The sequence below is a fragment of the Camellia sinensis genome, chromosome 8 (genome assembly GCF_055761805.1).
Source record: "Camellia sinensis isolate YWXY chromosome 8, ASM5576180v1, whole genome shotgun sequence".
NCBI lineage: Eukaryota > Viridiplantae > Streptophyta > Magnoliopsida > Ericales > Theaceae > Camellia > Camellia sinensis.
The window spans coordinates 15002790-15074878 of NC_138968.1; the positions used below are offsets into that span (position 1 = coordinate 15002790).

The window sequence follows — 72089 nt, forward strand, 5'->3', positions numbered from 1 at the left end:
CAACATTAGCTCCAAGGTGTTCAACATTAGCCCGGAAGTCAGAAAAACGGGCGTCGGAGGGCTTTGGAGGAGATATAACTGGCTGTTGCAACAATTGCTGGCCTCCCACCCTTCCATGACCTTCCTAGTGATGAAACAGAGGTACCTGCCAAAAATGAGCAAAAACCGATGCAAAACGAATGTTCGGGGGCCAATACACGCAGTTCGGGATCCCGAAAATGGGCTGTTAAGCACCGAAAGTGGCGTTCAGCCACGAAGTGGGTTTCCGGGACCCCAGTGTCCCTCAAAAGGGAGCAAATAGGAAGTATGCCAAAAATCAGAGCAAACGGGGATGGTTAGGCGGTCCCGAACAGAGGCCTACGGCCTGACGGTCCCGGAAAACCGGAAACCGGGCTCCGAAATGGGCAAAATGGCTTGCAGCCACAGAATGTAGCCCACGGCTGCTAAGAGATGGTCTACAGGACCTCTCCCTCCCCTCAGGAAAAGAAACAGAGAAAACCGAGTCTAGTTCGTAAACCGAGGCAAGGCACAGAAGAGGGTTCGGAAGTTCGGAGGCAGGGCACACGGCCGCGACTCTGAGACTTCTGAACGAGCACAATATGCAATATCACCAAGCGCTCAATCGGTGACGTCTGAGTCTTAAGGTAGGTCAAAAATGGGGTGTCTACAGTCGGCCATATTAGCTTGGCCGAACCCTTCTTCTTGCACCGGAACCCTATGGACCGGTACCTCATGCACACCTCGGCGAGCCCTACTACGCCTCCCGCCTCTACCACCACGGACCTGACCCCTTCTTGACATCCTAATAAAGGACACAAGAGAAATAATTTAGCACATTAACTTATATGTGCTCGTAACTTGACTCACACGTTCGACTACAACAATTTTACATATTTCTCTACCATATACACAATTCAATTTCACTCCACATAAGCACTTAGTCATGTAAACACATATGGATTATACTCTTATGATGAGATTCGTCCCACGAAAAACCAAGAATTCTTAGTAGAATGAATATTGATCAAGTACCCTTCTAATGAGACCTCAAGGAATTTAACAGGCGCAAACAACATCCCAAAAGTCCAATCCCATACCCATTTAGTCACATAAGCATGTTATCACATAGTCACAAAATGCATAACACTTCCTAAGCATGCTAAATGAACCCATTGTGGTTAAACAACCACTTCCCACGAGCTCGAAGTATTCAAACCTAGTAGCTCTGATACCAGGTTGTAACGCTCTAAATTTCTAGCCCAAATGATAATGCAATAATATGGCCCCTTTAAAGGAAAAACCAATTACACAATCCTACATTTGCATTCCATAACGTAAATAGTTTTCTCATGCAATAATACTTTAATCCGACATCAAGTAAAGAAACAAATAAATACCCCTAAGGGTTACAAGTTTCCAACGCTTAAGCCCGGCTACACAAAAACGGTTATTCAAACCCACACATACAAAGCCCTTGGCTTACAAATAGAATCACAACAAATGAGAACCTTATGCTCTCAACACACACATTTCCACGCCCTTAGTTAGGCGGATTCACCATGTCTTTTCCTGCACAAAAAATCCCGTAGGGAGAGCATAAAGCCCAGTAGGAAATCCTTCACAAAGTATATATATTTTATACAAGTCTCGAGAGATGAATGCACATGCCATGCCATGCCATTTTGAAAATAAAACACATCTTCATCTTTTGAAAACCATCATGCTCAATGATGTTATGCAACTTCAACTGTTCAAAATTTATCAATTTAATTTAAGGGGCGGTAAATACAGCTCTGGTAATCCCTAGGTCGGTGTCTGCAAGTAGACTATACGAGTACTACCAATTGCTATTTTTACCGGTATTAACGGAAGGCTCGACACCTATCCGCGCGACTTTCTGGTCTTTCACCAAGGACACTCAGGCCAACTTAAACAATTTCATCTACACCACCTATCAAGACTTACCACCGTATTTAACCCAAAACCATTTCATGAAAACCCATTTCCCAGCATTCTTTTCTCAATGCAAATTTCCAAAGCTTAACATAGTCCAATGAATTGAAATGCCAATGTATGATTAATAATGCAATGCAACATTACTTCCATATTCAATTGTTCCACACAATATACAATTGTGATCAAAATTTCCAATCCACTTTTCAACACAATTGCACAAGATGAATATATATATATATATATATATATATACTTTTATATCCAATTCATTCAAGAGAATAATGTAATTCCCACATTTCGAGCAATCTCAACAATTTAGTCAATTCAAGACTAAATTAACATTTTGACAACAATTTCCAAAATAAACAATATTTCTCATTTTTTTTTCACAAAATTCGTCATTTATATATAAATAAAAAACTTTCAAAACATCCATTTATTTCGGTACACAAAATAAATATGACTACATCTTCCAAGGGTTTTCAATATCTTACAAAAAAGACCTAATTTCTAGGTTTTCTCACCAAAACCATCATCTCCAAAATATTTAGAAGAATCTCCCCAAAATCATCTTTCTTCAATCAATATGGTTCAAAACCCTCAAATTCTATTTTAAAAGGAAAAGAAAATAAATCCTCTTTCAAAATCACTCATCTTCTTGAAATCAACAATCAATTTCTCAAAGCTAATCAAAGGATGATTTCAAAAATCATCTAGATCTTGCAAAAACATATGTATAACTCAAAGGAAATCCCTACCTCAAGTTTGAAGAGAAAACGAGTTGAAAACCCCAAAATCAACGACGATGAAATTCGATCTCCACCGTACACAACGTAGCCCTCGCCTAGATAACTGACTTTGGTAAAGAACTTAGGTCTAAATCCCAATGGATTTGGAGAAATCAAAGAGAGAAGATGACTTCTAAAGAGAGAAGCTCCCAATCTGAAGTTCTGGAGAGTTTTAGAGAGAGAGAGGACTGAAAAAGTGATATGAAATATCAGATTCATGAACTGATATAACACGGTATGCTCGATCGTGAAATGCCTCGCTTGAACGTCAAATACACTAACCCAGTACTTTTGTAGATAGGTGAAACTTCTGAAACCAAACATTCTCCGCTCGAGCGGACCAGCGACTTCGAATGCATTTTGCATTTTTGTTTTGGGGGCGCTGCCCCTCAACCCCGCCAGGGAGCTGCCCTAGGACCCCCCAAGGGGCGCTGCCCCCTGGACCTCCGCTAGGGCACTGCCCTTGGACCCACCAAGGGGTGCTGCCCTTTGGACCCCCGCGAGCTGACCGGGCAGCTCGATCCCCGACCGGCCCAGTCGAAGTGGCAAAACATGAAAGAAGGATCGAAACCGACATCGCTACACTTAACTATAACTACTCTCCTATATGACAATAAAATTATTTGAATTATTAATTGAAATATATTTTTGATATCATTAAAAATTATTAATTGATTTGATGATTTATTTATAAAATGAGTCATTTGTTATGCAATTAGAAATTTGAAAGGGCGGGAAGTAATTTTCAGAATCATAAGGGGCATTTAGTATTTTAAACAAACTTTAGAGGATATATTTGTAATTTAACTAAATATTATTTAGTGCTACTGATAAAGTGTTTCAATTTGTACCTTAAAATAATTCTATCTCTCTACCTTTAATCTTTGGGGGGCGAACTTATATGTAACTAAATTTTTTTTACTTATTGTTTGTGCAGTTTAATTTTGACAATTTTCATTGTCAAAAATGTGTATTTTGTTATTGATGTAGAAATATGTAAAGTTAAAAGAATAATTAATTTATTGACAAGAAGATAAATTACCGATTTTTTTATTTATTTATTTTCACAAACACTCTAGACAACTAAAATATTGTTACCAAATTTGAAAACTTTAACGTGTAATTTTGGAACTAGAATTTCAAATACAAATTAATTTTTTTTTTCAAATTTGCAAATAACTTCAATTTTGAAAAACCTATAATCATTGAATGCCACATGTAACTATAAAAATATCAATTAAAAAATGGTGCTCAATGAAAATGTGATATCTTTGTTGACGAATATGAGATGCATCAAATGCATCAAAGGAAAATACACGGAGCTAAATAGTAAAAACTGCAACTTGAAAATGCAAAAGAGATCTTGGGGTGATCAAGTACTAAATTTCTCAAAAAAATCTTGTTGGAGAGAGCCTATACAATCTATAAATATTAATAGAGGAAATTTCATTTTCCCTCCAAATTATACCCCACTGATGAATGTCACATCCGAACTTTTGATATTGTCAATTTACTGCATAACCTATTTAAATTGTGATCAATTTGTTTTCTACCGCCACATTTAAACGAAAAAAGTTCAAAATTTTTATATTTTAGCCTCAAATTTTAAAATATAGATTCAAACTCACCCTTCCTATTCTCTTTTCTCACCCAAACTCACCATATTTCCTCTCTGCACCTCTACAACTCCGCCGACCACCATCGCCACTGGATAGCCCTCCTCCTTCCTCCGCCACTGCAATCCTTCCCCCAACCCTTCCCTTCCACCTCTAGTCACCCCTTTATCTCTGTCTCAGCTCCTCTCTGCTACCTCAAGCCCCTCCTTCACACACTCGCCATTGCAGCCCCGACCCAAACCTTCAGCCTCCCTTCCATGCGGCCACCACTGCCACCCCTCCTCCATCCTAACCAAACATTGAAGACCCCTCACTTCCCTCCACCACCCTACTTAGATCTGGTTCAAATCTTTAAACTGTGTGTCTGTGTGTATATGTGTGTGTGTGAGAGAGAGAGAGAGTGAAACTTGGTTATTTGAGCTCACAATAACAGAGGTGTTAATTGAGTTATTTGATAACATTTTGCTTCTCTGATAAAGGAATTGATTTATTTGATGATGGGTAGGCTCGCATCTGTGGTTAATTGTTAAATTGAATTGTTAATTGTCCAAGACCCAGCAAATTAAATATATAAACGAAACCCAGAAGAATCCTTCAAGGGCAAAACACATTGCAAGGGTTTCAAAGGTTGCGAATGGCGTGTCCATTGTGTATGAATTGTAGAGAGAGAAGGGTTTAGAGAAAAAAAATCACAAATGGGTCGATGGAAGAAAAAATTGAACCAACTTGGCAACGCCGCTGCTACAAGCTAATAGAAAATGGTGATGGTTGGTGGTGGAGGTGGTGGTAATGGTGGTTGTTTTGTTGAGAGATGAGAGAGGGTAGTTTAGGAGTCCGGATCCTCGGTCGCCTTCTCCTGCCGCCTTTCCTGCGGCACCCCAAAACGAATTGTTTTGGGGCCAAATTTCAATTAAAAAAAAAAGAAAAGGAAAATAAACCCAAAAGAAAGAAAGAAGAGACAAAGAAAGAAAGGGGTCTTCTTTGGAGAGGAGGATTTGTTGGGTGTCTTTTGATCAATCCTCAAGGCTCTCATGGAAGCAGAGATCTTCCTATTCTTCTCATGGGCTTCATCTATCTCTATCTGGAGTGTCCCCTCTGCAAATCAAATTTTTTTTTTTTTTTTGAGTGTCTTAATTTTTAGAGACCAAAATAAGAAACATTTACTTAAAGTTTCCCTTCCATTTGACTTAGGGGTTTTCTCCACATCTAAACACAGTGAATGGAAACATAAAACAGGGTTTTCAAATTCAAAGAGAGAGAGAGAGACAGGAAAAAATGGGACAAACCTTAGCTCGCAGCCACTACACACCAAAATCTCTCCCTCAGGCAGCGAAGATGGGGCAACGTTGAGGGTTTCGCGATAAGAGGGCAGGGGGTCTCGCTGAGATTGATTTCGAAGGACCTAGGTCAGAAATTGGTACTGAGTTTGGCTAAATCTGCGAACTCCCTCCTCTCCTTTTCTTCTACCCCTTCTCTTTCTCCTTCCTCGAAGTGGCCAGATTGCGGCTTCTCATTAGGCCGGCGAAGCCATCGCCGGCATTTTCTCTTCTTCTTCTTCTTTCTCCTCCTCTCTTTCTCTGCCGTCCTTCTTCTTCATTCTTTCTTCTTCTCCCTCTCTCGGTTTGTTTTCTTTTTTTAGTTTAGATGAGAGGAGAATAAAAAGGGTGAGTTTGAATATATAATTTGAAATTTGAGTTTAAAATGTTATTTTTTTAACTTTTTTCATTTAAATGTAATGATAGGGGACAAATTGATCACAATATAGGATTCGTTTGGGAAGTCAAGTTTGGGGCTTTTTTGGCTATTTTAGTCACAAAAAATAAAATAGACTTTTTAGTCCAATAAGACAAAACATCACATCCAACCCATAATCATTACATTCTTCCTCGCACAAAAAAATCAAAAAAGCCAAAAATCCTTCCCAAACGATATTTTTTAGTCCTAGACTAAAATAGCCAAAAAAAATCAAAAGTTAGAAAGTCAACCCACTTCCCAAACGAACCCTTAAATAGGTTAAGGAGTAAATTGACAATATCAAAAATTCAGGTGTGAAATTGATCAGTGGGGTATAATTTTTTTTTTTTTTGGGGGGGGGGGCGGATGAAATTTTCTCATATTAATAACTAATACTACACTATTCAAAACTTTGTGGTGGCATTGTGTTGAGGTCCAAGCCTGATTAGGAATATCTTAGTTGCTAATATGGTTGAATTTTCCTATGAGAGGATTTAACACTCTCGAATATTTGATTCTACTTTACCAGTTTCTTTTCCGTAGCACCTACAAAAATAAAAACAAAGTAGTGTACAATCAAAATATTATGAATCCATAATAAAATTTATTACTCATTGAAGAAAAAAAATAAAAATTGATTATCTAATAGTCTTCACACTTTTATAGGTGCATCAAAGGATCTAAAGGTTGCAGGTAAAGTTAACTATCCTCCCTTAATTTTAACAGACATTGAGGAGGCAAAAATTTGCTAACTTGGTATTAAATAAATTGTAGGTGGGATCTTGGGTTTGTCAGTTCTTGTTGTATTTGTCATTATAGTGTATCTTGTCTGCGTATCAAACAAAATAAAGAAAGAGGATCAATTAAAGATTAGAAAGTTTTTAGAAGATTACAAAGCTCTCAAGCCTGCAAGATACTCCTATGCAGATATCAAGAAAATCACAAATCAATTTCAGGACAAAATAGGCCAAGGAGGTTATGGCATAGTATACAAGGGAAGTCTTTCCAATGACGTTTCTGTCGCAGTCAAGATCCTCAACAGTGTAAAAGGAAATGGGAATGAGTTCATCAATGAAGTGTAAACAATGGGTAGAATCCACCACATCAATGTGGTCCGCTTGGTGGGATATTGTGCTGACTGTTTCAAAAGAGCTTTGCTTTACAAGTTCTTACCGAACAATTCACTTGAAAAGTTTATAGCTTTTGATCAACAAAAGCGTTCACTTGGTTGGAAGAAATTGGAAGACATTGCTCTTGGCATAGCTAAGGGAATTGAATATCTTCACCTAGGGTGTGATCAATGAATCCTTCACTTCGATATTGAACCTCACAACATCTTGTTAGATCACAAGTTCACCGCAAAGATCTCCGATTTTGGTCTAGCAAAGTTGTGTTCAAAAGAGCAAAGTGCAGTATCCATGACTGTTGCTAGAGGGACTGTGGGTTACATAGCACCTGAAGTGTTCTCTAGAAACTTTGGGAATGTATCATACAAATCAGATGTTTATAGTTTTGGAATTCTGTTGCTTGAGATTATTGGAGCAAGGCAAAATCCTATAGCACAGAAGACAAGCGAAAATTACTTTCCAGAATGGATTTACAAACATTTGGATAAAGGAGAAGAACTAGGAGTTCAGATTGATGAAGAGGGAGATGTAAAGATTGTGAAGAAACTAACTATAGTGGGACTTTGGTGCATACAGTGGTATCCAAGAGACCGGCCATCGATGGAAGTTGTAGTGCAAATGTTGGAGGGAGATGGAGGCACTCTAACAGTTCCAGCCAGTCCATTTTCCTTCACAAATCCAATGCCAACGAGGGGAACAATGGGTGGTACAACTTTTACTAGTGAGTTAGATGTAATTTCTGAATGTGAGTGAGAGAATAAATTAGTGATTTTTTATGAGAATTTTAATGATTATATAATTTATAATAGTAATTAATCTCATTGTTCTCAGCAATTGAGTCTAGAATAAATTGAGGATTGATGTACTACTATAGTTTTCAATAACGGAAATTCTATGATAAACACCTCGTGTGTATCATATATATCTTATGACTTTTGTGTGTATATTTATAACACATTATGATATTATTTTTGTTATGATCCAAGAGTTGTTTAGTTATACCTCATGTGTTGTTTAGTTATAACTCAATTTTTTTTTTTAATTGTGACTCACATAGTGTTAAGTTATGCCATTTTGTGAATGATTCAATTGCGATACAATAAGACCGTGGTTAGTTGAAAGATTTGATCAGCAAAATATAAAGGGAAAAGGAAATGTAATTTCACTTTTTGTTTGGCTATAGTGGAAAAAATATGGAAAAAGAAAGTGGGGGGGAAAATACAATTTCATTTTTTATCTTTTGGATTCTTACACTGTGTTCAGTTGGGAAATTTGGGAAGAGATTTGGAAACGGAAAGGGAAAAGATGTGTGAAATTAGGTAAAATGTAAGTATATTTTATTCACATTTCACCTACCTTTTTTCTTTTCTCTTTTCAAATCCATTCTCAAATCTCTTAACCAAACAAAGCGTTAAGCTCTTTTCTTTCTCTATTTTTTTTTCATTGGTATTTATGATTTCCACACTCTACTCAGAAATACACCAAATTATATTGAATGACTAATAAATTAGAACACTTTTATATATTAGGAACTAAATTAATACAATTTAAAAAATTAGGGACTAAAATAACACAAATTGCATATTTTTGGGACTAAAAGTGAAAACTTTTACTTAAATTTCTATATTTACACCTAAATTTAACGTCATCTATAAAAGGAGTTGAGCTGGAGGAGCTCAAATCAAAACACGTTTTTATATAATGAGGACTAAATTAACGTAATAAAAAAAATAATAACCAAAATAACACCAATCGCATATTTTGAGAAAATGATAATCTAATAAGTTTTCAAACTTTCACAGATACATCATGGAAACCAAAGGTTGCAAGTGAAATGGTCCATCCACCCTTAATTTCAAGGGCAAGTTACACTGGTAGTCCATATATTTTTAGCCTTGTACCATTTTAGTCTCTATAATTTTAATTGGCTCGATTTTTACCATCAATTTATGATTTATTTCAATTTGATCCAATTGATTACAATTGTTAGTGCATTTTGATAGAAAATGCATACGTAAGCGGCTGGTGTTATTTTTTTATAAGCAAAATTGTAAACTTGTTCAACTCAGTGAGTTAATCTTAACCATTTTCCCTCAAAAATCCTAATCTGTGTTATCAATTGGACTAAATTCACACAATCTACAATTAAGTGTCAAAATTAAATTAATTGAAATTAGAATGACCAAAATGACACAAGAAGAAAAATGCAGGGACTACCAATGTAATTTATCCTAATTTCAATTGATTTTGTGGATGAGGCAAAATTTTAATCACTTGGTATGTTATGAATTGCAGGTGGAGTCTTGGTTCATCTATTCCTGTTGTATTTTTCATTATTGTTAGGTTTTATTCTTGGCAACCCCGTTTGACAAAACTCCTTTCAGTTGTATTTATTTTTGCACTTTTATTTCAGTGAGGCTATGAGTGTTTAGATGCGAATCCAACCCGAATTATGCCTTTCAAAGAAGTTTGTGATGCTAATGCTTTCAAGATTGCCACTTCGCTGATTATGAAGGGGATCGAGCTGCCCGATCAGCTTGCGGGGGTCGAGGGGGTAGCGCCCCTTGGCGGGTCTGGGGCAGTGCCACGGCGGAGTCGAGGGGCAGCGCCCCCGAAGCAAAATGCAAAAATGCGTTCAAAATTGCCTGTCCGCTCGAGCGGAGAATGCTGGATTTCAGAAGTTTGTCAGGTTTGTAAAAATACTAGAAGGTGTGATTTCGCGCTCGAGCGAGTTCTCAAGCGCTCGAGCGGACCTCTGTTTTGTCACACGCATATTTTGCTGAAGCCGCTCGAGCGGGCTGTTGGGCGCTCGAGCGGACCTCGCGAACACAGTTTTCCAGATTTGAATAAGGATTGGGTTTTCTTCCAAATCTAGGTTTACTTTTGGTTTTCTATAAGTAGTTGGTTTTCTCCCAAAAACTAAATAACTTCACAAGTCCTCCAGATCTTTTTTTTGGATTCTAAGGCTTATATCTGGGGATATTTTGTTAAGTTTTCTTTGATATTTTATTGAGTATTCAACTCATGGTTTAAAGAGAGTACATCAAAGGTTTTGTTTGTTCTATAAGAGAGAGAGTTGTTCTTCAGTAGATTCTGAAGAATTCGAGCCTGAAGCTTCGGTGGATTCTGGAGTGGGTCATCGTAAAGACAATTCCGAGGTGAAGACGGGGTTGGAAGAGGCACATAGAGGTTGGTTCAATTAGGCGTGGATTCGCTAGGTAATTAAGAGTATACTTGTGTAATTCCTTTAAATCTTCTTAGTGGATTATTTTGTGGCTGTTGCCTGTGGTTTTTTAGTCACAGTTGGAGGTGTCCAATTGTGATTTTTCCACGTTAAAATCGTTGTGTCTCTTTGTCTTGATTGTTTGATTGGGATTGTTATATTTTGCTTAAAATTGATACATAATCACAAATCAACATCTAGGGGATTTCTAGATTTTTCAATTATAATGTATTTTGTCTACAGATCAAACAAAATAAAGAAAGAGGATCAATTAAAGATTTTAAAGGATTATAAAGCTCTTAAGCCTGCAAGATACTCCTACACAAATATCAAGAAAATCACAAATCGATTTCAAAATAAAGTAGGCCATGGAGGTTATGGATCAGTGTACAAGGGAAATCTTTCAAATGATGTTCATGTTGCAGTTAAGATTCTTAACAATGTGAAAGGAAATGAGAAGGAATTCATCAATGAAGTGCAAACAATAGGTAGAATCCACCATATCACTGTTGTTCACTTGGTAGGATACTATTCTGACGGATTCAGAAAAGCTCTCCTTTATGAGTTCTTATCAAACAATTTGCTTGAAAAGTTCATCTCCTCTCTGATAGAGAGAAGCATTCATTTGGTTGGGAGAAGCTGCAAGATATAGCTCTTGGCATAGCTAAAGGAATTGAATATCTTCACCTTGGGTGTGATCAACAAATTCTTCATTTTGATATTAAGCCTCACAACATCTTGTTGGACCATAAGTTCAAGCTAAGAAGCACAGACACTTCTAAGAAGGTGACATATGCAGGTCGTGTCTGTGTCGGACACCGACACTCTTTGGACACTTTCTCGGCACGTGTTTGACGCTCTTTAAAACATATCCTATTTTTTAATATTTTTTAAACACCCAAACACTCTTTGGAAACTTGGAGGACATACGTGTGTATCTCTTAAACTCACGTGTCTATCGATTAGGCACATGTAAATCTAATTATTAGTTTAAACAAAACAATTTAAGATATAATAATAAAACAAAAATCATATAAATTTATAGGAATTAGTGTCATGATATATCCATACATATAACATATAATAAATATATAAAATTATATATTACATGTGTGTCCCCCATATGTCGTGTCCTGTATTTATTGAAAATTAGCGTGTCAGCGTGTTTGTGTCATATCCATGTCGTGTCGATACTTCTTAGGCCCCGTTTGTTTTCAGAGGTAGAATGGAAGGGATTCATAGTGAGAGGATTGATAGTAAGGAGATTAAGTAAAATTGTGTTTGTTTTGATGATAGCTGTTGGTTTAGGGATTGTTAAATTATTTATATGTAAAATAATAAAACAAATAAAAAAATACAACAACATTAAACATTAATGTTAAAAAAAAATGCCCAACATGTAAAAAATAATAAAAAAATAAAATAAAATAAAACAAATAAAACAATGCTTTTTACTTAACAAAAAATACAAAAAAATAAACATTAATGTTCAAAAACAAAATGCCCAACATGTAAAAAATAAAATAAAAAAATAGTCTGGCGGACTATTTTTCTAATACCACCTCTACCTCCTCCCTCCCAATCCTCCTTCCAAGACTCAATCTAATCCAGACTTCCATCTCAATCCCCTGATCTATCTCACAAAACAAACACAACATTAGTGGGTCCCACCATCATCTCAATCCCAATCCCCCCCTCCATCTCTTGCAACAAACGGGGCCTTAGAGTTCAACCGAAAGGTCTCTAACTTTGGTCAATCAAAATTGTGTTCAAAGGAACAAAATGCTATATCCATGACTACTGCAAGAGGGGTCGTAGGGTACATTGCCCCTGAAATGTTCTCTGGAAACTTTGGGAATATGTCATACAAATCAAATGTTTATAATTTTGGAATGTTGCTAGAAATGGTTGGAGGGAGGAAAAAAAAAATGCAAAACAAAACAAAACAAAAAACACAAAAAAAGAGCGAAAATTACTTTCATGAATAGATTTACAAGTGATTGGATCAAGGACAAGAATTAGGAGTTCAGATTGAGAAAGAGATGCAAAGATTGTGAAGAAACTAACAATAGTAGGACTTTGGTACATACAATGGTACCCAATAGATTGACCATCGGTGAAAGTTGTGGTGCAAATGCTAGTGGGATATGGAAGCACTCTAACAATTCCCTCCAGTCCATTTGCCTCCACAAATCTAGTGTCAACGAGGGGAACAATGGGTAGTACAACTTTTAATAGCAAGTTAGAAGTAATTTATTAATCTGAGTGAGTATAAATTGTGATATTTTATGGAAATTTTAATGACTGTATTGTATAATAGAAATTAAACTTCTAGTTCTCAGCAATGAGTGTAGAGTTAATTGTGTATTTATGTATTACTATAAGCTTTTAATAATACACCTTTTGCATGGCCTTTGTATTAACAGTCATCTTTTAACGTATCAAAAAATTTTTATGTTTTCCTGTCAAAGAAGTATCTTCTCACTCAAAACATTGTCTTAATAACGCAAACCTACATAACATCAATGGCAAACTTGCAGTAAATCTTTTCTCCTGTTTTGCTAAATCTACAATAAATTTGGAGGACTTTACAAGTTCTTCATTGCATGGTTAAAACGGGATCTCCACTTTAATACATAAAGTTATAACCCATTATTAAAATTAAAAAAAAAAAAAATCTATAATTGTTATGACATAGCATGCATTCCTTGGAGTGTTTGAAAATTTTAGCATTTGGACTTGAGTCAAATCTCAATGCCCATTTTCTACCACATGGATTATTGCCAGAGAGACCAATCATCATCTAGTGAGAAGTTCTACTACGTGGTTAAAATTAACGCAGTAAAATCTCCTCTCTACATAGAAACTAATAATATTAGTGATTCTTGTAAAAATGGAGGAGGAGGAGGAGGAGGAGGAGGAGGAGGAGAAAAGCATTCCTATGTTGTGGTCGGAGACTACTTGTTGTGGTCAGATGTTGAAAACTTGTGCAATGTCGACATGATTTTTCCGGCAAGGATGATTTCAGGACGTAACATTTTGAGCTTCTTGGACGTCCACAGTGTGTTGGCTGATGGATTTGACCTTGTTTACTATCAATTCATGAGTTGCAATTTTTTCTGCAGGATAATAGGTGCGTATGCAACACTTTCATGATTCCTATTTTGTTCTCAATTCATGAAATTTTACTCTCTTTTTATTTTTATTTTTTGTCAAAGAAATGAGGTTTTATCCCATAAGCAAGATGTCTACCATGTGTACTTTTTTTTTTTTAACTAGTACTATATGTACCTTGTTACTTTTTTTTTTCATATATATTATGTATTTTTGTGATAAATCTTATGTTATTTTTTGATAGAGTTACGATAATTTGATATTCAAAATTGAAATTATTCAAAAAATTTCTGATGAAAAAATTGGTAACATTATGACAAAAAATACTGTATTTTTATTTTTATTTTTTTCTCTCACCCCTAAATCATTTATTACAAGAGTAATATAATTTTCTTTTGTCTCTAACATTATTCATTCCCTGCAAAAATGCAGTCCTCTTGGAATACTTTCTTGACGGTAAGTACTCAAAAATTTAGAGTAGAATGTTTTTAAAAATACACTATTGGTATTGTGATTGGTGGAGAAGATGAGTAAGTGAGGTATTGTGTTGAGTGATTGAGGAACATGAGGGGCATAATGAATGATGATTTATTAGGGAGTATGAACACGTACTCCGAAATTACTCTATAATTTTCCCATTGTCATATAACAATGGTTCCAAAATAAGATATTCTAAGAGGTTGGATCTTCAGCTGATTTTTTCATTACTATTCAAGACACGTTCAATCACTTAATAACATCTCTGTTAAAAATAATTGAATGCCTCATTTGGTTTACTTGCTTTTCTCTGATTACTTCTTGTGGTTTTTGTTTCTTCTAAATGCCTTAATCACACAGCTGAATCTTTGTATCACTTCTCTTATAGATCATTTTTTTCTCATCATCAAAATCATTGGTAAATCCTCTCTCCTCTCCTTCAATGATCTTAAGGGAAAAGTTATCTTCTAATGTGAAGTAAATGACCCACAAGCCGGGGTCGGAACCAGGAGTAGACGATTAGGGGGGCCAAAAATAAGGTTTCAACAAATCCAAATTTCGGGTCAAGATATGTTTAAACAATTTAAATAATTATTAAAATTAATAAATCATTATTAAAAATAAGTTAATAAATAATGAGAACATTCTAAATATGTTATAGAAATTTGAACTTCAATGATGAACCACTAGAAAAATATGAAGGACAAATTACGACGATAGTCCCTGTGTTTTGCTTCTCGTGTCATTTTGGTCATCGTAATTTTAATTGGCTTGATTTTGACTATAAATTTATGATTTTGCCTTAATTTGGTCCAATTGATTACTATTCTTAATTTTTTTTTTAATGAAAATACACACATGAATGGCATCTGTTGTATTTTTAAGGAAAAAATAATAAACTTATTCAACTCAGTGAGTTAATCTCAATCAATTCAGTGATAATTTTTCGTAAAAAATACTAACGATATTATCAATTAGACCAATTTGACACAAAATCTAAAATTAAGGGTCAAATTTGAACCAATTGAAAGTGTAGGGACCAAATGAGATATGAGGCAAAATATAGAGACTAGTGGCATAATTCGCCCAAATACAAATCATAAGTGAGAGGGTAATTTTTGGTAAAAATTGGGCCGAGCTATGTGATAGGCTTCGTGGCCCAAAGTGCCAAGGACTTGGTGAAAAGGCCGCAAGGTTACTCCGGCCCAGGAGAGGTATGGTTACTCCGGCCCAGGAGAGACAGGGTTACTCCGGCCCAGGAGAGGCAAAGCTACTCCGGCATAAGAGGGACAAAGTTACATCGGCACAGTGACTATAGAGGTACTTCGGTCCGAAAGCAACTTGGAGTTGTGCCGGTCTTGGGGTTATACCGGTCGAAAGTCGTTGGTTCGGTCTAAAACCGTATTATGGGTTCTACATGGAAAGCCGAGATAAGAAAGGGAAGACAAAAGAACCGAACTATGAATAAGTTCGGTCCACTCGGTGGCTCAGTATAGCCAAGTTTTACTTCGGTCAAATGGTAGTTCGGCCATGGAGAAAACCATCCCACTTGGTTTAAGCAGTGGGGGAGGGTGTAAAAGGATAAGCATTATCCTTAGGAGTATGAATCCTAGGGGGACTCTGCATGGAGGAATAAAACTCCTACTAGGAATGTGCCACGGGAAACTTATAAAAGCTCACAAACATCGCCTTAGAGGAGGTAATTGAACATAATTCTTTCTGGGAGCATAAAACTTTGTCTATTTGTCAAGCTTACTGACTTAGGCATCGGAGAGGTTTCCGGCACACACCCGCCGGCTAGCTCACGTTTGTGTTTTCAGGTGATAAAGCGACGTCGTACGGAGGAGCGTGGACTTGGTCAACAGGATTATACGAGGAGAATTATTTCCTCCCCGTACAATTGGCGCCGTCTGTGGGAAGAACAGACAAGAACAAAAACCTCTTGACTAAGCTTCTCCTTTTTCTCAAATCAATGGCACACATTGAAGAACTACCGCAGTCCACCGTCGACGGGCTAACTCCAGACGGGGGCGCAAGGCGAGAAGGATTACCTTCTGTCCCTCCTATGGCAGATCTGGAGCCCCAACAACATAACTCCAAGAGGAGTGGCAGGGGAAGGCGGAATAGCAGCCCTCGTCACTCTCAAAGTCCTGACAGGCAAAGAAGGAGGATTGATCCTCAAGCCCTGGAAGATCGCGTGAAGGAGCAAGATGAACTAATTCAGAAGATGGCGGCGGACATGGAGGCTTTGAAACGCCAGATGAAGACTAAAGATGTGGCGACAGGAGAGGGGCGCAAGCACAAAACGCCCCCTTGCCACTCAGAGAATTGTAGTAGGAATACTACACCCTCCCAAGGAGAGAGCAGAAGCCTCAGGACAGGCGACACTCATTCCTTATCTTCCAGGACTCGTCACTCCAGGTCTGAGAGGACGAGATCCGAAAGATTATACACTGAAGGAAGTACGTATTGGCCTTCACATTCACACCAAACCAGATCTAGACAAACAGAGCTGCCCAGGTCATCCAACTTACGAACCGTGCTCGAAGAAAAAGCACGATGCAAGGAGGATGCCAGGGCAAGGGATCCACACCGAGTTTCGGCCTTACAACGGTTGGCTCCTCGGACGCATGGAAGCGTCGAGGTTGGAATGCCAATACCGCGACCGGCCTACGAACCAACGGACAAGGCATTGGCAAGACTACAGACTTCGCCATTTGTTCCAGCAATCGAAAACGCGCCCCTACCATCAGGCTTCCTTCAGCCGAAATTCACTACATATGAAGGGAAGACGGACCCGTATTCACACCTGAGCCACTTTCGCCAAGTCATGGCTGTGTACAGGCGAAACGAGGCTTTAATGTGCATACTCTTCCTATCAAGCCTTGGCGACCTCGGCTTGACTTGGTTCGAGAAGCTCCCAGAGGGCAGCATAGCCTCCTGGGCCCAATTGGCAGAAGCGTTTGTAACAAGGTTTCAAACAAACACTAAAACACCGGTGGAGATAGACCAGTTACTCTCCATCGACATGGGTGAAAAAGAGACCCTCAGATCTTACAACAGTCACTACTGGGAGACATTCAACCAGATTGGAGACTGCCCCACCAATCTAGCCATTGCGCAATATAAAAGAGGCCTACCAGTAGGGAACAGACTAAGGGATTCGATTACCATGACGCCACCCCTCACCATGGAGGCCCTGATGGAAAGAGTGCATCAGCACATCAGGGTAGAAGAGGATGGCGCACGTGCAAAAGCAAAATCTAGTGCAACCACAGTACCAGAAAAGAAGACCTCAGGAAAGGTCAATGCAGTAGATCGGCAGAATAAAAACGGGCGTGGCAGACGAGATAACGGAGAAGACCCAGATAAAAGATGGTTGAGAATCCGCACTGCCATAACAACGGTGTTCAAAAAACCAATATATCGGATTCTGAGCGAAATAAAAGACGAGCCTTTTGTCAAGTGGCCAGCCAAGCTAGGGGAAGCTCAGAAAAATTACGACGACAGATCACGGTGCACCTTCCACAAAGAAAAGGGGCACCGAACTGAGAATTGCACGCCACTGAGACAGCACTTGGAAGAATTGGTGGCAGCTGGCCACTTGGACAAATACATTGAAGGAGGGACGCAACCGGCCCCCCAAGATCATAATGACCATCCCAACAGAATGCCAATCGACGCCCCACCACAAGGCATCATCAATGTAATACATGGAGTCTTTGAACCTGAGCGTGTATGCGAGCTCAGGGGATCAATCAAGAAGGCAGAGCACTTTAGGGAAGTATTAAGTACCCAACCTGCCACCAAGAAGGGGAAAACAGAGGCAACAAATGTCATGTCCTTTTCGGATAAGGACTTGGATCGAATATACTGTCCTCACAATGATGCGCTGGTCGTCACTCTCCGAGTCAAGGATTTTGACGTCAAGCGGATTCTGATTGACCAGGGTAGTTCATGTGAGATCATGTACTACGACACATTCAAGCAACTGAAGCTGCAAGACAAAGACTTGGCGCCTGCAGTTTCTCCCCTGATTGGATTTAACTCCATGCCAGAGTGGCCTGTCGGCAAAATAATCCTTCCAGTCAGAGCAGGGAGTGTAACAAAACAAGTGGAGTTCTGGGTATTGAAGGTCCCCTCCACATACAACATCATCTTGGGCAGAACATGGCTGCATGCCATGCGTTCGGTAGCGTCATCTTACCATCAGGTAATGCGGTTCCCCAACGACGCCGGCATAATTGAAGAAGTCTATGGCGATCAGATCATGTCAAAACAATGCTTCGCCACAGCGAATGGAAGCCGAGCTGCCAAAGGATACGTTCATTCGGTGGAAGAACCAGAAAGTAATGAACTATTCGTGGACGTCGGCAAAGAGGCTGATCAAAAAGCGGTGGAGGGCTTGGTGGAGGTAAAAATAGATGAGAAGAACCCGGATAAGTTCTTCTTGCTTGGCTCATCGTTGTCCAGCACTGAGAGATTAGAGGTCTTGGAATTATTGACCTCTAATATCGAAGTGTTTTCCTGGACACCCTACGACATGCCAGGTATCGACCCAAACTTCATCAATCACCAACTCAATGTCCACCCATCCGCCAGACCAGTCATCCAACGCACACGTAGATCGGCACTCCACCACGCCGAAATAGTGGCAGAAGAAGTAGGCAACCTGCTGGAGGCAGGAGCAATAAGAGAAGTGCACTACCCAAGATGGATCTCCAACACAGTTGTAGTGCCAAAAAAGAATGGTAAATGGCGTGTCTGCATCGACTACAAAATAGTCAACAAGGCGTGCCCAAAAGATAGCTTTCCTCTACCGAGGATAGATCAACTGGTGGACCTAACAGCAGGGCATAACCGACTTAGCTTTCTGGATGCATACAGAGGCTACCACTAGATCGCCATGCATGAGCCAGACCAGGAGGTCACATCCTTCACAACACCAAGGGGGTTATATTGCTACAAGGTCATGCCCTTTGGCCTAAAGAACGCAGGGGCGACATTCCAAAGGATGGTCACCAAGATGTTTGAACCATTGTTAGGCAGAACAATGGAGGCTTACATCGACGACATGGTGGTCAAAAGCAAGGATGAGAATGACCATCTTAAAGATCTAGGCGAGATGTTCCAGATCCTGAAGAAACACAAGTTGCGCCTCAATGCGTCCAAATGCGCATTCGGAGTTGGATCTGGCAAATTCTTGGGCTTCCTGGTGACCAACTGAGGTATAGAAGCAGACCCCTCTCAGATTAAAGCAATCCAGGAGTTGGAGAGACCAAACTCAGTCAAAGAAGTACAGCATCTCACTGGTATGGCAGCTGCGCTCAACCGGTTCATAAGCAGGTCATCAGACAGACTACGACCGTTCTTCCAAGCTTTAAAAGCCAAATTTGAGTGGGATGAAGAATGCGACCAAGCTCTGGAAAGCTTGAAGGAGTACATGTCTTCCCCACCACTAGTTGTTACTCCAGTACCTGGTGAAGAACTCTTTTTGTACCTGGCAGTCTCCCAGCACGCAGTCAGCGCAGTGTTGTTTCGTGCAGAAGGAATACAACACTTGCCCATCTTTTATGTCAGTAAGACATTGTTGGGAGCCGAAACAAGGTACTTGCCCTTGGAGAAACTAGCATTAGCATTAATGATCGCATCCAGAAAATTGGCGCACTACTTTCACGCCCACACCATAGTCGTCCTCACAGCCTTTCCACTAAAAGCTTTGTTTGAAAGGGCGAACTTTAGTGGGCGAATTCTGAAGTGGGCAGTAGAGTTGGGACAATTCGACATCAAGTTCCAACCCAAGACCGCAATAAAAGCCTAAACTTTGGCAGACTTCGTCGCAGAGTTTACTCCTGGAAGTCATCATGTCTGCCCAGTCGACCTAACTGACACAACCGAACTAGGGACGGAAGTTGACGCCGGAATAGCGCAACCCCTAGTAGAAGGTAGTCAATCTAGCACCAACGCAGACCATACTAAGAACAAAGAAGAGACAAACAAAGGCTCACTAGCAGTTCAAATAGAGGACGAAGGGCAGACAGCCAACATGGACCTCGAAGAAAACACCATCCTTGACCCCACGACATCATCTGACCCCTCCACTGCTGGAAGTTATTCGTTGGAGAGATGTGGAAGCTCTTTGTGGATGGAGCATCCAACCGGCATGGTGCAGGGCTTGGCATAGTCCTCATCTCTCCAGACGGCCTGGTTATAGAGCAAGCAATCAACCTTGGCTTCCCAGCATCTAACAATGAAGCGGAGTATGAGGCACTTCTCGCAGGACTCAAGTCAGCACACTTCATGAAGGCAACCGAACTAATGGTATACAGTGACTCTCTGTTGGTGGTAAACCAAATTTCTGGCGAATACGAAGCAAAGGATGACAGAATGGCCAAGTACCAAGAGTTAGTCAGAACAGAGATCAAGAAGTTTGATGTAGTAAGGATAGAACAAATTGGCAGGGAGGAAAATTGCCGAGCGGACGAACTAGCAGGCCTGGCCTCAATGGCAGATACATCAATCCCTCATCCATTACTCATCGACTTCTTACCAAGACCAAGCATAGAAGACCCCGAAGCAGAAGAAGTATGTTGCGCAGAATTAGGCCCTTTCTTGGATGGATCCCATCATCCTGTTCCTGAAAGACGGCATCCTACCAGAAGAGAAAAAAGAAGCCAACAAATTAAGGGCAAAGTCGCAGGGATTTTGGCTATCTCCATCTTTGGCATTATACAAGAAATCATTCTCTGGGCCTTACCTCAAGTGCGTTCATCCCAGCAAAGTAGAAGCATTCTTGTTCGAAATACACGAAGGGGTGTGTGGAAGTCATCAAGGGGGAAGGTCGCTCGCTTACAGGGCTATTTCGCAAGGATATTGGTGGCCATATATGCAAGCAGACTCAGAGAAATATGTGAAGAAGTGTGAGAAATGCCAAAAATTCGCGCACCAAATACATCAACCAGCAAGAGAACTCCTACCATTAACTAGCCCATGGCCTTTCGCAATGTGGGGCTTGGACATAGTAGGACCACTTCCAACAGCACCCGGGGGCAGAAAATTCTTTCTCGCAGCAACAGACTACTTCACAAAGTGGGTGGAAGCAGAAGCATTGGCGTCAATCAAAGAAAAAGACGTGAAGAAGTTTGTTTGGCAGAATATCATCACTCGGTTTGGCATACCAAAAGCACTGATCTCAGACAATGGAACTCAGTTCGATGGCAGAATCTTTAGAAGCTTTTGTGAAGAATACAAGATAGAGTTCTACAATTCCACACCGGCATATCCTCAAGCAAATGGGCAGGCTGAAGCATCAAATAAAGCCGTCTTGGATGGACTAAAGAAAAGGCTAGAGAAAGCAAAAGGCAAGTGGGCACATGAACTTCCTCACGTCTTATGGGCTTACCGCACCACGCCTCGGCGATCAACTGGAGAAACACCATTCTCCTTGGCCTATGGAATGGAAGCAGTGATCCCACTAGAAGTCGGCCTCCCCACAATTCGAAGCAAAAATTTTGATCCAGACTTAAATGGAGAAGCCATAGCCTTAGAACTCGACCTTGCAGAAGAAAGAAGAGAAAGAGCACTAGTCCACATCGTCTCATACCAACGAGAGTTAATCAGAAAATACAGCAAAAAGGTGCATCCAAGACAATTCAAGATTGGGGATTGGGTACTACGCAAAGTAATGGGAAACACCTTGATCCCAGGAGACGGCAAGTTAGGCCCAAATTGGGAAGGTCCTTATAAGGTGGTTGGGTTAGCAGGCAAATGGGCATACCACCTAGAAGACAAGGACGGCAAGGCAATCCCTAGGCCATGGAATACGGCCAATCTCAAGTTATTTTATTTTTAGCTTTTCTTTCTCAAACATATGTAATTTTTTCTTCCTTCAATAAAATGAGAAATTCTTTTTAGCACAAATTATTCCTTGTAAAAGTTAGCTTTAGTAAAGATTAAGTATATTGCAAACATTCTATTCTAAGTTAGCTGGAAAAACTAACTTAGAGGTTGGCTGGATTAAACCAACACCCTTCCTAAACCCAGGATAAGGATCCAGGCTGCAGGACGTTTTGGTCAGAATAACCAAACATTGTTCTAAGTTAGCCGGAAAACCTAACTTAGAGGTTGGCTGGATTAAACCAACACCCTTCCTAAGCCCAGGATAAGGATCCAGGCTGTAGGACGTTTTGGTCGGAATAACCAAACATTGTTCTAAGTTAGCCGGAAAACCTAACTTAGAGGTTGGCTAGAATAAACCAACAATTGTTACTCCTCGGCCGAAGTAAGGGTATGGCTGAAGAGTGGTTGGCTGGAATAAACCAACACCCTTCCTAAGCCCAGGATAAGGATCCAGGCTGCAGGACATTTGGTCGGAATAACCAAATACTATAAGTTAGCTGGAAAAACTAACTTCAATGGTTGGCTGGAATAAACCAACACTTGTTACTCTTCAGCCGAAGTAAGTGCAAGGCTGAAGAGTGGTTGGCTGGAATAAACCAACACTTTTTACTCTTCAGCCGAAGTAAGGGTATGGCTGAAGAGTGGTTGGCTGGAATAAACCAACAATTGTTACTCTTCAGCCGAAGTTAGGGTATGGCTGAAGAGTGGTTGGCTGGAATAAACCAACACCCTTCCTAAGCCCAGGATAAGGATCCAGGCTGCAGGACATTTGGTCGGAATAACCAAATACTGTAAGTTAGCTGGAAAAACTAACTTCAATGGTTGGCTGGAATAAACCAACTCTTGTTACTCTTCAGCCAAAGTAAGTGCAAGGCTGAAGAGTAGTTGGCTGGAATAAACCAACACTTATTACTCTTCAGCCGAAGTAAGTGCAAGGCTGGAGAATGGTTGGCTGGAATAAACCAACTCTTGTTACTCTTCAGCCGAAGTAAGTGCAAGGCTGAAGAGTAGTTGGCTGGAATAAACCAACACTTATTACTCTTCAACCGAAGTAAGTGCAAGGCTGTAGAATGGTTGGCTGGAATAAACCAACACCTCTTACTCTTCAGCCGAAGTAAGTGTAAGACTGGAGAGTGGTTGGCTCGAATAAACCAACACTTATGACTCTTCAGCCGAAGTAAGGGCAAGGCTGAAGAGTGGTTGGTCGGAATAAACCAACACTTGTTACTCTACACCCGAAGTAAGGGTTTGGCTGAAATTGGATTGGCTGGATTAAACACCTTGTACTCCTCAGCCGAAGTAAACATATCAGCTAAGGAGTGGTTGGCTGGCAAGTATAGTTTAACCATCTAAAACCGAAATAACAGTTGGAGTAACTGAAGCATTACAAAGTACAGGCATACATAAAAGAACCGGAACAAGAGTTGAAGCAAAATTTTTTCATTCATGGAAACTATTACAAAGGAGGTTCATAGTTCGGTTACAACGGAAAAAAGCAACAAAAAAAAGGAGAAAAAATCAGGAAAAAAGTTCTTCAATATCAGCATCAAAAGCTGCTTCACCATCAACTTGAAGACCGGTTTCTTGATGGAGCTCATTCACAATGGGGGAGAGTCACTTCGGCTGGAATCACGGTTTCACTGGGAAGATCAACTGTTAGGTCTTCCACAGTGGGCACCGACCGGACTGGCTGACCCACATTATCGACCGGAGTATCTTCAGAAGCGGAGTCATCAGATTCTGACTCTTCCAGAAACTCTTGTTGCAGAGCATTGGCGTAGTCCGCAAGAGAGCTCGGTATAAAATAGGCTGGAGGGTTGAAAACCTCGGTCTGTGGATCAAGACCGAGCTTCTCAACGGCCGCCCTCCAGCCGCACTTGAAGAACAACTCCTTGGCAGCATCGCACTGTTTCACATAAGCTTCCTCCGCCTTCTTGTAACCCTCCTTGTAACCCTGCTTTTCGGCCGCCTCCACGCTCTTTTTTAGTTCACTTATTTCGGTGTCTTTTCTCTTCTCAAGCTTCACCAACTCCCGTAGATATTTGTCCTTCATAGCAATGGCCGCTTTCTGCCTTTCTGCCTCGGCCGAACTAACCAGATCGGCAAGACGGCCGTTCTCCGCTTGTAGCTCGGCCATTTTCTTTTCGGCTTCTTCTAGCTCGGCCGCTCTTGCTTCGGCTTCAGCCATTGCCTGCCTTGTGGCTTTTCGGAGTTCTTGGACTTTTTTGTAAGTAATGTTGTTCTTCTGTAAGGCCTGACAAAACAAAGACTTCTCTTAAGCCGAAGTAAAAGTTGGAAAATTCAAACAAGAAAAAATGGACAGAGCTATTTACCAAGATCATGGACTTCGATGTGGACCGAATTGACTTCATTTCGGTGTTTAATTGCTTTAAGTGGTGCTCCATGTCCTTGGGGAGGCACACACTTTTGGCCAGGTTAAAGGCCAATTGGTGATCTTTTTCAGCCACAACCGAGTCAGTAGCTTTGATGTCTCGGTCGTTGAAGGTCAGCGGCGGAGCCCATTTCGGGGATTCAGCTCGGTCAGTTTGCTCCGGTTGGAGGGCAGGTTGAGGACTTTGGGGGATGGATTCAACCTCATCGACAAGTTGTTGTTCGGTCGATGTAGATCGGGCACGTTTGGAAGGACGAGATGAAGAAGGCTGCTGAGAAGGGAGGGCCACAACAGCAGGCTGCGTTTCCAAGGATGGTTGCACTTCGGCCCTGGTTGTTGCAGTCAGAAGGGCCCTCACTCTGCTTTTCTTCGCCATCTCTTCTTCAGCTGTTAATGGGACAAGTCGTATTTCGGGCAAGTTTGGGTCCGGTTCAGGTGCTTCCTCTAGAAGGAAATCGGTCACTCGAGCCTTTCGACAACCGCTATATCGGTAGGTCGGTTCAAAGTTTAGAAGCTTGGCCCAACTCCTTTCTTTACACCGTAGTGCGGCTCGCAAAATCGCAAGATTAGGATAGCTATATAGGGAACGGAGGTGGGCGAAATCTGCAAAAAGAGAAGTGTTAGTTCGGTTAATAGACTAAAAAAAACCGAAATAACATAAAGGAAGAAGACCGAAGTTAAATTACCGGGCTCTCCCTTTTTCCAATTTATAGGTCGGCCAGGAATTTGGGCTTGAAAATCCTCAAAGTTCCTAGAGACCCAGAAAAAATCATCGTCATTAAGATCTTTGTCCGGTGTGTGTTTAACTATCTTCTCTCGGCGGCGGCGAATCCTAAGGTAATAGACCCACCCAGCATCTTTTGAGCCGATGGAGTATTGATGGAAAATTTCGGCCAGGCCGAGGTTTAGTCCGGTTTGGTGGTTCAGTGCGGCTATTCCCATTATAATGCGATATGTATTGGTGGACAGTTGGGTGCGGCATAATCTAGTCTGCCTAAGAAATTCGCAGATCAACGGTTGGACAGGAAACCGTAGTCCGGTTTCTATTATGGATTGAAGGGTAAAAGGGACGAAGCCTTCTTTTTCCCAAGGAATAACATCTTTTTTGGCCAACATCAGATGGACGTCATCAGGAATTTGGTAATCTTTCCTAAATTCGGCCATGCCACCAGAGGTCTCAACTAGATACCTATACTTACCCATCTGATGTATAATTTACTTATAATTTATATCGGTGCAAAAATCGTGCTCAGTAGCTCGGTTGAGCGCACGCAGGAATGCCTGGATAACCTAAGTCTGCAAAGTAAAAAACAGAGGGGGTTAAAGCACTGATCAATGGACCGTGCTACAATTTAAAAGCAAGGTACAAGAGCCTTACTTCGGCCTCAAGAAAAACTGGTTCTATCTCGGTTCATCGAAAGGTTTTGTAGCTCGGTTTGAGCAGTTTGCTCGTTAGACCGGTTTATCGTCTAGGGGCAGCTTTCTGAGTTCGGTCTGAAAGACTAAGAAAGCTGGTTTGGCCCCAAGGCCTAAATCGGTTGTAGTGTGAATAAAGTTACTTCGGTTAAGCCTCTAGGGGCAGCTTTCTGAGTTCGGTTTAGGAATTAAGAAAGCTGGCTTGGCCCCAAAAGCTTAGCTCGGTTGAAGACTAAGGTTCTTAGGTCAATGTATTCAGACTTCGTTCGGTGATCTTATTTCGGCTAAAGTGAATCAGAAGGTTATTTTTTGAAGCTACTGTCATCTCTACAAGTTCTAGTTCGGCTATTGACTGAAGTAATTTGCCTATTTGGACAAACAGTACCCTAGATCGGTCGCTACATTATTCTGGATCTAAGACTAGTTTTTTACAGAAGTTCATACACACATGAACTCTGCTACTATTTCTTCGTGAAAGTACAAAAGCAAAGCAAAAAATGGAGAAAAGTGTTTGCAAAAAGCATACAAAACAAAAATAGATGATAAAACAGGCAAAAGAGCAAGAAGGATAGGCTTGCTTACCCGAGTAAGAGAGAAGCTAAGAGATGGAGGCAATGGCAGCAATGGAGGCACGAACACAGCAAGCTCAAAACTCAGGGGCTCAGGAAACAAGGGAGAAGAGAAGGTGAAGAGAATGGGTGAATGGTTCAAAAAAGAAAAGAGTGTTTTGTGAAATAAGAGAGAGAGAAAAGGTGGGAACTGTACAAAATTTCCGTAGGACGGCGTGACAGTTGGCCACAGCTTATCAGAGCTTGCCACGTGTCACTGGAATGGGAAGCGTTACAGACGCTATGATTGAAGAGACGTTTTTGACCGGACAAAACGGAGCCCGGAGTAAAATTAGCTCGGCTTAAAAGTTCGAGAGTTTTTAGCTCGGCTGGAGAGGCTAAAGTATTTTTAGCTCGGCTGGAAAAGCTTAAAACAACGCCAGCTCGGCTGGTGGACTGGTAATCCCAATCATGCTATGTAGATGGAATTAAGGGGCAATTGAGAGGGTAATATTTGGTAAAAATTGGGCCGAGCTATGTGATAGGCTTCGTGGCCCAAAGTGCCAAGGACTTGGTGAAAAGGCCGCAAGGTTACTCCGGCCCAGGAGAGGTATGGTTACTCCGGCCCAGGAGAGACAGGGTTACTCCGGCCCAGGAGAGGCAAAGCTACTCCGGCATAAGAGGGACAAAGTTACATCGGCACAGTGACTATAGAGGTACTTCGGTCCGAAAGCAACTTGGAGTTGTGCCGGTCTTGGGGTTATACCGGTCGAAAGTCGTTGGTTCGGTCTAAAACCGTATTATGGGTTCTACATGGAAAGCCGAGATAAGAAATGGAAGACAAAAGAACCGAACTATGAATAAGTTCGGTCCACTCGGTGGCTCAGTATAGCCAAGTTTTACTTCGGTCAAATGGTAGTTCGGCCATGGAGAAAACCATCCCACTTGGTTTAAGCAGTGGGGGAGGGTGTAAAAGGATAAGCATTATCCTTAGGAGTATGAATCCTAGGGGGACTCTGCATGGAGGAATAAAACTCCTACTAGGAATGTGCCACGGGAAACTTATAAAAGCTCACAAACATCGCCTTAGAGGAGGTAATTGAACATAATTCTTTCTGGGAGCATAAAACTTTGTCTATTTGTCAAGCTTACTGACTTAGGCATCGGAGAGGTTTCCGGCACACACCCGCCGGTTAGCTCACGTTTGTGTTTTCAGGTGATAAAGCGACGTCGTACGGAGGAGCGTGGACTTGGTCAACAGGATTATACGAGGAGAATTATTTCCTCCCCGTACAATAAGTAATATCACTTAATTTACATTATACGTGAATAGTATTATAGCAATAGATTATAGATCACACTGTATAAAACGTACATACCATATGCTATTTTAAAACAACATCATAATGATTCGTAACAAAGCCGTAATACTTCATAACTTTTGTCAACACAATAATTTGTAACATTAATGTTCATAACAAAACCATAATGGAAAAGACAAAAATTAATTATTTTTTGAAAGAAAAAACATATCATGAAAAGAAAAGGCTTGAAATCTTTAAAATCTCACTTTTAAATTTATCCCAAATGATATGAATGGTTACCTATCAATTATTGAATTGTGTAAGAATTAAACACTTACGACAAAAACTTTACATGCCATCACGGATGAATTTAGGAATATTATTTGAATCTTAGCAAAACTCATGACTAAAATGTAAAACTTTGGGGGGCCACCTATAATTAAGTTATACAAACTATATAATTTTCTTATACATCATATAGGATGTTGTGGAAACTAGCAGGTCCAGGCCCCCCAACCCCCCTTCTTCCGCCCCTGCCCACGAGGATAAGAATATGATACATAGACGACAAAGAAAATGGAATTTGAAACATAGATACTTGATCTTCATTCACTTGTCCAAACTACGTGAGCTTGATTCATATTTTCATAAACTTCTTCAATGATCAAATTGTTTTGAAGGAATTTTTGCCAATTATGCCCTTTTTCCTCATTTTGACATCTTGTGATTTTCATACACAGGAGGAATCCTTTCACCAAGAATTTCATTAGCATTATGTCTGCTCGCATTTTTAATCCATAAATTTAGGAGAAGGCATTTATTGATGTTTGATAGTATTGAGGATTATCTACGAAGCCAAAAACATCTCATGCCTATTAGCTACTCTTACTCAGAGATTAAGAAGCTGACCAAAGGATTCAAGGGAAAATTAGGAGAAGCAGGCTATGGTTCTGTATATAAAGGAAAGCTTATAAGTGGTAATCTTGTAGCGATAAAAGTATTGGGCATGCCCAAAGCCAATGGGCAAGAATTCATCAACGAAGTTGCTACCATAGGAAGGATTTATCATGTTAATGTGGTTCAACTAATTGGATATTGTGCCGAGAGATCTAAGCGAGCACTTATATATGACTTCATGCCTAATGGGTCACTTGAAAAGTATATATTTTCTCAAGAAGAAGATATCTCATTGAGTTACAAACAAATGTATGAAATTTCTCTAGGAGTTGCTCGTGGGATTGAATATTTGCATCGAGGTTGTAATATGCAGATCTTGCATTTTGATATCAAGCCTCACAACATTTTACTTGATGAGAATTTCACTCCAAAAGTTTCTGATTTTGGGCTTGGAAAATCGTATGCAACAGACGATAGTATTGTGACTTTGATAGTAGCAAGGGGAACAATGGGTTATATGGCACCAGAGTTGTTCTAAAAAACCATTGGAGGCATTTCATATAAAGCTGATGTTTATAGTTTCGGAATGCTGTTGATGGAAATGGCTAGCATGAGGAGAAATCTGAATGCCTTTGCTAAATATACAAGCCAAATTTACTTCCATTCTTGGATTTATGATCAATTCAAAGAAGGAATGGACATACAAATAGGAGAAACCAATGAGGAGGAAAGGGTGATGGTGATGAAGATGGTAATAGTAGCTTTGTGGTGCATACAAATGCAGCCTAGTGATCGCCCTTCGATGAACAAAGTTGTGGAAATGCTTGAAGGGGATGTTGAACAACTGCAGATGCCTTCCAAACCTTTTATGTGCCCGCAAGAGAAGCCTATGAAGAACAAAGATTTGACATAAATTATGTCACTTTGGATGTAAGTGAACCTTAAATTGTTTTGTATCTGTTAATGTATATATGGTATATATTTCTAAATATATTAGGTATTGTGTTCTTAGATACATTAGGTATTTCCATAGTTAGGTCTCTTATAGGATACTCTTTCTCATAGTTAGATTTCCAGGATACTCTTTCTCAACTTATATATACAGGCCTTCTATTATATAGGACAATTAATTCAATACAATACATATTATTTTCTCTCTCTCTGTACTATTCTAACATGGTATCAGAGCTATATGTTAAACTCTTGGTGTTCTTCGCCTTACCGGTGGGCGGTAGCCTTGCCTTGGCTGCCCGCTGGACCTTAACCCATTCCACTGATATATTTTCCTTTCAGTATCGATTCCTGGTGATTTTTTCCTCTATCTGCTAATTTATTCTTATCCCAAATATCTCTATCATATTTTTTTTTTAATTTTTTTTTTACCCGCAATCCTCTTTTTTGGGTATTTCTGCTCCACTTTGTCTTTCTTTCTGTTTCAACCTCAATTAGGTTTCTATCTTCAAACTTATTTGAGTTTGAGGGGAGGTATTATACCTATATCATGGTAAGCATGGTGATACACCATGCAAACCACCCAAGTCGCCTCCTTGGCACACACTCTAAGCCCCCATCTTGGCGCACCACCTAAGCCACCTTTTCTGGTACATAACCTAAGCCGCTCCTTGCGCACCATCCAAGCAGCCCCTCTAGCGCACAATCCAAGCTGCCCCCTCTACGCACAACCGAAGCCGCTCCATTTGGTGCACAATCCAAGCCGCTCCCTGGCGCACTCAGTTATCTGTTGCCATCATTGTTTAGCACCACGTCGTAAGTTATGTGTGTGTCACACTTGCTGGTTCAACATCCAGCTCTCTTACATCGGTTCGGCATGACCCCTTTAAACTGTCCCGACAATGATTCCAGTTAGCTCTTACATCGGTCCGACATGACCCCTTTAAACTGTCTCGACATTGATTCCGGTTAGCTCCTACAACAGTCCAGCATGACCCTTTTAAACTGTCCCGACACTGATTCCGATTAGCCCCTACAACGGTCCAGCATGACCATAAACTGTCTCCCGACATTAGCTCCGGCCTCTGATCTCGGCATTAGTTCCAGCCAATTTCTATATCGGTCCAGCACAACCTTAAACTGTCTTGGCATTAGTTTCAGTCAGTTCCTACAATGGCCCGACACGACCATAAACTGTCTCCCGGCATTAGTTTCAGCCTCTGATCTATTTCAAAAGCCCTTACGCTCCCGTTTGGATTTTGCAATCTATTTGCCTTTTATTTTATTTAGTTTTTATTTCATGTTTTAGTTTCTCTTTCCAAACTCAAGATGTTTATCCTTCTTGAGTTTGAAGGGGGATGTTAATGTATATATGGTATATATTCCTACATATATTAGGTATTGAGTTCTTAGATATATTTGGTATTGCCATAATTAGGTCTTTTATAGGATACTCTTTCTCATAGTTAGATTTTCTAGTAGGATACTCTTTCTCAGCTTATATATACAGGCCTTCTATTGTATAGGACAATTCATTCAATACAATTAATTCAATACAATACATATTATTTTCTCTCTCTCTCTCTCTCCTATTCTAACAATATCAATTCAAACACTTTGTTTTTATGTATTTTGATTATTGACATCCTCTGTTCCTCGTGTAATTGAGGCAAACTTATATTCCATTGTATGATAGGGAAATTATGCAACCTTAGATTAAATTTTGATATGAAAACTTGGTTTTTTGTTCAAATGGCTCTGTTTGGATTGCATTTCAATTGGGTTCTTCTATTGATTGTTTTCACCAGTGAAGCTTATATGGTACGACACTGTAGTTGTTTGTAGTTTAATAAACTTTCACCTTTTATCAAAAAAAGAATTAATCAATAAAAAGAAATATGAAAATTTCCAAGCATTTCTTCCAAAAAGATCATCATTTGATAGCATATAATGTTTCCCTTTTCTTTTTAATTCATTAATTAAAACAAATACAGAGTTTGCATTGCTTTCTTTGAAATTCAGCTCCCAACTATTCATCTCAGTTTTGTTTTAACAACTTGCTCTTTTCTTGTTAATTTTGCTGCAATTAGTTTATTTATTTTTTCCTATTTGGCTGTGTTGGGAATTATAACAAAAATAAAAGATTACTCAAAAAACAAAAAGTGGAAATACAAAATATTCAAAAACACAATTTGGGTCTTTTTAAAATCAAACAATGTGATTAATATTTGGGACAATATGACTAACTTGTTTATTAAAAAGTCATATTGTAATTGTAATTTTTTTTAACTATATAATTTAATTTCTTACATTTATCATGTCATATTTCAATACAAATTAACAAAAATAAAATAAAAATTAAATAAATCTCACGAACAAAAGTCAAAATATCCAATCCTTTTATCAATTTGACAAATTTATTATATCATTATTTACACAAAACAAATTAAAAAAAAAATCAAACTTTTTCTCGTCAGTAAAATAAGAAGTAAATACGCAAAAATAAATTTAAAAAATTATGAATAAATAAGTAGGGGGATTTGGTGATAGATCCCTCAGTGTCTAACTTGTCCTTCAAAAGGACAAAAATTATATAGATCCTTTCAAAAGCCCCTAGTATTTTAAAACTTATTTATTTTACTATAATACCCTCATATATATATATATATATATATGTGTGTGTGTGTGTGTGTGTGTGTGTGCATATCAACTTGTAATCACTCTCTCTCATCTCAATCTGTCTTCTCTCTATCTCATACTTATCACTATTCTCTTCATTGGTGCCATCGCTGCTCTCCATCGGCACCACCGCCGCTGACCATGGAACTCTTTCTCTACCGTCTTCATCACCACAATCATTTGTTGTATCTACAACTTCAGATCTGAGATCATTCACAATTGTCGTCATCGGAAAATGATGATTAATCCTCTGTTTTCGAACTCTATCTCTCTATCTCTCTTTCTTCTTCTCATGATGCTTTATTTTTTTAATAGTAAAATTTTACTCTAGTTCATGACACAGAACTTTTCTGTAAAGCCATCATCACATCTTCTTTTGGAGTAAAATTTTACTTTGAATTATAATAAACTTTACTCTGATTAAAAAATTCAAAGTAAAATTTTACTCCGTAATTAAAAATAAAAAGAAAAAAAGAGAGTAAAATTAAAATTTACTATGATTCAAAGTAAAATTTTACTGTCATTAAGTAGATCAGTATGTTGTTAACTAGAGTAAAATTTTACTGTTACGAAAACATAGTACATATTTAATGAATGAACCAGAGTCGAATTGTCTATCAACAAACAAACAAACAAACAAAAAAACTCTTAATTTTTTATTGCAATATCTTAATTTTTTTTTATAAAAATCTTTGATTTGAACTTATTGATCTCAAATATGAGTTCGTAGGTATCAAATTTGAGATGGTGGTGGTTTAACGATAAAAATTGTGGTTGCCGGCCGACTGTGAGGATGAGCGACGCAGATAGATGATGAAGATGGTGGAGACGATGAACAATAATTGAGTTGGTGAAGAGAGAGAGAGAGAGAGAGAGAGAGAGAGAGAGAGAGACAGAGAGAGAGAGAATCGTAAAAAAAATGGAAGAAAGAGAGGGTATAATGGTCAAATAAAATATTCAAATAACAAATTTTGTCCTGTATAGAGAATTTTATAATTATAAGGGTGTTTTGAAGGTACTAAATTTTTTTCTGTCCTTTTAACCAAAAAAAGGGAGCTAAGAGGGGTTTATGGTCAAATTTCCCAATAAATAAGTCTTACTAATAAAATATGTCGATAATCAACCTATTTACTCCAAAATTAGGGCTTTCAAATGCGATATCTGGATTGGTAACTTTCTTCGGTTTCGAACGCGGTGAGTCGACTCATCTGCTCTTTCGACTTAGTTTCAACAAGAAGATGAAGCGAGCCCTAAAATACTAGAAGAGGAATCAAAAATTAAAAAAAAAAAAAGAAGATTCAAAATGAAGATGAAAACAATCATGAAGATGAAGATGATGAATTTGATTGGTGGTCCTGAACCCATTTGTTATGGCGATTGGGAGCGAAACGGTATTTAGCATTTTTAAATATGTGGTTAGCAGTTGACTATTAAGATTGAATGATGAATGGATAAAGGGTTTATTTTATTTTATATCCCTAAATTATTGTCAAATTATCTATTTAGTTCTGAACTATTGATCGAGTAGAGTAAGTCTCTAAAGTTATTTAGTTTCTAAACTATCGATTGAATCTATTAATTATCTAAAGGGTTAATCACACAAAAAACTCAAGGTTTCGCATATTTTTTATTTTAAATTCCAAGTTTTCAATTTTAACAACTTAAATCCCATCCTTCCACTCGTGTTTCAATTTGGCCCCTCTGTCCATCTCCGTTATATTAAACTAACAGAAATCTTGGCAGAATTTTAGAATTTTAGATTCAAACCCACATATTCAAACACTTGTATCTTCCTCGTCGTAATTCGTCTCATTTTAGTGTCGTTAGATTCACTTCATGGCCTAATTTTCATTCCAACCCTCATACGTCTTGTTCCACATTTTTTTGCGTACTGTCGGAGCTTCGAGAGTTGGCTAAAAGTAAGAATTTTTCTCTTTGGACAAAATTTTAAGATTCAAACTCACATGTTCAAGAACTTGTATCTCCCTCGTCGTAACTCCGTCTTGCCTCATTTTTGTGTCATTGGATTCATCTCGTGGCCTAGTTTTTGTTTCATTCCTCATACACCTTATTTCACCTCTTTTTGCGTGACGTCAGTGCTCTGAAAGTTGGCAAAGAATAAGATTTTTCTCCTCTCTTTTTTTTTTTTACCTTCTGTCTCCATGCTTCTTCCTTTGTCCTTCATTTCCACAATTATTCTCTTTTTTCCTCTTTCTTCATGGCCCTTCCACCGGTCTCGTGGTGGCCACTAAACCTCCAACGGTGGCGGTGACGTTAAGTATTGAGGTATATGACTTACAAGAAAGGAAAGAAACGTAAGGGTGGGGAAAAGGCCATGAAAGAAGAGAAAAGAGAGAATAATTGTAGAAAAGAAGGAGGAACGAATAGAAGATAGATAGGGGAAAAAAGAGAGAAAAATCCTATTTTTGGCCAACTTTCGGAGCTTCAACAACATGAAAAAAGAGGTGGAACAAAGCATATGAGGGATGGAATGAAAACTAGGCCATGAGATGAATCCAACGACATGAAAATGAGGCAAAACGGAGTTACGATGAGGGAGATACAAGTTTTTGAACATGTGAGTTCGAACTTGAAAATTTTGCCCAAACAGAGAAAAATCTTATTTTTAGCCAACTTTCGAAGCTCTTAAGGCATGCAAAAAGAGGTAGAACAAGGTGTATGAGGGGTAGAATGAAAACTAGGCCATGAGGTGAATCCAACGATGCAAAAATGAGGCAAAACGGAGTTACAACAAGGGAGATACAAGTGCTTGAACATGTGGGTTTGAATTTAAAATTCTGCCTAGATTTCCGTTAGTTTAATATGACGGAGATGGAGAGGGACCCGATTGAAACACGGATGGAAGGATGGGGTTTAATTTGTCGAAATTGAAAACTTGGGGTTTAAAATGAAAAAGGTGTGAAACACCCTAGGGTTTTTTTTGTGTATTTAACCCTTATCTAAAATATTTAATTCAAACTTATTTAGTTCATTATAAAATTAAAATATAAGTTCATAAGTATTATAAATTAGCAAAATACTCTATTTAGTTAAAATTTTATTCAAAAAAATCTTAATTTTTTATATTTAAAAAAAGTGTTTTATTTCGTTGTATGTTTGCACTAGATAGAATAAAAATTTAAGATTTTTTTGTAATAAAATCTTAATTAGGTAAGGTATTTTACTAATTTATAAAGCATATATATTTAAATATGTTTGAATTACATATTTTAGACTTAATAGATTCAATCGATAGTTTAGAGACTAAATAGATTTTGATTTATCTACTTAAAAAACTTAGTAGACTCAATCAATAATTCAGGACTAAGTAGACAATTTGGTGATAGTTTAAGGGTAGAAAGTGTAATAAATCCATGAATAAATTTTGTTGTTGTTTGATGCTTTTATTTTTCTCTTTCTCTTTGATTTTGATTGTTGATGATGGTTAAGATTGGAGACTTCAAACTCACCATGCTTCCTAGAAGAAAAGATTTCCTGTAGATTGGCCATTGGTGTTATGCATGCTGATATACTACTTTGATATGAATACATTAAAAACATAAACCGTTCTGATACAAAGTGCCCCATTGTAACATGATAATTAATACAAAGGCATTGCCCACGATGTATTATTGAAAACCATAGTAATACATCAATACACAATTAATTCTACATGCAATTGTTGAGAACAATGAGATTAATTTCTATTATACATTACACAATCATTAAAATTTCCCATAAAATATCACTAATTTATTCTCTCACTCAGATTCAGAAATTACATCTAACTCACTAGTAAAAGTTGTACCACCCAATGTTCGCCTTGTTGGCATTGGATTTGTGGAGGAAAACGGACTGGGGGGAACTATCAGAGTGCCTTCATCTCCCTCCAGCATTTGCACCACAACTTTCATCGATGGTCGGTGTATTGGATACCACTGTATGCACCAAAGTCCCACCATTGTTAGTTTCTTCACAATCTTTGCATCTCACTTCCCATCAATTTGAACTCCTAGCTCTTCTCCTTTATCCAAACACTTGTAAATCCATTCCGAAAAGTAATTTTTGCTTGTGTTTTGTGTTATAGTAATTTGCCTCGCTCCAACAATTTCTAGTAACAACATTCCAAAACTATAAATATCTAATTTGTCTGTCATATTCCCAAAGTTTCTAGAGAGCACTTTAGGTGCAATGTAACCCACAGTCCCTCTAGTACCAGTCATGGATACTGCACTTTATTCTTTTCTACTCAACTTTGCTAAACCAAAATTAGATATCTTTGCGTTGAACTTGTGGTCTAACAAGATGTTGTGATGTTTGATATTGAAGTGGAGGATTCATTGATCACACCCTAGGTGAAGATATTCAATTCCCTTAGCTATGTCAAGAGCAATGTCTTGCAATGTTTCCCAACCAAGTGAACGCTTCTGTTGATCCGAGGCTATAAACTTTTCAAGTGAATTGTTTGGTAAGAACTCGTAAAGCAAAGCTCTTCTGAATCCATCAGCATAGTATCCCACCAAGCGGACCACATTGATATGGTGGATTCTGTCAATTGTTTGCACTTCATTGATGAACTCATTCCCATTTCCTTTCACACTGTTGAGGATCTTGACTATGACCTAAACATCATTGGAAAGTTTTCCCTTGTATACTATTCCATAGCCTCCTTGGCCTACTTTGTCCTCAAATTGATTTGTGATTTTCTTGATATCTGTGTAGGAGTATCTTACAGGCTTGAGAGCTTTGTAATCCTCCAAAAACTTTCCAAACTTTAATTGATCCTCTTTCTTTATTTTGTTTGATATGTAGACAAGATAATGACAAATAGAGCAAGAAGAGACAAACCCAAGACCCCATCTGTAATTTATGTAATACCAAGTTAGAAAGTTTTTGCCTCCTTCTCAATGTCCATTGAAAAGGGAGGATAGTTAACTCTAGTTGTAACCTTTAGTTTCTCTGATGCACCTGTAAAAGTTTCAAGACTATTAGACTCTCACTTTTCTTTTTTTTTTTCTTTTTTTTTCTGTAAGTAAGAAATTTTATTTGTCATGAATTCATAATATTGATTGAACAATACTTTTTTATTTTTTTAGGTGCTACGAATAAGAAACTGACGAGGTATAATCAAATATTCAAGAGAGTTAAATCCTCTCGTATACAAATTCAACCATATTAACAACTAAGATATGCCTAATCAGGCTTGGACGTCAACACAATGTACCGATGAGGGGCTCACATGAGCAACCGCCACCTTGAAGTTTTGAAAAAACTCCTTAAATATAGCGGTATTAGTTATTAATATTTATAGATTATATAGGCTCACTCTTTCAAGATTTTTTGAAAAATTTGGTACTCGATCCCCCACATTCTCCTTAACTCAATTTGCATTTTCAAGTTTCTGTTTTTACTATTTAGCTCCACCTATTTTCCTTTCTCTCTCCATCTCTTATTCTCCTTATTTGTATCGGTTCTCACTCTTCTTTTCTTGTTCTTTTTTTTTACTTAGTTTTTTCCTTTATCTTTTTTGTTATTTCAATACTCTCTTCAGCTCAATTTCCATTTTCAATTTTTCTTCCTAATCTCCATTTCTATTTCAAAACTTCTACTTTCAGTTCTTCCTCTTCTTATTTCTCTATTTTTGTTCTCTCTTTCTTCTTCTTTTTCTTTGACATCTAACATTTGATGTATCTAGTGCTCGTTAACAAAGAGATCACATTATCATTGAGTATCATTTTTGAGTTGAAATTTTTATAGTTACATGTGGTATTCTATTACAAGAATTAAAAAAACCAGTTTAATGAGGATATAATAGAGTTGTTTGTTCTTAGTTATTATGCTTTAGATTTTAGGACTGATTATAGGTTTTCTAAAATTGAAGATATTTGCAAACTTGCAAATAAATTTAGTTTGCATTTGTAATTTCAGTTACAAAATTATACATTCAGAGTTTCAAAAATTGCTAACAATATTTTAGTTGTGCTACAATGTTTGTGAAATCAAGAAAGTCGACAATTTATCTTCTTGTCAATAAATTGATTCTTGTTCTTTTAACTTTATCTATATCTATGGCAATAACGAAGTGCATAATTTTTGCAATGAAAATTGTACAATTCAAACTACGCAAACTATAAGTTCGCCCCTTGAGATTAAAATCATGTGTCGGTCCTTGGGCAGATAGAGAGACAAAATTATGTCAAGGAACATATTGAAACACTTCACCACTAGCACATTAATATTTTAATGATTCAACCAAATATAGAAAAACATTTTCTAATAATTTTCCATCAGAAAATAAACTAAGGGTTCTTAAAAGAAAAGGCTCCCCAAAGGGGCTTGGGGGTGATGGTGGCTTCAAGAAAGAAAGAAAAAACGAACTGGAAATTGAAAAGCCTAGCTTGAATTAAGAAAGTAGAAACAGGAATGGAAAGTACCTATAGATGGTTGTTTGGGCTTGTCAAAGCATTCAGTTGATCCATTTAATAATAATTGGCTATTGTTGTTGTTGTTGTTGTTATTCTTCAATCTACATTACTTGCCTTTTGCTTCACAGTTACCACATATCGGTTGACTCTAATTCAATCTATGATCATTCAATGTCAGCTGGCCACAAGCATATATTTCTTCTGGAAGTGAGGTGTTATACATCTTTTTGTAAGATAATCTGGGCAAAGAAAAGGTGTAAGTGACATATACATGGTTACTGTGGTCGCTAAGGCAAGCAATCAAATACACATCAAACGACTTTGGTTGTTTCTGGGAACAATTGATGAATCTAAAGTCATAGGAGGAGATATATGTTAGGAATTGGAAGAGGGAGAAAGATAAGTTGAGGTTTGGAAGGTGTTGTGGGAAGAAACCATTAGGTTCTAATATATGTATCATCTGAGATATGTAGTCAATATTCTTGACAAATACATTCACAAATTTTGGGAACTCGAGCACAGGGTATTTGTTATGACGAATGCAAGAAAGATCAAAGCCAGGATACTCCCAGTGGTTAGGGTGATACCTTTTGAGCTGGAAAGGGAATCGAATTTCGGGGTCATGATATTTCCTGCAACTTGTTGGCATACAGTCACCATCTTGTTCTCCTACTGCGGCTGTAACGCCCTCAAAATAATAACAATAAACCCATCAGATAAGACATGCATTTACATTTAAACTAACCGCATTCCTTTCATTCATTAGAATTCCATTACATAAGTATTACATGTTAACCTCATAACAAAATGCCCTACGGGCTTACAGCTTTCCAAGTTAACACTTGGTTACAACGAAGAGTTCTAACTCGTTTACACATTAAGCCCTTGGCTTGAAATTACATGTAATACATCAACAGTAAAACGACAAAACTATGTCCGCCACTAGCCTCCCAGCTATGTCCTTGGAGGTGGCATGCTTCCTGTACCTGAAAATGATATTCCCATATAGGGTGAGCCACAGCCCAGTAGAAATACACTAAACCAACCATGGACAATGACTAAAACATTAGCAATTGATAGTTGGTCAACACTGATACAATCACATAAATTTCATATTTATGTCAACGACTTACAAGTCCCAATTACTTTCCATTTTCCCTTTTCAATAGATAAGCATGCTAGCTCTATTATCATTTCCACAGATATGTATAAAAAAAAACTATATCTCACATTCAGATAAGCATAAAAGCTATATCCACATTCTCAACAGATATGTATATCGACAATATCCACAGATAAGCATACAAGCTGTATCCACACTCTACAACAGATATGTATATCAACAATATCCACAGATAAGCATACAAGCTGTATCCACACTTCACTTCACAAAGATAAGCATATGAGCTCTATCTTCACTTCTCTAGACAAGCATATGAGCTCTGTCTACGGAGTACATCCCCTATCTCCTCCAAATACCTATCCGGTTTAGAGGTACATCCCCTATCTTCCCCTAAACCGCGGAGTACATCCCCTATCTCCTCCTCTACACATAACGTATATAAACACATTGGTTCTATATACAATCACACAATACAAACAATTAATGTATTCTAGCAACTGTCAAGTTCCATGACACATTCCATTGATTAGTTTCCGTTTACTTAATCATCATGCATTGTCTACAACAATCACGACTATCCTCCACCGATAGCCCAAAGCAGTTATTTCTAAAACAGAAAATAAATGCACAAATGGATGTTCAATCAACATTTCATTTCCTCATTTCTCACCAATTAATTATCCCAATTAATTAAACAATGTAATTAGGCCATTTTCCATAATTACCATTTCAACCCTTAGGTCCCATTTTCATCAATGATTCAACAATCATTCCATTTTTCTATGCCAAACATGCATCTAGGTTTATTATGAATAAAACCCCAACTTTTGTAAAATTACACAAAAGCCCCAAACTTTCACAAAATTACCAAACCAAGCCCAACATCTCAAAATACCAAAATTTAAAGACAAAACCCATAGAGAGGAGTAGGATATCCCTACCTTGAAGTTTAAGCCAAAAAGGAGATGAAGACTCCAAGATCAACTTGCTCCAAATCCAAACTTTTTCAGATTAAATCGAAGCTCTCAACGCCCTCTATCTTTTTAACAAAGGCCCTAGGCTAGATTCACACTCTAGGGGGATGAAATCTTAGAGAGAGTGTAAGTTTAGAGTGAGAGGGTCTCGGATTTAGGGTTTAATCAAAGAAAGGGACTGAAAAAGTGATGTTTTAGACGCTGCTGTCCGCTGATATAAAACACGCTCGCTCGAGCGAAGGATTGGTCGCTCGAGCGACCAGACACAGAAAACTCTCGCTCGAGCTAAGAAGTTCTCGATCGAGCGAAGAAAAACCCAGACCGCTCGAGCCACGAAAAGCTCGCTCGAGCCAGAAACTACAACTCTCAGGTCCAGAACCGGGGCAACACTACTCTCGCTCGAGCGACATACTCCTCGCTCGAGCGAAGGACCAAAAATCTGGGCAGCAACACTAGGCTCCCAAACGCAACCAACCTGTAACAAACCTGCCCAACACATCCCATACTCAATATACAAAGTAAAAAGGATGCAAACTAGAAAATAAACAACTACCAACATCCACGGACACATGTCCGGATCACTGTACAACAAGGGTAAACCCGGGATCGCTATAACCTCCCCCCCTTAAAGAATTTCGCCCCCGAAATTAAGCACAAGTTTTCAAAAACAGATTTTCCTCCATTTTAAACAATGTTACAATTTATTAACAATTCGACCCATTACCGGTCATCCCATCCCTTTAACAAGAGACATATCACAATATGTAAACAACATATGTATTATCAACATGCATCAACATTATGCACTAACTTTCCAATGTCAACAATATACTTAACACCTATAATGTTACATTCAACTTCCATATGAGGCAAGTTCCAAAACATACTTCCAATAACTAAAACATTTTCAATGTTTCACAACTTAAGACATATATATAAAAGCTCTTAAGTTCAACAAAATGTAAAGTTTTAAATACAAGATTACATATCAACAAACAAGTCCGGATATTTCTCTCGGACTTCCAACTCACGTTCCCAAGTGGCTTTCTCCACTCCGTGATGTTTCCACAAGACTTTCACCAAAGGAATGGTTTTACCACGCAGGACCTGATCCCGCCTATCCAAGACCCGAACCGGTCTCTCCTCATACGAGGCATCCTCATCTACCTCTAAATCAGTCCAATCCAACACATGTGATGGATCTGGCTCATACTTCCGAAGCATACTCACATGAAACACATCATGCACTCCGGACAACTGTGGCGGTAAGGCTAACCGATAAGCAACCTCACCTATCCTCTCAAGGATCTCAAAAGGACCAATAAACCGAGGGGACAACTTCCCACTCTTCCCAAACCTCATCAAGCCTCGCCTAGGTGATATTTTCAGAAAGACATGATCACCTACCTCAAACGCCAAAGGCCTCCTCCTACGGTCGGCATAACTCTTTTGTCGACTCTGGGCTGTAACAAGCCTCCTACGGATAAGCTCAACTTTCTCCGTCGTCTCCCTAACCAACTCCGGACCCAACAAAGGTGCATCACCCACCTCGGCCCAACAAACTGGAGACCTACACGGTCGGCCATACAAGGCCTCAAACGGTGCCATACCGATGCTAGACTGAAAACTGTTGTTGTAGGCAAACTCTACCAATGGCAAGTGCCTCTCCCACGTCCCACTGAAATCCAGGATACAACCCCGAAGCATATCCTCGAGGATCTGAATAGTACGCTCGGACTGCCCGTCAGTCTGAGGATGATAAGCCGTACTAAAGGTCAACTTAGTGCCCAGTGCACTCTGCAAACTCTGCCACAACCTAGCAGTAAAACGAGGATCTCTATCTGAGACGATCGTCACTGGGACCCCGTGCAATCTCACTACGTCCCGAATATACAAGTCGGCAAGATGATCTACCGAATCTCTCACGCGCATAGGAATAAAGTGCGCCGACTTAGTCAACCGGTCTACAACCACCCAAATAGCATCACTACCCCGTTGAGTCCTCGGAAGACCTACAACGAAGTCCATAGTGACATGCTCCCACTTCCACTCGGCAATAGGCAAGGGTTGCAACAAACCCGCTGGCCTCTGATGCTCGGCCTTCACTTGCTGGCAAGTAAGGCATTTCGATACGAAAACAGCCACATCTCTCTTCATACCCCGCCATCAAAACTGGCGACCCAAATCCTGATACATCTTAGTACCTCCCGGATGCACCGCAAGGCGCGAATGGTGAAACTCTCGGAGTACCTCCTCTCGGCAAGCCTCCGGTACAAACAAACGGTCTCGGTATCTCACACTCAGGTCGGGATACACCGTCAAACCCTTCTCAACTTTCCCACTGGAGATCTTCTCTCGGAGGGATTCTACCTCAAGGTCACCTCTCTGTGCCTCTAACACTCTAATCACAAGTGTAGGCTGCGCAACAACAGAAAACAAGGCCGCAGCCTCAACAGATTCGCCCAGTAGCAAATCAAACTCGCCAAGTGCTCCCAACATCACCCATTCCCGGATGGCTATACTAGCAACATCACTAATGGTCTTCCTACTAAGGGCATCGGCCACAACATTGGCCTTTCCCGGATGATAATGTAACTCAAAATCATAATCCTCGATGAACTCCATCCATCTCCTCTGCCTCAGATTCAAGTCTTTCTGTGTAAACAGATACTTCAAACTCTTATGATCCGAGAATACCTCGAACCTCTCACCATAAAGGTAGTGCCTCCAGATTTTCAAGGCAAAGATCACAGCTGCTAACTCTAGGTCGTGTGTAGGGTAATTCTTCTCGTGTATTTTCAACTGACGTGAGCCATAAGCTACCACTTTCCCCTCTTGCATCAACACACAACCCAAACCCTCTCGTGAGGCATCACAATAAACCGCATAACCCAACCCTCTCTCCGGAATAATCAACACCGGAGCAGTGGTCAATCTAATTTTCAGCTCTTGGAACGACTTTTCACAAGTCTCACTCCACACAAACTTGACTCCCTTCCGAGTCAGCCTAGTCAACGGTGACGCTAACCTGGAGAAATCCCTCACAAACCGACGGTAATACCCAGCTAATCCCAGAAAACTGCGGATCTCAAACACACTCTTAGGCTGTGCCCAATCTTGCACTGCCTCAACCTTGGATGTATCAACAGACACTCCTTCCCCGGATACCACGTGGCCTAAGAATTTGACTTCCCTCAGCCAGAACTCACACTTCCCAAACTTGGCATACAGCCTATGGGCTCTAAGTAACTCAAGCACCACTCTCAAGTGTGCCTCGTGCTCCTCCTCAGAAGACGAATAGATAAGGATATCGTCCACGAAGACAACCACAAATCGGTCTAAGAACTCCCGGAAAATCCGGTTCATCAAGTCCATAAAGACTGCCGGTGCATTGGTAAGCCCAAATGGCATCACCAGAAACTCATAATGGCCATACCGCGTACGGAATGCCGTCTTAGGAACATCTTCCTCCCTGACCCTCAACTGATGGTAACCCGATCTCAAGTCTATCTTAGAGAAACAACGGGAACCCTTCAACTGGTCAAACAAATCATCTATACGGGGCATAGGGTACTTATTCTTAACCGTAGCCCGATTCAACTTCCGGTAGTCTATACACAATCTCAAGGCACCATCTTTCTTTTTAACAAAGAGTGCCGGTGCTCCCCACGGTGAAACACTAGGGCGAACAAAGCCCTTATCTAGCAATTCCTGGAGCTGAACTTTCAACTCAACCAACTCTGCTGGGGCAAAACGGTAAGGTGCCATAGAAATCGGCGCCGTACCAGGCACTAAATCAATAGAGAACTCTATCTCTCGGTGAGGTGGCAAACTAACAAGATCTTCGGGAAAGACATCCGAATACTCACAAACCACCCTCGGTAACACAACCTGGGTCTCACCACTCTCACCACTCTCAAAACTGGCAAGTAGACTACTAAGCTCACTTCGCCCTCGCGAATCATACCCCGGTGGCAAAACACTACCAACCCGGTCTCCCAAGAAATGGAACCACTCCCCGCTCAAGGTACACAATGTAACCCTCTGGCGGTAGCAATCAATAACAGCCCGGTATGACGATAACCAGTCCATACCCAAAATAACATCAAAACCCTTCATGGGCATGACAACAAACGGAAAAGGAAGCCTATAGTCGGCGACCTCTATATCACATCCTCTAACACCCTGTTTCAGGATCAACTCACCACCCAAAGGCGATACCACACAAATAGGAGATGCTAACTGTGCTAACTCCAATTCCAAAACAGATGCAAATGCAGCAGATACAAAAGAATGAGATGCACCCGTGTCTATCAACACACTAGCAACCGAGTTGCAAAACAGAAAAGTACCTCTCACTACTGATGGAGCTGGTACTAAATCCTGCGCGGTAACAGCATACACGCGCCCCGTAGGCCCCTGGTCTACCTGCTCACCTCTCGGAGCAAAAGACTGCTGCACAGACTGGGATGACGAAGCTCCCGGATTGGCCCTCGAGGCCTGCACAGACTGAGCTGGCTGAAAACCCTGCGTCTGCCTAGAACCAGACGCTCCCGAAGTGGCACTCAACTGTGGGCAAAACCTCTTCATGTGCCCAGGTTGTCCACACTGATAACAAATCAAGAGCTGCCCCCTGCCCAAACTCTGACTCGGCGGTCTAGCTGAAGAAGAAGCAGCTTTCTGACCCCCACCCTTCTGCGGGCAAACTGAAACCTTGTGACCCATCTGGCCACACTTGTAACAAGTGAATTCCCCCTGACTGCCTCTCCCCGAGCCTACACTCGGCACTGGAAAGGTCGATCTAGAGACTGCACCCTGAGACTGCTGAGGGTTATAACCCCTCTGCCTCCTACCATCACTCTGACTATCCTGGCTCCTCTTGGAGCCTCTCTGACCCTCATCCTCCTCCTGCATCATAAGCTCCATATGAGCTGCAGCATCCACTAGGTGTCTATAGTCTCGAATATAAGACCCACCAACTCTCAACTTGAGGCCCCGCCTCAACTTCCGCTCAAACTCATAGCAACGGCGTTCCTCAGACGCCACCAGTTCAGGTGCAAACCTAGACAGACTGGTAAAAGTAGCCTCAAACTCGGCCACTGACAAGCCCTGCTGATTAAGCCGGCTAAACTGATCCCTCAGCTTCTCCCTAGCTGCTGCGGACAAAAACCTCTCCTGAAAAGCATTCATAAACGCCTCCCAAGTACCACCAACACGAGCTTTCTCATATTTCCACCATTGACCCGCATCTCCCTTCAGCTGGAAGGATGCCAAGGTCACTCTCAGTGCTCCGTCCTCGATGCCAAGCATCTCAAACGTCTTCATTGTCTGTTCGAGCCATTCATCTGCCTTAAGCGGCTCTTTAGGATCCCCGATAAACTCATCCGGATTACACCGAAAGAACTCCCTCTTCAAGAAGGAAGGCCCTGTCTCAGCTGCCTGATTCCCAGCTCTAAGAATACCCAAAGCTCCCGCTATCTCTCTGGCCAAGGCACCCATAGCCTGCTGACCCACTGGCTCGGCCACATTGGCCTGCCCAACTCCCTCCTGCACTGCCGGAATCTCACCCTGTAACGGTACTTCCTGCCTCGCAGGTCTACCACGCCTAGCACCTCTTCCTCGTCCTGACATCCTAATAAAGGCAACACAGAACGTTAGCACATTCATAGGTGTGCCGAAACTAATCACTCACGTCCTAATGCATGGACAACAGTAATTCACTCCACATAAGCACATAAACACATAAGCACTTACGAATTTCATTTCCGGATAATGATAGTCCCAAGACGTTACTAGAGTTCCGGTTAGAAATAGCATTGATCAAGTGCCTTTCCAACAAGACTCCCAGAAACTCAAGGATCCAATCAACATCCTAGAAATTAAATCCCATACCCACATAGTCACATAAGCATGTTATCACTTAAGCACATAGCATATGATACCACATCTAAGTCTCTATCAAGCGAGACAAACCCATTGTGATCCTAATCACTTCCCACGTACCCAAAGTATTCGAACCCGGTACGCTCTGATACGAAGTTGTAACGCCCTCAAAATAATAACAATAAACCCATCAGATAAGACATGCATTTACATTTAAACTAACCGCATTCCTTTCATTCATTAGAATTCCATTACATAAGTATTACATGTTAACCTCATAACAAAATGCCCTACGGGCTTACAGCTTTCCAAGTTAACACTTGGTTACAACGAAGAGTTCTAACTCGTTTACACATTAAGCCCTTGGCTTGAAATTACATGTAATACATCAACAGTAAAACGACAAAACTATGTCCGCCACTAGCCTCCCAGCTATGTCCTTGGAGGTGGCATGCTTCCTGTACCTGAAAATGATATTCCCATATAGGGTGAGCCACAGCCCAGTAGAAATACACTAAACCAACCATGGACAATGACTAAAACATTAGCAATTGATAGTTGGTCAACACTGATACAATCACATAAATTTCATATTTATGTCAACGACTTACAAGTCCCAATTACTTTCCATTTTCCCTTTTCAATAGATAAGCATGCTAGCTCTATTATCATTTCCACAGATATGTATAAAAAAAAACTATATCTCACATTCAGATAAGCATAAAAGCTATATCCACATTCTCAACAGATATGTATATCGACAATATCCACAGATAAGCATACAAGCTGTATCCACACTCTACAACAGATATGTATATCAACAATATCCACAGATAAGCATACAAGCTGTATCCACACTTCACTTCACAAAGATAAGCATATGAGCTCTATCTTCACTTCTCTAGACAAGCATATGAGCTCTGTCTACGGAGTACATCCCCTATCTCCTCCAAATACCTATCCGGTTTAGAGGTACATCCCCTATCTTCCCCTAAACCGCGGAGTACATCCCCTATCTCCTCCTCTACACATAACGTATATAAACACATTGGTTCTATATACAATCACACAATACAAACAATTAATGTATTCTAGCAACTGTCAAGTTCCATGACACATTCCATTGATTAGTTTCCGTTTACTTAATCATCATGCATTGTCTACAACAATCACGACTATCCTCCACCGATAGCCCAAAGCAGTTATTTCTAAAACAGAAAATAAATGCACAAATGGATGTTCAATCAACATTTCATTTCCTCATTTCTCACCAATTAATTATCCCAATTAATTAAACAATGTAATTAGGCCATTTTCCATAATTACCATTTCAACCCTTAGGTCCCATTTTCATCAATGATTCAACAATCATTCCATTTTTCTATGCCAAACATGCATCTAGGTTTATTATGAATAAAACCCCAACTTTTGTAAAATTACACAAAAGCCCCAAACTTTCACAAAATTACCAAACCAAGCCCAACATCTCAAAATACCAAAATTTAAAGACAAAACCCATAGAGAGGAGTAGGATATCCCTACCTTGAAGTTTAAGCCAAAAAGGAGATGAAGACTCCAAGATCAACTTGCTCCAAATCCAAACTTTTTCAGATTAAATCGAAGCTCTCAACGCCCTCTATCTTTTTAACAAAGGCCCTAGGCTAGATTCACACTCTAGGGGGATGAAATCTTAGAGAGAGTGTAAGTTTAGAGTGAGAGGGTCTCGGATTTAGGGTTTAATCAAAGAAAGGGACTGAAAAAGTGATGTTTTAGACGCTGCTGTCCGCTGATATAAAACACGCTCGCTCGAGCGAAGGATTGGTCGCTCGAGCGACCAGACACAGAAAACTCTCGCTCGAGCTAAGAAGTTCTCGATCGAGCGAAGAAAAACCCAGACCGCTCGAGCCACGAAAAGCTCGCTCGAGCCAGAAACTACAACTCTCAGGTCCAGAACCGGGGCAACACTACTCTCGCTCGAGCGACATACTCCTCGCTCGAGCGAAGGACCAAAAATCTGGGCAGCAACACTAGGCTCCCAAACGCAACCAACCTGTAACAAACCTGCCCAACACATCCCATACTCAATATACAAAGTAAAAAGGATGCAAACTAGAAAATAAACAACTACCAACATCCACGGACACATGTCCGGATCACTGTACAACAAGGGTAAACCCGGGATCGCTATAGCGGCCATTAATCCTGTTATGAGAATAGAAAGAGAAGAGAAAACAGAACTCTTGTATTCAATCTATGTTAGTGAATAAGTACACACTCCTTTATATAGGAAGTATATACAGAGAATATACTATAACAGATAGGTACAAATAATATCCTAATATATCTTAATATACTAGATATACTATATTAACACCCCTCCTCAAGCTCAAGGTGGTAAAGCAGTTATCAAGTTGAGCTTGGAAAGTAAATCAAAAGATCGTCCTGGAGGATGAGCCTTGGTGAAGATGTCAGTTGTCTGACCGGCAGAGGTAACAAAGATAAGACGAACACCGCCACTAGTAACAATCAATCTCAATATGCTTGGTGCGATCATGGAAGACATCATTATGTGCAATTTGAATAGCACTCTGATTGTCACAATAGAGGGTAGTGGCAACAGGATGGGGAATTTCCATATCAGTAAGAAGCCAACGAAGCCACACAAGCTCTTGAGTAGTATCTGCAAGAGTACGATACTCAGCCTCAGTACTAGAACGAGCAACAAGAGTTTGCTTCTTGCTACGCCAGGCAATGAGAGAATCACCCAAGAAGAAGTAGAACCCTGTAGTAGAGTGGCGGTCAGTAAGATCCCCGGCCTAATCGACATAAGAAAATGCATGTAGCTGTAGAGAATAGTGTGCTGAGTAGTGAAAGACCATGGAACATAGTGCCTTTTAGATAGCGTAAAATACGAACTAGAGCATCATGTTGCGGAGAGCGAGGGGCAGCCATGAACTAACTGACAATGTGAATAGCATAGGCAATGGCTAGACGAGTAACCGTGAGATAAACAAGACTGCCAACTAGCTGACGATACAAAGTAGTATCAAATAATAGGTGACCATCAAGAGGTGCGAGATGAGTCTGAGGATCAACTGGAGTAGTAGAAGTCTTGCAATCGGTAAGACCAGCACGAGCCAAAAGATTAGAGATATACTGCAGACGCGCCCTCGGGCCCCATGCTACAGTTCGGACTCGATTTGTGTCACGGTTCTTAATCTGAATCAAAGAGTCCAAATCTGGCAAATCGTTTTGAGAAAACAGATTTTTGAAAGAAGTGCCAAACATGGACTGCTTTGCCAGATACAGAGTCGCCACCTAAATATTTTTTATGGGGGAATTTAGGAAACCCTGACTCGGTGCCAAAGGCCACGCGTCCGTCATCACCAAAGTTGCCTCGGCTCGGGAACTTGGGTACGATTGGGGAAGGTCAGCTATGAGCATCCCCTCTCGCCCGATCCGAAGATCGGCCTCTACTAACCGTGATATCCTATTTTGAAAACGTTATGCGTTCTTATTCCGGTTATTAGCCTAGATTTACTATGTTATGCACACAGCAAACAAGTATAGACTAGATCGCCTAATTTGGGACAAAACATTGCGTATCCGTTTGTTTGAAAAACGCTTTGGAATTTGCTACTCACAAGTAGGCTAAAATACGGATTTCAACGAGTTATCCCAACTCAAACAATCCAACCTTCACCCATAGGCATTCAAGCAGTTCATCGAATAAGCATCTAGCCTCATGGTAATCATGCTATTATGTTAACGTTCACACTCATGTGAGATGCTAAAGCATAAAGAGCTCACCTAGTACTCCGTGCCAAAACAAGATCATGTTAGCAATCATGCATGATCCAAGTCCATGTTCAAATGCCTAATGCAACGCATACGGAATGTCACTAGAGTAGGCTCGGTTAGTCTATATATGACATGTGAAAATGCACAAGTAGCATGTATTCAAGTTAGATTTGAAATACTTATGCAGTTAGCATGATGCGCCGAGCCCGATGCATGCAATACTGATGAATGATGCACGCATGCATAGCATAAGGTATGCTAAAGTAAACATGCCCTAATGCTAATCACCAAAGCAGGTAAATAAAAGGGAGAAAGAAGTAGGGGATTGGAAGACATGCACACACGCACCCACACTTATTACAAATTCACCCTCGCTCGGAGGGACCGAAAGAATAATACAATTTAACTAACAAACTAATTAAATATTACAGACCAATTAATTAATTAACACATTAACTAATCTAATGAAAGCAGTAAACAGCCTCGGGAAGAGGGCCCAATGCAATGCGTGCTCGGCTCCGCTCGGAAAGCCACTGCCATGCACAAGTTGCCTCTGCTCTGCCCTGCTATACTCCTCTGAAGACTGCCAAAATCCCAGGGTGTGCTCTCCGGACACTGGGAAATACCACCGGCTGAGGGCAATGATCACCGGCCATGGAGAATGGGCATCGGCTGCCTTTCAATCTATCGGCCACAAATTGATGGCCGGTCGGCACTAAACACTGCCAGTCGGCCAAGAATTCCTGCAGAACCTGCAATTGACAGCAGCAGAGGGCAAGGCATAGCATGGCAATGCATTTCAAGCCAATGTATGCACCACCACATCGCTTATTATGTTTATGACTCAAAGGGGTATGGTTCTCAATTCTCGGACCACCAATCGTGCATTTCCATGCATGATGGCCCGAAGAATCAAGTGTGTACTTTGATATGGGATGCAATGCACATAAACACACAATGAGGGCCAACCTCTATCATACTCACTTCAAGAGGTCAAGCATGCATACTCATGCAATGCAATCCTAAGCATGTGAACTAGCATGCAACATGGCAATTCAATGCGAATATGCAAGTATGCAAGCAAACATACAAGGTGAGCACACAACCAAGCAAAGGGGATGGACTTAGACTAATTTAGGCAGCCCTCAAGCTATCCTAAAACAGTGGTCAAAGTGCTCAAACATGAGGACCAACACACACACACACATGTACATGTTAATGGGCCAACACTTAAACATCGAAAGGCAACTCTCAAGCACATTTGAAAAAGACTAAACATGGACCAAGGGCAAGCAATGTAAGCTCTGAAAACCATGTTAATGATGGTGCCAAACCAACCTAAACAAGACAAACAATAGCGTACAATTGGTCCAAGTACTTGAGGCAAGTCAAGGGGACTTAAACCATGGCTAAGCCAACCAAGCCTCACAAGGCCAAGAGGGCTTAAAACAGGTTCAAGGAAGACCTAGACCATGCAAAGGGAACACCTAGATGGCATCTAAGTGGCTTAAACATGGAAGCATGCAAAAGAGGCCAAACATGGAGCATACAACACAAGCTTTTAAAGCATCAAAGAGGCATCAAAGGCATGCATGCAAGCATGTTATGAGGACTGAAATAGCATGGTAAGTGGTTCCAAACCACCAAAAATGATGCAAGCAACGCATACTACACACTCACACACTTGAGGCTAACAAGCCAAGATGCAAAGGGACTATGCAATGCATGTCTTGGTCGACCAAAAAAACCAAGGATAGACCTTAAGCATGGCAAAACAAACATAAAAGCTTCACAAAGCTAGGCCTAAACATGCTTGAATAAGGGCTCAAAGCGTGGGACATGTTAAGGCTAAAACAAGGCATTACAAGGCATGTATGCTAAGCAAGCATGGTGTACCAAAACCAACTGAAAACAGAGCTATATTATGACATAATAAGCACAAAAATTAGTTAAAGCATGGACAACATACACTTAAACATGGTGCTCCCTCAAGAGGCTAAAAATGGTCCTTTTCAAGAACAACAAGGAGAGGGGGTGGCCCTCTCCTTCCTAGGACCTCAAGGCACCATCCTCATCTCTGAAATCCCTCAAGATTTTAGTGGTGAGGAGGCCCAAACACAATGGTCCCGGAGCTCAACCAAAATAGCACCAAAAGGGGCCAAACAAGCCCTAAGAGGGGTCAAACAACCCCAAAGCTTAAAACACCCTTAACAAACTATTTAGAGCACTCAAAAATAGAACTTTTATATGTTATATGCTAAGCTCAAAAATAGTTGCAAGATAGGCTAAAAAGCTTTGCAAAAATGGGGGAAAAGGGACAAGTTTCTTACCCTTGTAGACCCTCTTCACAAATGGTGGACCAGCAGTCTCCTTAGGTCCAAACCAGCTCCAAAACTTCAAAAACAACCCTCTAGAACCTCAGGTCCAAGAGGATGGTGTAGTAGTAGGTGTTTGTGTGCAATACTAAGGCCTAAAACACACACAAAAAACAAGAGAGAGAGAGAGAGATATAGAGATAGAGGATATATGTAAACCCTAACCCTAAAGCTCAAGCTCTAAAAATGTTGTCTAAGTTCTCTCACCCTTCCTTTTCTCTTTTTTTTCTTCTTCTTCTTCTCCTCTCCCCCCTCCCCCACCTTTTTTTTTTTAGAGAGAGCTTGATTGATATAGATATATATCAATTTGCAGGTCCTCAGAACACCCACGTCCAGGTATGGGCTGGGGTATGGCCTAGAAATGACAACTGCCAGCTGTCTACAGAGATATCTGTTGAAAATTGCACTTCGCCGGCCGGCCATCAAAGTGGCCGACCGGCAATCAAACTGGCTGACCGGCCATCACATTTGGCCGATGGTAACAAAACATAGCCGGTGGCTTCAAGCCATGGCCGGTGGAGTGTGGGGATGTCCCAAAAGCCATTCCCTGCCCTCCAAAGCAAAAACACAATTGTTTGGTACAAAACCAAACACAAAACAGTCGAGTCGAGAGATCTTGAGGCAAGGCGCGTAGCCAAGGCCTCCGGGAACTCAAGACGAACACAAACAAGGATGATTACCGAGTGTTCAAGCGGTGACGTCCAAGTCTTGAGGACGGTCAAAAATGGGGTGTCTACATATACTTAGCTTGTGTTAGAAAGTAACCAAAAGGATCATGAGAAATTTCCAAGCCAAGGAAATAACTAAGCGAACCCAAATATTTCATCTCAAGCTGGTGACTGAGGAACTGTTTGAGACTAGAGATACCCATTGTGTCATCGCCAGTGATGATCATATCATCCACATAGAGAAGAAGAAGAATAATGCCACGCTCTATCTGACGTATAAACAAGGCAGAATCATAAGCACTGGAGGAGAAACTAAAGTCAGGAATGGTAGAACTGAACTTGGCAAACCAGGCACGAGGAGCTTATTTCAAACCATACAAAGCACGGCGAAGTTTGCAAACTTCGATAGATGGAACAAAGGAACCAAGTGGAGGTTGCATATAAACTTCCTCAGTGAGATCACCATTGAGAAAATGTGTTTTTGACATCCATCTGAGAAAGACTCCAGTGACGAGCAACATCAACTGCTAATAAGCTACGAACTGAAGTAAGACGAGCAACAGGAGTAAATGTTTCCTCATAGTCAATCCCATACTCCTGAGTGAATCCCCGGGGAACAATACGAGCTTTGTAACGTTCAATGAAACCATTAGAATGATTTTTGGTCTTATAAACCCATTTACAACTAACAGCAGTCTTGCCAGGAGGAAGATCAAACACGTCCCAGGTATAATTTTTATCCAAAGCCTGTAGTTCATTAGTCATAGCTTGCTGCCAAGGAGCGTTAGAACAAGCTTCACGATAGGAAGTAGGTTCATGAGTGGAAAAAGCAGTGGAACCAACAATATAATCACAGAGAAGAACAAAAGGTTGTTTTACACGAGTGCAATGACGATCTGCTAGAGGAGATAGTGGTGGAGAGGGAGAAAGCATCAGATACAGAAACCTCATGATTGATGGTAGACATAGGCAGCTGTGAAGACAATGGACCGGAATCTGCATTCAAGTGACAACAAGTCTATAGAAAGATTAGTAAAAAAAGGGGAATGGGTGGACCGTGGTTAATGAAACTTTGACGAAGTAGAGAAAATTTTTTGTTCTCAGAAAACCACATGACAAGAAATACGAAGACGCTTAGAGACTGGATCCCAACAATGATACCCTTTATGTTCAATACCATACCCCAGAAAATAGCAAAGACGAGAACAAGGTTCTAGTTTAGTGTGTTCATGAGGTTGAAAGGGAACAAAATAAGAAGAGCCAAAAACTTTAAGAGTGGTGTATGCAGGAGGAGAACAATACAGACGTTCATAAGGAGAGAGATTGGCTATGGAAGGAGTAGGCACACGATTTATGGTATAGACAGCAGTGAGAGCAGCTTCCCCCCAAAACTTTTCAGGACATGAAGAGGAGATGAGAAGGGCTTGAGTAGTGTCTAGAATATGACGATGCTTTCTTTCAGCCTGACCATTTTGTTGGGATGTGCCTGCACAAGAATGATAAGATTAGGTACCATGTGCCTGAAGAAAGGGAAAAAAATTAGAATCCAAGTATTCCATAGCGTTATCAGAATGAAATATTTTAATAGTTTGAGAAAACTGAGTATGGACCATGGCAGAGAAATCATAATAAATTTGTTTAAGTTTAGATTGATTTTTGAGAAGAAATATCCAAATATAACGAGAAAAATTATCAACAAAAACCACAAAATATCTAGACCCCCCAATAGTCGGGGTGGGGGAGGGTCCCCAAATATCTGAATGCACAAGAGCAAATGGGTTACTTTTATTAAAAGGTAATGCAGGTTGTTTAGCAATTTGACAAGGTAAACAATCAACATTTTCAGAACTAACACGACCTAACCGACCACTAGAAACCAAAGTTTTTAAACGACTAAAAGAGACATGTCCTAAACAACAATGCCAAAGATGAAAAGAAGACATAGAAGTAGAAGCAGCAGAAGAGGCAACAGAAGCAGCAGTGGATGATGTAGATGGAATGCGAAGATAAAGAAGCTCGAACAAACATCCATGCCTACGGCCTATCCCAAGGATCTGTTTCATCTGATGGTCCTACACTAAACAACCATTTGTAGAAAAAGTGACAGTGAGACCAAGTTCACACAATTGACCAATAGAGATAAGGTTTAATTTAAGAGAATGAATGTAATAAACATTAGAAAGAGATACAGTGGAAGTAGAAATTTGTCCAATGTGACTAACAGACTTATGAAAACCATCAACAGTATGTATAGAGGGAACATAAGAGGATGATGAGATAGAAGAAAATATAGTAGAATCAGAGGTCATATGATTACAGTAGGTGGAATCAAAATACCATAAAGGATTACCTGATGTGACTGAAAGAGTAGGAGAAGGAAGGGTACCAGATTTGGCAAGCACCTGCTGGATAATGGACTCAACATCATTCATAGAAAATGATGAAGCAATAGGAGCAATAGAGTGGGGAGTGCAAGAACTCTCTGAGGCAGTAGCAGTAGCAACAGCATGACGAGAACCATGAGCAGATTTAGATTGATGCCTAGAACGTGAAGACCCTTTCCTATATGAAGAAGTAGGGGGAGCTTGAGGACAATTGCTTTGGAGATGACCTGGAGCAGTCTTGTGGCAAATCAAGCATTCGCGAACTTGACACTGAAGTAAAGAATGATTGGCAGGTAGGCCACGATTGCTACAATAAATGCATGAGCTAGGACGCTGTGAAGATGAAGAACCTCAGGATGATGGCGTAGCAAGAACAGAATCCAAGTGTTGAGTTTTGAGCATCCCAAAATGAGTTTCTTCTAACAAGAGTTCGGTAATGGCTTGCTCCAAAGTTGGTAAGGGCAGACGATGGAGCAAGGAAGCACGCATAGGTTCAAAGGTGCTATGAAAAGCCATAAAAAACTGCAATAGCTGTTGATGATTCCTATGAGCAATAAATAACTATGCATCCTACGAATGTGCCCAAGTAGGTTCAGAAAGAGCCAACTAGTCCCAGACAAATGACATCTAGGATAAAAAGATGGACTAACCAGGCTCGTGGCACATGTGATGAAGAGTTTGTAGGAGTTGATATTGGTGAGCATGGCTAGTAGTCTAATAGCATTCCTTCAAGAAATCCCAAATTGCCTTAGCAGGAGAGACAATAGAATCATCATCCTGAAAGCATCCAAATTGAAGGCTAATGGAAGGAACAAAAGTAGCTCGAAACCATATGATAATTTGGTAGTTCTTTCCTTCCCATTCATCAAGACACTCATTGAAAGTAGATACATTCTCTTTTTCTTTCTGGACAGGTTTAGAAAGAGCACCAGTGATAATACGCCAAAGTCGCTTCCCTTTGATGAATCCAGAAAGAGCTTGAGCCCAGAGAACATAGTTGGACCCATCAAGTGTAACAAAGACGGAATGGATGTTGTCAGAACGATCCATGATGCTCAAACAGGGCAAAAATAAGAAGAAGGTGCTTTGTAGAGGCTAATTTTGCCAAAACAGATGACGCCAGCAGATTCAGGAGGCCGAAAACAGTTGTGATATGGCTGAACGAACCAAAAACACACCCAGAAAGACACGCAAACGGCTAGTCAAAGTGGGTTGACCAATCTAGTCAACCAAGGTGTAGACACCCCATTTTTGACCGTCCTCGAGACTTGGACGTCATCGTTTGTGCACTCGATGATTGTGCTTGTTTATGTCTGTTTTGAGCGCCCGAAGTCCTCGGTGGAACTATTACCTTGACACCAAAGAAGAGTTCGACCCAATGCTTTATTTCTGTCCTAGTTGATCCTGATTCGACATTAGAAGTATATTGATTTTTCCCCAATAACCGAATACTTTTGTCTGTAAATGCTGCATATTTGATTCCATCCATAAATCTATTTTCTTCCCTATGAGTTCTAGTCTCAATAAGAATGCTAGTTCTTACTGTTCATATGTTATGATATGAATATACTACACCAATTCGTTATGGATGGATGATGAGATTCCATTGATACAGAGCTAATTCCAATAGACTTATTGGAGGATCCCATTGGCGTGCATCTAGTAGGAATTGAACCTACAAATTCGCCAATTATGAGTTGGGCGCTTTAACCATTCAACCATGGATGCTGAGCGGGGATCCTCGTACATGGTGAATAACCAAATTCCAATTGAAATGAAATCTTTAGGATAAATCAATGCAATTTAGGAGGAATCAATGAAAGGACATCAATTCAAATCCTAGATTTTCAAATCGAGAGAGATATTGAGAGAGATCAAGAATTCTCACTATTTCTTAGATTCATGGACCCAATTCAATTTAGTGGGATCTTTCATTCACATTTTTTTTCCACCAAGAACGTTTTATAAAACTCTTTGACCCCCGAATTTGGAGTATCCTACTTTTACGCAATTCACAGGGTTCAACAAGCAATCGATATTTCACGATCAAGGGTGTAATACTCTTTATAGTAGTGGTCCTTATATATCATATTAACAATCGAAATATGGTCGAAAGAAAAAATCTCTATTTGATAGGGCTTCTTCCTATACCTATGAATTCCATTGGACCCAGAAATGATAAATTGGAAGACTCCTTTGGATCTTCCAATATCAATAAGTTGATTGTTTAATTCATGTATCTTCCAAAAGGAAAAAAGATCTCTGAGAGTTGTTTCCTGAGTCCGAAAGAGAGTACTTGGGTTCTCCCAATAACTAAAAAGTGTAGCATGCCTGAATCTAACTGGGGTTCGCGGTGGTGGAGGAACTGGATCGGAAAAATGAGGGATTCTAGTTGTAAGATATCTAATGAAACCGTCACTGGAATTGAGATCTTATTCAAAGAGAAAGATATCAAATATCTGGAGTTTTTTTTTTGTATATTATATGGATGATCCGATTCGCAAGGCCTTGTCTTTGAGCCTCTAAACCTTATCTGCTTTGTGCATGTTTGTGGACCAAGAGCTTGTTGCCTCTAGTTTGGAGGAGTGGGTGACCTGTCGACCAGGCCCTTAGGCTGTCGGCTAGGGCTTGTTTTTGTCGGTTACCAGTGGTGGCCAATGGCCACCAGTCGTGGCCGACGGCCATTGGTCTCTTTTTCCAGATATTTGTTAACAGCTGTGGCAGCTGTTGCTCACTAAGCTACATCTTCACACACATGTATGGTAAGATGTTCACAAGCTCAAGACTTTTTTTCTATATATAGGGGGTGTCCTCCCCCATTTTTGAGGGTTAGCATTTTTAGAACATAAATATCTCCCTCTCTAGAATTTTCTCTCTCATCTGTTATTTTGCACACATTTGCTTAGTTTCTCTTAGCTTTTGCATATCAACCCTCAACCAAATACTCTCACCTATGGGCTAAGATTACTTGGAGCCTTGTTGGAGATCTACAAGGAGGTTTGAGCTTGGATTGTTGCCGATTTTGTGCCTTAGCTTCAAGAGGTATAACACTTGTTATTTAAGCTTGCTTTCAATACTTGTTTTGTCATCTTTTCAAATTATTTTTGGGCTAATTTTGAACTGTTAAAGACTATTTTTGTGACTGAAAAGTGTTGGTTTGAGGTCTCTTTGAGTTAGGGGGTGGTCCACCCTTCTTGCTCTTTTGTTTGTTATGCTCTTGTACCATCTTTTCATCACTTTCAAGCCAACTTTTTTGGGCATTTTAACCACTAAATTTTAGTGGTTTTTTAGTGGTAAAAACCTTGTTTTGAAGTCCAAAATTGGAGGGGTTAGCCTCCCCTCCTTGTGTCTTGTTTGCATGCCTAGTTAGCTTCATATGTTAGCATGTTTTTCTAGCTTAATTTAGCTTAAGTCCAGCTGTTTTTGCCTCTAAAATAACCCATTTTGGCTCTGTTTTGGGTTGGTTAGTTCAATTGAGGCTTGTATTGCATAGTTGTAGTGTTAATTCCTTCACTAACTTGATGTTTTAAGGCTTTAACTATCATTGTTTTGAGTTAATAGCATGTTTTAGTGTTGTTTTGCACTTAATTTTAGCACTTTAATCTTTGCAACCTCCCTCAATTCTTCACTCTTTTGTTTTCTTTGAAAGTGGTTTTAAACCCCTTGTTTGCCTAAGTGTGAAATGGAGGTGTTTCACCTAATGGTTTAATCCCTTAGGGGATTCATTACCAATAGTGTAATGCCTCTTTCATGCCCAAAGCAACTCGTTGTTTGAGCCATCTTTCCATTAGAGGACACTCTCTTTTGGACTTATTTGATTAAAGAATAAATCGGTAATGTAAAATGAATAAACAAAATAAACAAGTAAAAGAGGCAAGATAAGCATCTTTCGTGTTGCATTGCATGTGTTCGAATCGGACGTTAATTTGAACATAAGGTTGGGACATTTCATATTCAAAAGTGATGAAATGTGCCACTTTCCTTGGTCACCATTGTCCTTGATCATGCATGATAGGGTGGTAGTCTTTTTGGTCTTGTTTGTGCATTAATTGAACTTGTACAAACTTGGTTCCTTAGCCATCATGCATGGAAATTGCTTGATTGATGGTTTGAGGGCCAAGAGTTCCTTTGAGCTTGTTTGATGATAAGGAGGGTAACAGTACAAACAACCTTTGAGAATACATTGTTTTGCCTCTGTTTGCTTTCTGTTGTAGCAAGAAGAAGTTTAGGGCAGCAGTGGCCGACCGGCCATCAGCAGTGGCCGACAGCCACCAGAAGTAGCCGAACGACCACCAATGGTAGCCGACGGCCACCATTGGTAGCCGATCGGCCATCAATGAAATTTGAACAGTATGTTGGTAAGGTGGAGCAGAGGCATTCTGGGAGTTAGTAGCACTGTTGGTGTTCGAATGTGCAAATAGAGGCGTTCAGTGGCAAGGCGGTGGCTTTTTCGGGTGAAGAAACCAAGCATGCATGCATCCCTCACTTCCCGAGGGCTTTTAGTTGCTTTGCTTAGTTAATTAGTGGTAGCTAATTCATGCAAACGTGGTAATTATTTAAGTAGATTAGTTTGTTAATTTATGTTGTAATTAATTAGCTTAGTCGCTTTGTAACTAATTAGTTAAGTATTTAGCTAATTAAGTTGATTTGTATTGCATGCACCGAGCCTCGGCGCATCATTCAAACTGCATTGCCATTTCAATACTTTTTTGAATACGTGTTTAATCGCATGTTGTTCAAATTGCTTCATATGCCATATTAGTAGTCGAGCCTATTAATTGCATTATTGCATGTGTTGCATTGGACATCTTACATAGTTAGGATAATACATTTTTCTAACTAGTTTTTATTTTGGCTTGGAGTACTCGGTAAGTCTTTATACTCTAGCATACTTGCATGAGTGTGATTACCATATTGCCATGTCTAGCATGCTTGCCATGAGGCTATGTGCATGTGGGAGCCGAATAATTTTGGATCAACAGGAGCGGACCAATCCGGTCCAGAACATAACTTCTATTCGGCATTGACCCTATCCAATTTAGGGGCCGAATAAAAGAGCCGGCATTCCTGCCAGTGAAACAAGGGCCGTGTAGAAGTACATGGCAAGGACTAGGAGTGGGCCAGGCCCCAAGGCCCTAAGAGAATTCTATAAATACAAGATCTTCAGTCCTAAAGAAGCAGGTGATAATTATGGTGTTTAACTTAGAATACAAGTATTCTAGAACGAGAGGCTGACTTGTCCGTCAGAGTGCTAATTCCGACACTCCCGACCGGAGTGTTTACTTCCTTTCAGGTGCCTATCGGTGGATCACAAGCGTCCCCCAGGATCAGAAGAGTATTTCCAAAAACCACATCCCCACAATTGGCGCCGTCTGTGGAAATACTCAAGCACATCCATGGCGGACGCGACAGAGGACCCTCTAATAGTCACTGATGACGCCACACAGATAGACGACTTCACTCCAAGAAACACGCACGGACCAGAGCCTAACCCAGTAAGACACGCTTTGAACTTCGGTTCACCTTCGACTCCAGAACATGAGGCAATGCAGGCGATCATGGAGCAGGCAAAGCAAAACGAGCAGAGGTTGGAGAACATGATTGCTGAGAACGAGCGTCCCCGTCAGGATTTGGCACTGGAGGTGGCAAAGTCCAAACAAGCCGTGCGCCAAGACCCGGAGCGACCTGTGAAAGCAGGTGGTCGACGACCTTGAGCCTAACAACAAGACACTGATAGCGACTCCGACTTACTATCTCCGGAGCCCAAAAAGAGAGGATGACCTATAACTTCCAGCTCCTCTGAAGAGAGCCCACGCATAAGGCATAAGCGCAGAAGAAACGGCTCGGATGACGAGAGCCAACATGATCCTTTTGTGCGACGGATCGCAAGGGCAATCTTGCCCAAAAAGTTTAAAGCTCCGTCATTTACTCTCTATGATGGCAAGTCAGACCCCACTGATCATATTCCCCAGCAGTTTGGGACCACTGGCTGTTAGGTGGTATTACAAACTGGAGCCGGCTTCGATCAAAACCTTCCACCAATTACAGAAGTCCTTCAGCGCCAGATTCATCACAAATGAGGTCCAGCCGAAACAAGCCGACTCTGTCTAGGCAATGCAAATCCTGTTAGGAGAAACACTAAGAGCATATTCGGCACGATATTAGGAATGCTTTAATCTTATAGATGATGCTTGCAATGACTCCATGGCCATCACCGCCTTCAAAATGGGACTACACCCAGATAGTGCCCTCTGCAGTTCCTTGACCAGAAGACCCCCCAAAACAGTCTGGGGGTTGATGAAGAAAGTAGAAGAATACTGCAAAGTAGAAGATGACGCTTTGCGGGTTAAAGTCGGACACAATACCACCAAAACGTCCCCCCCTAAGATTGCCCAGCCAATAAGTTTCATACCTCCTCAGAGCCCTGAACCATGCCAGTGGACTAAACGAGATAAGAAACGAGATTCTCGTCGACCAAGTGATCAGTGCCCACACCGAACAAATGAGCAACTACAAGTTCATAATAGGCGCACAAAGCGCACCGACAAGAAATATACTGAGCTATCAGATTCAATCAGCTCGGTTATGTCCCAACTCCAACATCTTCTGTTTTTTAAATGGCCATCCAAAATGGTGGGACCTCCCGACATGAGAAGACGGGACAGATGGTGTGAATATCACAAAGATCACGGTCATGATACGAACAGCTGCTATGCTCTGAAAGACCACCTTGAGGAATTGGTGCAAGATGGTCGGCTTCAGCAACACGTACGAAAGAACGCAATCAAAACTGTTGCCCTTCGGCAGGATTTGCCTCCACTCGGCATCATTCATATGATATACGACCTTCCAACGCCACTTGTCGTACACGCAATTCAAGCCCCCCAGAAGCAACGCACACCATCGAAGCAGCCCCACGAAGCTCCGAGTATTATCTTCAGCGATTTCGATCTTATCGGCGTAACACTCCTCCATAGTGATCCATTGGTGATTGAGCTACACGTAAATCGATTCGTCGTTGAATGCGCCTTCATAGACCAAGGAAGCACTTCCGAGGTTATGTATTACGAAACCTTCGTCAAACTCGGTTTCAATCAATCAGACCTGTCTCCGGCTCCCCACCCATTGTTTGGCTTCAACGCGAATCCGGAGTATCCGTTGGGGAAGATCACACAACCCGTTCGAGCCGGCTCCCAATTGATGGATGTAGTATTCTTGGTCATCAAGCTCCCATCGCCGTATAATATCATCATGGGGCGAACTTTGTTGCATGCTATCCAAGCCGTGCCTAGCACCTACCATCAGCTGCTGCGCTTTCCTACCTAACACGGTATTGAGCAAATCCGTGGTTCCCGGCACTCCGCACCAGCATTTTGTCCCCCTCCCGAAATACCGAATCGAAACATCCTCGACTAACACGGTCATCATCGGAAGGATTCCACATCGGCTCAAAAACACGTTACGGCCTTGGAACTCGAGAATTGTCATTAAACCCGATTTGTGGGGAATGATCTCAGTTCTAAAATGATTCTCCATGTACATATTCTTCCTTTGTAAATGCAGGGATTCTTGTTGGGCAGATATAATCCCATCCTCTAAAAAATCTAATTAAAAAGGGCATTCCGACCAAAAATCCCCCTCGGCGCATGACACCGTTAGGCCGATAAAGCCTCCGGCTTCGGAGCCCCCTCGGCGCATGACACCGTTGGGCCGATAAAGCCTCCGGATTCAGAGCACCCTTCGTGGATATCACGATTGGCCAAGGAAAGCCTCCGGATTCAGAGCCCCCTCGGCGCATGACGCCGTTGGGCCGATAAAGCCTTCGGATTCGGAGCGCCCTTCGTGGATATCACGATTGGCCAAGTAAAGCCTCCGGATTCGGAGCGTCCTTCGTGGATATCACAATTGGCCAAGTAAAGCCACTAGATTCAGAGCACCCTCGGCGCATGACGCTGTTGGGCAGATAAAGCCTCCGGATTCGGAGCGACCTTCGTGGATATCACGATTGGCCAAGTAAAACCTCCGGATTCGGAGCCCCCACGGCGCATGACGCCGTTGGGACGATAAAGCCACCGGATTCGAAGCCTCTCGGCGCATGACGCCGTTGGGACAATAAAGCCATCGGATTCGGAGCGCCCTCGGCGCATGACGCCGTTGGGCCGATAAAGCCTCCGGATTCGGAGCGCCCTTCGTGGATATCACGATTAGCCAGGTAAAGCCTCTGGATTCGGAGCCCCCTCGGTGCATGATATCGTTGGGCCGATAAGGCCTCCAGATTCGGAGCGCCCTTCGTGGATATCACGATTGGCCAAGTAAAGCCTCCGAATTCGGAGCCCCCTTGGCGCATGACGCCGTTGGGTCGATAAAGCCTCCGGATTCGGAGCGCCGTTCGTGGATATCACGATTGGCCAAGTAAAACCTCTGGATTCGGAGCCCGCTCGACGCATGATGCCGTTGGGCCGATAAAGCCTCCGGATTTGGAGCGCCCTTCGTGGATATCACGATTGGCCACGTAAAGCCTCCAGATTCGGAGCCCCCTCGGCGCATGATGCCGCTGGGCCGATAAAGCCCCCATATTCGGAGCGCCCTTCGTGGATATCACGATTGGCCAAGTAAAGGCTCCGAATTCGGAGCCCCCTCGGCGCATGACGCCGTTGGGACGATAAAGTCTCTGGATTCGGAGTGCCCTCGGTGCACGATGCCGTTGGGCTGATAAAGCCTCCAGATTCGGAACGTCCTTCGTGGATATCACGATTGGCCAAGTAAAGCCTCCGGATTCGGAGCCCCCTCAGTGCATGACGCTGTTGGGCCGATAAAGCCTCCAGATTTGGAGCGCCCTTCGTGGATATCACGATTAGCGCAGTAAAGCCTCTGAATTCGGAGCCCCCTTGGCGCATGACGCCGTTGGGATGATAAAGCCTCCAGATTCGGAGCTCCCTTCGTGGATATCACAATTGGCCAAGTAAAACCTCCGGATTCAGAGCCCCCTCGACGCATGATGCCGCCGGGACGATAAAGCCTCCGGATTAGTAGCCGCCTCGGCGCATGATGCCGTTGGGCCGATAAAGCCTCCGGATTCAGAGTGCCCTTCGTGGATATCACGATTAGCCAAGTAAAGCCTCTAGATTCGGAGCCCCCTCGCGCATGATGCCGTTGGGCCGATAAAGCCTCCAGATTCAGAGCGCCCTTCGTGGATATCACGATTGGCCAGGTAAAGCCTCCGGATTCGGAGCCCCCTCGGCGCATAACGCCGTTGGGACAATAAAGTCTCCGGATTCTGAGTGCCCTCGGCGCATGACGCCGTTGGGACGATAAAGTCTCCGAATTCGGAGCGCCCTTGGGACGATAAAGTCTCCGGATTCGGAGCGCCCTCGGCGCATGACGCTGTTGGGCCGATAAAGCCTCCGGACTCAGAGCGCCGTTCGTGGATATCACGATTGGCCAAGTAAAGCCTCCGGATTCGTAGCCCCCTCGGCGTATGACGCCGTTGGGCCGATAAAGCCTCCAGATTCGGAGCGCCCTTCGTGGATATCACGATTAGCCAAGTAAAGCCTTCGGATTCGGAGCCCCCTCGGCGCATGATGCCGTTGGGCCAATAAACCCTCCGGATTCAAAGCGCCCTTCGTGGATATCATGATTGGCCAAGTAAAGCCTCCAGATTCGGAGCCCCCTCGCGCATGATGCCGTTGGGCCGATAAAGCCTCCAGATTTGGAGCACCCTTTGTGGATATCACGATTGGCCAAGTAAAGCCTCCGGATTCGGAGCCCACTCGGTGCATGACGCCGTTGGGATGATAAAGCCTCCAGATTCGGAGCACCCTTCGTGGATATCACGATTGGCCAAGTAAAGCTTCCAAATTCGGAGCCCCCTCGGTGCATGACGCCGTTGGGACGATAAAGTCTCCAGATTCGGAGCGCCCTCGGCGCATGACGCCGTTGGGCCAATAAAGCCTCCGGATTCGAAGGCCCCTCGGCGTATGATGCCTTTGGGACGATAAATCTCCGGATTCGGAGTGCAATCGGCGCATGACGCCGTTGGGCCGATAAAGCCTCCACATTCGGAGCGCCCTTCGTGGATACCACGATTGGCCAAGTAAAGCCTCCGGATTCGGAGCCCCCACGGCGCGTTGCGCCGTTGGGCCAATAAAATCTCCAGATTCGGAGCGCCCTCGGCACATAACACATTGGGCTAATAACGCTTCCAAAAGCCGAATAACATTCCGAATTCGGAGCGCCCTTGGGGCAGATCAGAGCAGGGATATGTAACTCGAGCCGGCACAACGGCATAAACGAAACAAAACTTGCCAACACTCGAAATAAGATGCTTAACAAAAATTCACAATGGAATACAAACTTTTAAAATAAAACATTTAATTCGATTAAACAATATTTACAAAACCGCAATTCGCGTTCGAGCATTATAAAGTCTACTTTCATACGGCGTCACTTTCATCCTCACCCTTCTCAAATTTCGAAGGCGAAAGAGGGGAAGTGGTCATGAAGGTACAACGGCAGCACCGAATCGACGCCCTCTGCCCAAAGAGCGCCCGCAGCTCGAAATTCTTCGATTTGACCGCGCTTGAACCCACAATATTCACATCGGCGCGACAATCGTCCTCAAGGTCGAGGGCCTTGACACCATAGACAATGTCAAAGCCAAGATCCAGGACAAGAAAGGAATTCCCCACGAAAATAGTAAAATTTAACGGTTGTAGCGCTACGTCGGCCTCTTCCTTCCTTCGGGGTGATCTGCTTCGACGACTTGGAGGTCGACTTTCTGCCCGTTCTTTAAACGCCCCACCCCTCGCACGGGTGGGTTCCTGGCTGTGATTCATTGCAGTGTCAAGCTCAGCCAAGGTTCGAGCCCCTCTTCTGCTGTTGAAGAAAGTTCTATTCGACATTCAAATTTGTCTTCCCCATGCAACGAAGTTGTTTTAAAGCAAGTCTAAACACAGTAAGTGAAATTACTAGGGCAAAAAGTCCGAGGCAATCTATTTTTACTCCTTGCGGTCACCCCGAAGCAACGTCATTAATACTAGACTCCAAAAGACGTATGCCGATAGATGTTGGCCATAGCCATTCCACGTACTAATTTTGGCTTTTTTGACTTAAAATGGATTAATTATGGCAATTAAAGTTAGGATGACAGTTTTCAGATTCGAAGCCCCTGGAGCATGGCACGTTTGGGCCAATTAAGCCTCCGAATTCGGAGCCTCATCGACGCATCACGCCAACCAATACAGGTCTCCGAATTTGGAGCTTAATCGGCGGAGCGACCATGACAAGCCGACATGTAACCGTTCAGAATTAAATGACTACTTGAGCTAGACAATGTTTATACAATGAAAACATATGCAAACACGTGTATGCCGAATAGCGACCATGACAAGCCGACACGTAACCATTCGGAATTAAATGACTACTTGAGCCAGACAATGTTTATACAATGAAAACATATGCAAACACGTGTATGCCGAATGTAGATTACAATGAAACATTTAAAATAGGACGTTTTATTCAATCAGGCAACAATTTCACAATTACATAGTATTTTTATACGTCGTCGTCCTCATCCTCAATCTTCTCGACTTCCAAAGCAGAAAATGGAAAATGATTACGTTGGTAGAGTGGAAACGCCGAATCAATTCCCAACGCCCGGAGAGCTTCCATGGCTTGAGATGCCCTGATCCAACCGTGCTTAAAGCCACAATTCTCACATCGACAAACTTCTTCGACGAGCTTCTCTTTGGTCTTCTGAATTTCGACCAGTTGGCCGTCATGAAAGCTTTTTTCATAGGCCACATTTCTCGCAGTCTCGATCGCAAACATGCTCGCCGTATTACGATCGGCGATCACATCACTGATCAGCCTTTGAGTAACCCTCTCTGCGACAACCGGGTTGGGGGGGACGGCTAATTGGGGCGACGCAGGCTTGTTTTTCCTCAGCTCGCGCTCGGCCTTTTCGGCACGAGCTTCTAACTTCCGAATGTGTTCGTCTCTCTGTTCTATGTCCCGACGAGTGGCGCGGAGACGCATACCGTTCTCATAAGCCGTGTAAAGTCCCCTTACCGCCCTGTGAACGCCTTCACGAAACACTTCGAAGTCCGAACGGCCTACCATCGACTGCTGAACTTCGGGCAGAAAAATCTGTCGAGCAAACTCGACTGCCACATTTGGGTCTCGAATGATGGAATCCGCCTCCGTCATCGGTCTGTTACCCACGAAGACTGCAAAACTCAATGGGCGAGGAGTTGCATTGGATGAGATTGAAGAGACTTATGCTGTGGCTGACTATCCCTCCTAGGCGATCTACTTCGACGTTGAGAAGATTGGTGTCTCTCCCGACCCCTCGACGTCCTACCACTCGTGTGTGACGGTTCACCGCTTCGATTCATGGCACCTCCCAGCTCAGCTAGCGTCTTTGCTTGACCTCTGCTATTGAAGAAAAGCTTATTTGACATTCGCACTTCTTTCGCCTTCCTCAAAGAGCGGGACTGAGATGCTCATTTAGCACGTAAATAGGACCCTCGTTCACAAAGTACACGCCCATTTATTCCCCACAAGGGCAGCATCTCCGAGGCTACCTCATTAATAATGAAGCGTCAATAGCCCATCCTGTACCGTACTATACCAGCCCTAATCGTACGATCGCCGCCTGAACCAAGCCCCAATCGCCCCATCAACCGCTGATATACGGCGTTCATGGTTCCTGAACCATCTGGGGCACGGGCAGATTCATCAATCTATACGGCTCGAGTGTCGCAGCCGTTCCACAAATCGATTCTTCCGTGCAGAAATTTATTACATTTTATTTGGCGTTCTATGTTCGTGAACCAGCTGGGGCAAGGGCAGATTCATCAATCTATACGGCTTGAGTGCCCAGTCGTTCCATGTTTCTGAACCAGCTGGGGCAAGGGCATATTCATCAATCTATATGGCTCGAGTGCCCCAGCCATTCCATGAATCGATTCTTCTGTGCAGAAATTTATTACGTTTTATTCGGCGTTCTACGTTCGTGAACCAGTTGGGGCAAAGGCAGATTCATTAATCTATATGGCTTGAGTGACCCAGTCGTTCCACGTTCGTGAACTAGCTGGGGCAAAGGCAGATTCATCAATCTATACGGCTCGAGTGCCCCAGCCGTTCCACGAATCGATTCTTCCGTGCAAAAATTTATTACGTTTTATTCAGCGTTCTACATTCGTGAACCAGCTGGGGCAAGGGCAGATTCAGCAATCTACACGGCTCGAGTGCCCCAGCCGTTCCACGAATTGATTTATCTGAGCACTAGTCTTGAATTCATTTTGTTTCTGACTAAATCAAATCCCTAATTTTAATCGGCTGTTAAGTCTACCGTCTCACGCATGCTTGACATTTTGCCCTAACTGCTGACTTTCCTAACTATACGCCCGCATAAACAATAAGAAAAATAACTTGAGAGCATATAAAATTTTCATTCATAAACTGGGCGCTGGTAGCGGACATTTTACATGTGAAAATCCAAAAAATGTACATTGAATATACTTAATAAAACTAGAATGTCTCCCAGATCAATCCTCGGGATCAGACTCAAGTGGCTCAACGTCCACTTGCTCGTATGGAATCAGCACGGCCGATGTAGCTCCAACGGTAGCAAGGGCTTTGAGCCACCCATGTTTGAATCCCCGATTTTCGAATTTGGGGACTTCGTCTATGTATTCCTTAGAGGCGGCGCTCTTCCCAGCCTCAAGCGCCGTAGAAACTTCAGATTCGGCTTTTTCCTTGGCCGCCTTCAACTCCTTTAACTCAGCCTCTGCCTTGGCAAGCACCTCCTTGGCTAACTCGAGCGATTCCTCGCTCGCATTTGCCCTATCTTCGGCTTCGAATTTGAACTGGTCAGCAGTCTGAGCCCTTTCCATTTCTGCTTCGGCTCACGCATTTTCCATAGTGGCCCTCATCGCCTCGAACTCGGCCCTGCTCTTTTTACCTTCAGCATCAGACTTTAAGCGGCCAATTCTTTCGACGGCATCATGGTGCCAGCGGCCTAGTTCGGCTATCCTTCCAGTCGTCTGCAAAACAAATCGGGATCATCACATCAAACAATATAGTGTGCAAACCAAATCAAACAAACAGAAAAGAGAATATCGTATACATATCAGAAGGGCAGACTGGGCAACAAACGCTATAAGCTCCAAATCTGGCTTTTCTTGAAAGGTGGCCTTATCAGCCGGCAGTGAAACTGAGGCGGCCAAGCTCAACGCTACGGCCGGATCCTTTATGATGGATGCGTCATTAGAGATTGGCATGTTTTTGATCTTTGGTTGAACAACAAAAGGAACAACCACGTCGGATTCCTCTAAATGAGGCCTTTTGCCAATAAGACTATCCTCCGAGCCTGCGTCTCCCTCGGCATTACGTTTTTTGCCCCGTTCTTTACGAACCAGTAGTTCTTCCGTGACCTACTGTTTAGCCTCCCTCTCTGTCTCATCCAAAATGATTTGAGCCGTTTCTTCCGCAGTAACGGGTTGTATGGATTCAACCGGGGCAGGCTCAGAACGAGCGGCCTCTGCCTTCTTTCGAGCGGCCATTTGCTCGGCATTTCTCTTTCTTGCCATCTGCGTGAGATTTTTCCCAGCCATGCCTTCAGAAAAATCACCGGGCAAGTCCCCCAAATCCGTAAAAATGTCTCTGAAAGAAAACTCTACTCGACCCGAAATGGACGGTGAGTCAGGCTGGTTAAGACCAGCAGTTTCAAATGCTGATTTCAGAGCTCTGTCGACCTCGGTAATGAACTCTCGGGTTAACTCGACGACCACCTCGACCTCCGGCTCTAAGTCTCGGTCCAAATCGGAAGTCTCGAGACAAATCTGTCTCAGGGACTTGAAGCTGGGGAAGATAAGAGCCGTATGGTGTTGTTCGCCGATTGGGATCGGAATGTTGTCTGCGACCGAGAATGTAATATAGGTAGGCTCGTACCTCAGAAGAATATGGGCGGCTCTGCCTTGTTTCTATGCGTTTGGACAGCCAAAATACTTTAGCGTAGTCTTAATGTCCGAAAGTACTGCGTCGTCAGCCGAGCTCAGAACCCTCTTGAACTTATTGCCTGCAAAAACGGAGGATTATATTTGGAGAAGAAGCCGAATAAAAGAAAGCTCAACAAACAAGGAATCACACGGCAACCTGGTTTACCCCTCCTTCTGGGACTAGGGTCTAGGCGATCTTCGCCTTCGCCGAATTCCCAGTTGCCCCGAACATTGACCATTGCATCATCAACTCGTTTGCCAGAGCTGGCAAGCATGGTTACCAAGTGATGGTCGATGTCCCTGGCCCTAAGAAAGTAATGCCCGAGCCAACCGGAGGATTTGGCTAAAGCATAACAATGCCAAATCGCAGGAATGCCCAAGTTGATCCTGAGGCACCGGTTCAATTCAACAATTCCCATTATGATTCGAAAGAAATTCATATTGAGTTGCGAGGGAATCAGATCCCAGTGGTGGAGGACGGCCCTAAGAAATGGATGTAGGGGAAAGTGAACGCCACCCTCCGCAATGGACAGAGAGGGAACACGATTGTATTTGGGTCATCCCTCTCCATATCCGGGGAACTCTCCATTACTAGAGATAGATGAACATCATCAGGAACAGAGAAATGTTTTCAAAACCTAGAAATTCGACCCTCAGAGAGGAGGTCTTTCAAATGCTTAGCCATTCTAGAGGGAACTCAAGGATATTCTAAAACAAAAAATAAATATGGAAAGTAGGATTGCAAGGAAAAGAGAAGAAGAATTACGAGAGGCAAAGGGAACGAGAAGAAGTCGGAGAGGAGTTACAGAAAATACGTCGGAGAAGAAATACCGATAGACGGTCCAGAAGGTTCAAATATTCGAAGAAGTACGTGTTCGAAGGGACTTAAACTTCAAATCATAATAAATGCGAGAGAAGCACGAATGAGGCGGGAAGGCGTTACAGTGACCGAAAAACATGTACGCGCCCTGACATGCATCGGGAAGAGGATTAACCGCTGAATTTCTGTTTTCCCAAATCAGGAACCAAACACGCCGACTAGCTGATGCTAGAAGGGTGTTTGGGGGGCAATTGTGGGAGTCGAACAATTTTGGATCAACAGGAGTAGACCAATCCGATCCAGAACATAACTTCTATTCGGCATTGACCCTATCCAATTGAGGGGCTGAACAAAAGAGCCGGCATTCCTGCCAGTGAAACAAAGGCCGTGTAGAAGTACATGGCAAGGACTAGGAGTGGGCCAGGCCCCAAGGCCCCAAAAGAATTCTAGGAGTACAAGATCTTCAGTCCTAAAGAAGCAGGTAATAATTGTGGTGTTTAACTTAGAATACAA

General features: G+C 41.6%; 1 protein-coding gene and 1 pseudogene across 1 annotated transcript; both read left to right on the forward strand.

The window, feature by feature from the left end:
* Positions 1-23380: 23380 nt before the first annotated feature.
* Positions 23381-29404, forward strand: LOC114297538 (rust resistance kinase Lr10-like; annotated as a pseudogene).
* Positions 29405-62051: 32647 nt separating this feature from the next.
* On the forward strand, positions 62052-63080 carry LOC145797573 (uncharacterized). Its single transcript, XM_082884957.1, has one exon. The coding sequence runs from the start codon at positions 62052-62054 to the stop codon at positions 63078-63080; it is 1029 nt and encodes a 342-aa protein (XP_082741083.1).
* The last annotated feature ends 9009 nt before the right edge of the window (positions 63081-72089 follow it).

Bases quoted from the DNA above. Each gene is read 5' to 3' on its own strand.
- LOC145797573 (XM_082884957.1), top strand. From the start codon at position 62,052: ATGAAGAAAGTAGAAGAATACTGCAAAGTAGAAGATGACGCTTTGCGG.